The following is a 62,847-nucleotide window of genomic DNA, read 5'->3' on the forward strand; positions in this document are numbered from 1 at the left end:
TTAGGATGTTTGGGTGGAGTTTCTTAGTTAAAATAAATAAAACTCAAATCCCATTGTTTTAGGTGATATTCTAGAGTAATTTAACAAAAATTACCTAAATCTCTGCAACTTATTAAAATCATCTAAAACTCCATTAAAAATCAAATCACATCAAATGCTAAATTGAATACATCCTTAATGAATTGAAATGAAAAAAAAAATTGACTACAGCAGAATAAAAATTGAACAATTAGTAAACATAACTGGTAAACAAACAGATGAATATATATTAGCATCAATGCACACGTACAGTGAAATCATAAACTTTATAGCTAATATATTATTAAACCCTACCTATAGAGATTGACCTTTTAACTCAAGACACAGAAGATGTCAAAATAGAAAATGCTAAAGAAAGATAAGAAAATCAATTTAGTTGTACGAAAACATGTATAAGAGAAATTGTTTAATCCTAACGTAAATCAAACACAATAAGAAAACTAGTAAGTGTGTTACAAAAAAAAAACTAGCAAGTATAGGCGTGTGCGTTTGTTTGCACGTTTCATTGATGAGTGAATATTTTGTTTGTTTCTTGCACTAATTTGTTTAATTATCTGAACTTTATCACTTAAAAAAAATTAAACTATAGTTTCCACTTGTTCCTTATCGAAATCAGAGGAGGAATTATTTGTTCATGAGTTCTTTCGTAAATGAGGAAAAGTGAGGAAAATAATGGGGCCCATTTGTTAAGCATTTGACAAAATTTTCAATTTAACTGGTATCAAGTTTTGAGGAATGACAAATTCATCGTATTTTTTTCCTAAAATGTGGACACCAGTTGAAGCCTATATATCTTTTCTTTTAATGGAAACATTTTAAATAAGGGTCCATATTTTATTTTTCACTCCGCTATGTTCAAAGTCATCTTGTATTCCTAAAGCGTTTGTGAAAACATGACTTCACAAAATTGAAGTATTTTAAAAAAAACTATTGATTAAATTTTGGATATATTTCCTCCATTTCAAATTAATTATAAGTGTTTTTTTAACTAAAATTAAAACTCGAACAATTATCTTGACCTCAAAAATCCCAATAATAAATGGGTTACGAACAATAAATGTGATAAACTAAGTAATACTCCATCTATTTCAGAATAATCTACGTTTTTTTAAAAAAAATTGTTTTTAAATGATTCATATTTTATATTTTAATATATGTAATAATAGCAAATTGTGAATTTCAAAAACATTAATTGCTGAATTTTGATTGGCTAAAAATTATAAAAAACAGTTAAACACAAAAAATAATATATTTATTATCAAAAAAAATTTCTAAAAAGTGTGAAAACTTTAGCATACATTATATTCGAAAGGATTGCTGTTTTGAGATGACGCATGTTTATCATCTTCGCTGTTTATCGACACGTAAGTGTTTGAAGCCTTTTTGTTTATTATCACCAAAATTATTATTCTTTTCTCAGAAGCAAAATTATTTCGTCAAATGAAAAGAATACAAATAAAAGGAGCTACCAGTAAAAGAGCAAAAAGAAACGAAACAGAAAAAAGTAATAAGGAAATCATGCTACGGGGTGATGTCTTTAAATCCGCCACGAGTTTAGGCCGATTGATTAGCACCATTTACCGTAGACAATCAATGCGTTGATTAGTGAATCCATAAATCTCTACATGGGTTAACGCAATCAAAGTCGAGTTATGTGACAGCGTATTCCTAACGTCCTATGGATAACGTAACCTTTGGGTTTAATCATACAAAGTTTTCATATTTTCTCATTTTAGTTATAATTTACATTTATGAGCATAAATTAAAATATCTAATTTTGTACATTTTTAAAATAAAAACATTATTATTTATACATTTAACCATATTTTAACAAATAAAGAAAATTGAAAAATATTTTTAATAATTTTGCATTAAAATTCTATAACAACCCTTATTTCAGACTGAAAATTTTATTCTATAATATAAATTAAACTAAAACAGAAGAAATAAAATATCAAGTATTCGCTAAATTATTTTCTCAGAAAAGTAGGAGTATTCGCTAAATTAGTTGGGACAAATTGATTCAACAATTAATGAGATACTAGTTGCGTGACCCTAAAAACAAAAAAAAAACATAAAGATAATAACATTGCTTCATTTAGAATCTACACATTTACAATTTTGTCTAAAATATGTTATCCTCTTATATATTAAAAGAGAAGTCATGGCTTCTCATTTATGTGATTTTTAGAAAAATAGACTATCTACTAAAGTTGGTCACATTACATTTTCATTCATTAATAATTTTGATATTAAATAAAACAGATTATTAAATACATAAATCAAACTTACATATTAATTGTTACCTTGATCTTATCAAATGGTTTCCTATATTTTCGAAATTGATATCTCCTTAAATACTATTATTTCCATAATATAATAAATAATATCATCTAATTAATATATTTGATAGCAAATTTGGATTGAATATATATCAATAATTTAATATTGTAATATTATATTTCTATATGTTAATTATTTACATATTTCTGGATGTTAACTTTTAACTTTTAAAATAAATAAAAAAATCAACATTATCTCTATACTACCTTTAACCAACGGAAACAAATTTACAACTATATAGTTTATTTTAAAATTAAACAAAAACTAAATGTTTAATTATTTTCTCGATAATATAAATCTATGAAGCTAAAAGTTTAATTTTTTAAAAACTTTCTAATTTTGTGAAATGTTACAATATCTTTGAAGATGACAATAAAAAAATATTTTACCAATCTTTATATATATTTACGATTTCAATAATAAAATAATAATCCAAAATATATATAGAATAGTATACAAATACATGTGAAAGGTAGAAACAATCTATTCAATGAAAAACAAATATACTGTAAAACTATTATGTTTTAAAAATTGATAGACACACTTTATATATATAATAATATATACCAGTGTAAAATTGAAAACAAAATATTTATATAAAAATAAATCAAAACAAACACCCGCACGGTTGTGCGGATCGAGATCTAGTATAGACTTAAAATTGTATTCGCTATATTTGTTTGGAACAAATTGATTTAACAAATTTGTTTTTTTTTTCTTTAGCAAAAAAACAAATTGATTTAACAAGTTTATGGGATATTCAAGGAACATTGTTATATTACAACCAAAAACTGTATGCTATGATTTTTTTTCCAACCTTTCAAAGCATAGATGGATTATTACATAATTATAACTAAATTGAAGCTGTTTAGACCGATGGTTTGGTTGAAAAGAAATAATCAAAGACAGATAGTGATTTTAGCGCAAAATACCTGATTTAAAATTATGTTGAAGGTTTGAAAAATCGTGACACAGTAAGATATTAAAAGTATAAGTGTATAACCAGAGAAAACAAAAAGAAAAAGAACTTTTATTGAGGTAGATGTTAAAACTTACAGTTCTGTATGCAAAAACTCAGTTCCCACAGAGGGTTTTTCAAAAGAATGAATTTCTAAGATAACAGATAATTCCACTAATTAGCAAGAAAGAGCAAAACCTAAGTATTGAAGTTGGAATAAAGAGTAGAGTATTGGAGACATCATCGTCTGAAAGTTGTTGTCTTATGTAATAACGGTCGAGGATGATCGGCCAGTGAACTCTTGCATATTCGACAGCTTTAAATCTTTAATGCAACATCAACCTATGAAAATCACAAATAAAATAGTACAGTAATAGTTAAGTCTTTTGTTGTTGACAAATATGAACTGCGTAATCTTTATGAGTAAACTAAAAGGTATATGAATCTGACTAGAGGAGCAAGAGCAAGAGCATATTGAGACTTGAGAGTATCTATGGCGTACTTCTCGTACTGTTCGATGTAAAACCTGATTGTTGCTCCTTCTGTGCCCGTTTACACCGTTATTGGACAAAGTAGAAACAATCCCAAACTAATTATTTTTTTACTACTTCACAAGCTCCTAAGGTTTAAGACAGTCTAACTTACAAGTCGTGATTCATCCTCGAACAAGTATCGGATCCCTCGGTGCTTCGGAACAGAGCCATCTACTGGATCTCTGTATTCAAATTCATCTGCGCTTGCAACATTTGCCACTTCCGGATGAATTCCCTTCAAAGTCCTGAACAGTCTATCCAATAACTCTTGTCCAGCTGATGCGTAAGTCTGACAGGCAAAAGAAATGAAATAGAGAGGAGTACTTGTTCACTTCAGGAAGTGAAGACTGCAGTTTAATCAAAATCCCCCATTTAAATGGTAAACTAAGGAAGAAACTATTGAGAATGTTCTGAGTTGTATTACTTTAAACAGGGTTACATATATACTTGATACAATAGATCTTAACACACAAGATCTCTACTTATGAATCTCTAGTTGTACTTATCTTAACAGCATGTATCCTTATCTACTAGCTTAGGGCCCAAGATATCTTCGTATGCAAACCGTGGCCGGTATACTCTTAACCAAACATAACCATCGCTAGCACAAATCGTGCCACGAGCTACGATTGGGATCTTGATGACCTCCTCCAAAGTCTTTCTGTACAAATGTTGTATTGTGATAAATAACCATGTGCAAACTGTAATCATTAGTCTAACACCACTGGCTGGCTGCTGCCAACTTAATTGTTATCTGTCCAAGTAGAAGAAAAAAAAATGTATAAACAGTTGGAAAGTATGAATACATGTGGTATGAAAAGAAGTGGTTAGAAGGTGATTGAATGTTAGCCAACAGAACTTGGCAGTACGTAGTGAAACAGAACTATAGACAAGTAATGACAATGCAGAGAGCATGTTCAAAGGCAATGGAAACAAGTTCATAAACTCTATTTCGGAATAATAGAAAACATAATGTACTTTCTGCTTAGAAGAAATCTGAAGATATCTGCCAAACAAGCATCTACCTGATCAAAGAGGGGGTAAGAGCATCATTGAACGTTGCCTGCAAAATACTTTTCATTTATTTTTCTGTCCCAAATACTTCATTTATTTTATATTTATCGTCAAATGCATTAATAATCTTTATTTAATTAAATAGTCCGTTAAAACATATAAAAATAAAAGCGCTTTTTTATACAAATTCTGTATAACACAAATATTTCGAATAACTGTCATTGTCAGAGAGAGTTGAGAATCGAGATTCAACTTACAAAATATGCTGTATAGTATTGATGAGGCCACCCTATCATGGGGACCTTAAAATGTGACGAGGGATTTTATTTTTTAATATATACTAACAATGTAAATAACAAATGAATGAACTTTTCTTTCTTCTTTCTCACACGCTACTAAATCTAAAACCCTCTCCTATAACAACAATAATTTTACTTTTCAAACAAAACAAAAAAGGGCTCACTATATACAATCAAACATGTAACAAAAGATATCATCTACTCTTTTTAATAACTCGTCATAGGTCGTTTACCATGAGGGTCCGAGCTAGAGCTGACACCTGCACTTCTAGTTGCGTTGTGAGGAGCCCTTGTCGGTGTCCTAGAAGACGCTGGAGTGGTAGCTCCACCTGTTCCCGTTCCACTGTTTGTGTTCAAGTTCGAACCAAACGAATCTGAACTCGATCCCGTCGTCGACAATGTCCCAACCGAGGATGCTCCTCCTGATGGACGATGATGCGTTCTACGTCGGTATCTAGACCCCGGGACACCAGGACGCTCTGGCTCTTCCAGATTCCCTGGTTTTCTCGAGAGAAGCAAAGACACTCTCCTCATTGCTGGTCTCTGGTGGGGATCGCCTTGTACACATAACAGTCCGATCTGAACGCAGAGTCTCACTTGTTCTGGATCAGCTGAAGCTGCTATACCCGGGTCTACCATCTCCATCGTCCTCCCTTTCTTGTACAACTTATATGCCTGTGCCATAGATCAGTAAAGATTTGAGTATAGACGTAAACAGGAGTAGAGAGACTAAGTAAGAAGCTTACTTACCCATTCAAGAAGAGTCTGATCAGCGTGTTTCAAACTAAAACTCGAGTTCTTCTGACCACTGATGAGCTCTAGAACCACAACACCAAAGCTGAATACGTCTGCTTTTACCGATAGAACACCGTTCATTACATACTCCGGCGCCATGTAGCCACTGCTCATTAGAGAAGAAAAGGTTAAAAAAAGTGAGCACTCACTCACTCACTCATACATATGCAACTGAGTTTTTGTGAGTGATAAGGAGGGAAGCATACTTGGTTCCAGCGACGCGAGTGTTGACGTGTGTCGCGTCCTCCTGAAAGAGCCTAGCCATCCCAAAATCCGCAATCTTAGGAACCCACTTCTCGTCGAGCAAAATGTTACCAGCCTTGATGTCCCTGTGGATAATGCAGTTAGGCGCGTCCTCGTGGAGATAGAGCAGTCCTCGAGCAACGCCTGTTATGATCTCAAATCTCAGTTTCCAATCTATCTCCGATCTTCTGTTAGATCCTGTGAGCCAAAACCACTACGTGTTAAAAAAAAACATCTCTTTAACAAGAAGTAAAGGAGGGAGGACTTACTGAAGAGGACTTTGTCAAGGCTCTCGTTAGGGACGTACTCGTAAACAAGGAGCTTATCATCACCGTGAGTGCAGTAGCCCCAGAGGTTAACGACATTGCGATGCTGGACTTTAGCTAACAACTTGGCCTCGTTGACAAACTCTCTCTTTCCTTGCCTTGAGGACTGAGATAGCTTCTTCACTGCTATGTCTCTCCCGTCGGGTAACCTTCCCTATTACACAGAGGGTTTAATTAACCTCATCATCAGGTAAAAGTCTCAAACAAACAGAGGAAACCCTAAAAAGAAGGAAGCTTTGTAGTACCTTGAAGACGGGTCCGAATCCACCTTCGCCGAGTTTGTGGGTCGGGTTGAAATCCTTGGTGGCGGAGACTAGGACTTGAAAGGGGAAGACTTTCTGTTCCAGAGCAGCGATTTTCTCGATATCGTCTTCTAGACCTTTTTGAAGAAGAAGACGAGAGTGAGTCAATTTAGAAAACCCTAATTCCCAAAAATAGAAGAAAAGGAAGAGAATTTACCGCGATTGGAGCTGCGTTTGAAGGGTTTGATGATGTTCTGAAAGAAATTCATGCCCAGATCACTCTTTTGAGACTTCCTTGTGACCATCCCATAGGATAGCTATTTGATGAACTGAGTAAGAAAAATCGAAGAAGAAGAAGACAAGAGGATGTAGAAGCTGATCTTCAGGAGGATTCGATTGGGACTTTCGTCGGGTACAATCTCGGAAGATGAGATTTTGATTGAAGAGGAAGGAGAAGAAAGCGTGTTTAGATTAGTCTCTGTAAATTATGGTTTTATGTGAGGGAGAGACTATGGGCGGAAGGGGACGATCGAATAGAGACAAAAGTCAAACATGTTTTCGTGTTTTTTTTATTTCCACCTTTTTCAACTGTATTTTCATTTCTTTATTTTTATACGCGGTCATATTATTTATTCTAAGTCACTGAAAATTCTAGATTTCTGGTCTCTCAAATTTTAAAATTATGAGAACAAAGCATGTAACTCAGTCTTATTCATGTAGGATGATATAAGTTTCAGGAGTTGACATACATTTTTTTCAAAATATTTTAATATTTCAACAGGTTAAATTATCCATGAAATGATTATGGCATTTTCAATATATAGACTTTTGTACTAATATTATTACTACTGATTTGTAATAGTTGTTAAGGGTCCAAAGACGTACAACCTATGGAAAAGCGGAGTGAGAAGTTTTCTTTCAAACGATTGGTAGACATTAGTAGAATAATCAGCGAGTCAAGACTTAAGATAGGATAGGAGAAAGATAAATGATAGTTTTCTGTAGTATATCCTGTCCGGTAAGTAACTAACGACGTTATTAATTAGTATAATCACAAGATAAAGAGTAAATCGTATGGTCCAGGAAGGTGCCACCTCTGCCTTTATAAAGCCACTTACCTTGACCAAACCTTCATAAACCAAAGCTCGCAGAATATTCAACTCGCAAACTCATTTCTTTTCCTTTAAACAAAACTTCAAACCTAACTCTCATCTTATGACAAATCAGACTAAGCCCATCATTTACTCTAATTATTTGATTGAGTTTATTAACGCTTCTAAACTAGGAAGTAAGTGAGTGTTTTAGATGAATTACGCAGATCATTTTTTACACGAGATCAGACCCGACCAACACAAGCAAGGGAATCATGGACCTAGAGTCTTGCAAAGGTTTTTATTTTAGTGACCAAAATATAACTGAAAACTTTGGTAACTATGCTGAAACTGTTTGTTAAAAAAATAATATTTTTACTAAAATATGTATTTTTGTATATTTCTATATTTTTACTAAAATAACAATTTATAAAAGCTCAAAAAGATTTTGGCTTTTGAACCTTTCAGTGGCAAGGCAGCGTGTGGAAACTTTTTTTTAAACTCTTTTTAACTCTTTTGAACTCTTTTTTTGTAACACGAAACTTTCTAATATAATACAGATAAAATTATCGACTATAAAATTATTTGTACAGAATTTTCATATATTACAATATCTATAATTAACTACCGGTGAAAAGTCTCATCACAAACCAGATTGGATGAATCATATAGACTTTAAACTTCTTTTCAAAAAATATATATAGACTTTTAACTATACGTATCACCCAAGTACAGTACAATCCAGTGTATTTTTTTATTTATGTCAAATCTAGTGTAGGGTTTCTAACTTTAGTGCAACTGAATTACTAATTTGGAATAAAATTTAATAGAACGATTTATCCTATAGGTCCTAAAAATTAGCATTTAAATAAAATAAATATAGTTATCATTATTATTATTTTTGTAGAATGTATGGAAGAAAATGAAATGTAGTTATAAGACATGCATGATTAAAACACACATAAGTGAAAAAATGAGTTAAACTAAATTTTTAATTTTATTTCATAGTTTCTTTAATTCCATTTTTTAGTTCAATTTATTCATAATATTTTTAAAACAGATTACCAATTACAGCCTTTGTGTTTTACAGTGACCAGAAACAAAATATTTACTATATGACATCGTTGATGATGACGCAAAAAAGAAAGTAAAAATAGATCATCACTTGCACCAAATAACATGACCCAAGGCGCGTTTCTCTTGGACTTTATTCATTCGGTCAAGTCTAACGTGTACCCTTTATTTTATATTGTTTGCTCCTTCTTGTAACTTTTTTTTGTCAAGCTCCTTCTTGTAACTTAGGGTTCTTAAGGGGTGGATCCCGCGGTTCTTATAAAAACCTTGTTTTATGAGTCTTCTGTAAAGGGCGACTTTAATTTGGTTCTTTCACTGTTCGTAGATTCCACTGGTACGTGATGACCGGTGATTGGTTTACTTTTTATTTTTTTTATCAGACCAAAAAATTTTTTACTTAAAAATTTGTGCAGAGGTAAGGGCATCATTATCGGTGATACGTTTGTTAGGTTTTTAATTTTCTTTTTCTTTTTTCTTTTTTACGTTTTTCTGATTAAAAAAAAAAATTAATTGAACCAGTCGCGGGCCACCACGTGTCAGTGGGGCCCGCAAACAGGTTAACAAACGCAGCACAAACGTCTCTTAATTAACCAACGTCTGTCATGGGTTTTGCAAAAGTAAGTGGTCCCCCCCCCCCTAAGATACGTGATTTTGCTGCCGATAACGTTGCTCTAATGATGTTCTTATTAACCGGGTTTTTTAGGATGAGTTTCTTAGCAGAAGTTAAAAATCCAACTCTAAGAGCATCTCTAACCCATAACACTATTTTTGTGTCAAAACCACACTATTTTAGTGTAATTTTAGCACTAAAATAAGTTTTTCTCCAACCACAACACCAAACTTCACACTAAAAGTTATTTTATAATATTATATGTATTTATTTATTTTATTTTTATTTATTTATTTGCAAGTTTTATTAATAAAATAAATGAATAGTGTTTTAGTGGAGTGAATAGTGTTTTAGTGTGGTGAATAGTATCACACCAAATTTGATGTGAAATTATAGTGTTGCACTAAAATAGTGTAATTTTTGCAGTCCCATTAAAAATTGTTTTGGTGTAAAAACTACGTTAAAATAGTATTTTGCAGTCTTATTGGAGATGGCCTAAGAACCCCAGATTAATCATGGTCTTAGTACCACCTTTTTGTTAATTTAGATATGAGTAATATGACTCCCTTTTAGGTAACGAATAATAGCCATTCACTGATTCACATGTTATATATTGCTTATAAAACTATATTTTATATAGACAAATTCTCTAGATGAATTTTTTTTTAAACAGCTCTTTTCTCTATCCAGTCAAAGTGATAGAGCTATGACACAATCAAATTCAAAGTTAATCATTAATTATAGTGGGAAGTAGACAAGTGATAGGCCCTAGCAAGTAAAATGCTCAGCTATCGTACAATCTCATAAAAATCTAGGTTCCAAAGGTGTGTGTAAAGAAATATATGATCTTTTAAAAAAAAAGAAATATATGATGCAAACGAACAATTGAAAACTTTTAGGTCGTGAAAAAGTTATGATGCACGCATCCACCAAAAGAAGATGCAGCAATTGTCAATGAAATCATTAACTATAACTTAAACATTACGCGGCATTTATATTAGATGTCATTGTCACGTGTGTACGCTAAAACATAAAATAAAACCAATGTAATGTATCCATAACTAATAATAAGAGTATATTTTTTTTTTTTTGAAAACTATAATAAGAGTATATTCAAATTCAAATGTAACGTACCTCATACGAATCTACCATAATATTCGCAAGTCCTGACTGATAATTGAACTATACACATAATCTTTAGCTTTTCAACCATATAAATTTGGAGTTACAAGATTTTAGCTTTGTCACTATTTTGTCACCAAAATGTTCCGTTAATAAGTTGGATTAATGTTAAACCCTTTTTCAAAAAAAAAAAGTTGGATTAATGCCATTAATTAGAAGCATCTTTTGACCAACCCTGGAAAACCTTTGAAAAATTGGGTCCGAAGGAAGTCGAGATCTAAGTGAACATCAATAGAAACTTTTGAAAACTCTTTCAGACTAGTCTAGATCAGAGATTTTTTTTTTGAATCCAGTCTTATTGTATATCATTGATGTCCGATGCATTTTGTTATTCCATTCGAGATTTATGTTAATTTACCAATCAAAAACGTACATATAGAATTGTGATTTTCATTTGTTGACATACAGCTTGAAAGTGCTAATTTATTGTTTACCTATTTGGTTGACTAGATTGATAAATTTGGGGTAAAGACGATTCTTCGTTAGGGTAGACCTCTCTGAAGCAAAAATCAAAACTAATAAAAGCTCAATGGCTTCAAGGACTTTGCCACTAACCTATAACTCACTTGATCGCCATTCTATTGTTATTTCACATATTGTGTCTCATTTCACATAACTACATTATTTTTGCTAAAACATTCGATTTAAAAGGAAATCGTAGGGGGCACTCTATTTTTTTTTGTTAAAATAATTGCAGGGGAGTCTTGGAAAGAGTCGAAGGGCACAATATATCAAACCAAGTCACGCAAACGCTCATTTGATTCTTCTGGTGTACGTACGTATGTGTTTTCAGCTAATTTAAATTGTTTTGGTTCTTTCCAATTTCCATTATTTCTAAATGTAAACCATAACGCGGTTCAAAAAAAACTTGTAGGATAGTCTTTGAAAGAGTCGTAAGGTACAATACTACAATATCACACCACATCAAACACACGCTTTTTGTTATTTTGTGTGTTTTCAACCCGCATGACATGCTTATCTGTCAAATTATATGATGGTAGAAGAAAAGAGTAGCCTTCAAGTAATACTGACCGAACGTAACATTCTCAAATATTTGTCACGTGAATAGAAATATACCTGATTTCTCTGAAATTTCGACTCGAGTTTATCCGCTAAAGCCCATCTAAACAGGCCGATATACTAGTACATCTATTGCGTGACTTGGGTCAATTACTTGATAGATGGGAACATGGGTCATAATCAGGTTCTCTTTCAAATGTGTATAGCACCAAACAAGTTTTTTTTTGGTAACAATGTTAAGATAACACCAAACAAGTTATGGAAGGCACCTTATTCAAGTTAACTTTCCGAGTGTTTCTACTTTTTTCTTTAAATAATAGTAACAAGGAAAGGAAGCAGCGAAATGTTTACAGTATTCATAAAGCCAATCAAAGTCTGATTATTTTCGTTAAGACTAGCTACATTAACTAAACAAATACAGATCAATCAACATTTTAACCTATGCACACAAAGTTAAAAAAAAACGAATTATGTAGGCTTGCGTTATTATTTCAGTTTTGATAGACGGTCTTCTTATATAATTTAGACCTTCTGTAGAGTGGATCTGGATCCTTTTATATATATCAAAAGGGATAGACTTTTTACATCTTTTTGAATCATTGTGGCTCGTTGGTTCATTACAACATGCATTTTAATCATGCCACCAATATATTATGTAACCAATAATGTGATGGAACATATAAATATATGTGGAAATAAAATCTAGGCATGTAAGTATAATAAATGGACAATGTGTAGAGGAAGGTTGTGCGCATAATTAAGTGCACATGAGCGTTTGAGCTTTAAGAGGATCAATCGCCGAAAGTCACACATTTCGATCTCTCACTTATTTTAGAAATTAAAGTACAAACCATACTTTCTTCTTCATCCACTAAGGCTCTAGCTTTAGAAACACATATATACATTTATATTACGGTCAGAAATTGGTGCGACAAATTCAAAGCAACCAATCTTTTGGTGATTTCAGCAGGCGTTTGGAGAATCTCTTAACTGTCACATTATTTGGGTTAGCTGGATAGCTAGTTGTCATATAAAATCATCTATTTAAAGATTTTATGTTATATATATTGTTGAAGAACGTTTAGAATATTATATATGATGACTTAATAATACTCCGTTTGTTTTCGAATGAAAGTGTCAAAATAAATAATCATATACAGCGCTAACAATAAGAAACACCTATAACTAGTGATAATCAATAGCGACCCGATACATGTCTTCTTGTTTGTCTTTGAAGTTGCTAGTGGCCAACAACACTTGCGAAATCTTAGTATAACGTTACTTCTGCAATTTCTAATCATTTATTTATTTTTACTTTTTAAGTGGTCTGAAATTTTGAAGTGGCAAGTAGCCAAACCTTGTCACTGTTACCAGCGACTACAAAACAAACAAAGTTTAGTCGCTTACACTTCCAACCTGAGAGAGTTAACTTTTGACAGAGACCCAAGGTGAACTCCCCTGTAAACTTTTAAGAGGTTGTCTAAGCTTTTTATATACGTATAAATTTAAAACTGATCACTAAATACAGTATGTGTATACATAAATTTTGTGTGTGTGTGTGAAATTGATAAAAGAAAGAAGCAGTACTTGTTGCTTGTTTAAAGGCAATGTCTTTTATTTATATGTAGTTTGTTGGTTTTCTTCCAACCAAATTAACATATTACCTTTTACCAAAAATAAATAAATTAACATATTGCTTAGAACCCAATCCATGCCAAACCGATCCTAGAATAACTTGCATTGCAATTTAAAGCCACTTGTCTAAACATAAACAGTTTTTAAAATACACAAATAAAAACAATACAAAAGGTAATACGAACAAATTCGAAGAGTATGTTGATACAAAGGACTCGTTTGCAAAGCGAGTTACATGAGTAATTGCTACCAAGTTACAATCCAAAAGAAAACAAATGAAGAGGTTACTTACCCCACCTATAAACAGTGATCCAAAATTCACCCGGAAAGTTCCTAAATGTTCTGAAAAGTCCAATAAAACAAAACCATTATGTACATTGGAGCTGGCATCTTTGTTGAAATCATTCCAAGCTATATGCCACAAACATCCAAGAGACTGACAGCTTGCCCTTTGGCTTTTTTTAATAGCAATATCTCACCTTACTACTCACTACACTACACACACATACACTCATCATTCTACCTTTTTTTCTATTACCACTCATACAGACAAATAAAAAAGTTAAAAATTATGCTCACACTCCTCTCTTTTTATATAGTAAATCTTCACTTTTTTAATAATAAAAACCAAAAAAAAAAAGAATTAAAACAAATGAAAAGACTGACATTCTCATCTGACACAGCATAAGAGAATCAGATGGATATTTTATCTTCTTCTGGCATTTTCTTCTTCTCCAGACATTATCTTGTTGTTCCTTGCCTGCCAAGCAACAAAGTCATTCCCTAACCTTGTTACAAACAAGAAAAATAACATTTTTACATTCAATTAGTTTAAAGAAGGCTTAATGTGAAAAAGCAAGCCAGAGATTATGTACCTGTATGATAACGTTCAGTTCATGCCCACCAAATGCACATAGTGAACTTCAAACTCAAAACCCCAAAACCCAAATTCAAAAACTCAGGTCTTCAATTTCTCTTACACGAATAAGATCAATATTCTTGAGATCACGTAGTTGCTGTAGAATCTCACGGAGGAGATGAACACCTTTGTCCCCTTTCTTCAACGAGCCAACACAATGTCTCAAGAACTCTCTATCCGCTTCTAGCGCTTCTAGTCTCTCGTATAGCTCATCCACTTCTTCTTCCACGTTAACAATCTCACCTTTCTCCGATTCATCAACCCCGTTTTCATAGTGGTCTCCGTTTCCAATCTCTCCATCTACTGCATCGAACAGTGGAAGTAGTCTCTTTGACTTGAGTACTCTATGCTTCCCATTGGTCTCCTTTTCATGAACATGTCCGTTTCCATTGATGCTACCATTACTCTCAAACGTCTTAGCTTCCTCTTCTTCATCATTCAGAGCTGTGAGTTTCTCTTCAAGAAACTTCAACCTCCCAAGAATCGAAAGCCTCTCTCCTTCGTAATCATCTAAACACTCATCAAGACGAAGCACGACATCAACGGGAGTGTTCTTCTCACTCTCACTCTCACTCTCTTCAACATTCTTGTGTTGCAAGTCACCGTTGTTTCTATACGAATCAACGGAGGAGTCTCTCATTCTCCTCATCATCATCATAGCTTCGTACTCATCCAACCTCTTTCTACACGCCTCCAGCTCCTTCTCCAGCTCCGCGTTCTCCTTCTCACGTTTCACGATGACCTCGTTCAGCAGCTGCAAGGCTTCCTGATCGAACTCGGATTGCTCCTCCATCATCCTCTGGTACTGCAGCGCCTCCATCTGCATCGCGGCCTTCTCCTCGTGCAACCGGTTGATCATCGCCATCGTCTCGTTGGCTGCAGTCGCGGACGCGCTCCTCTCTTCCTCCAGCTCCTCGTATAAAGCGTTGAGAGCCTTTCGCTCTTCTTCCAGCTCCGACTTGAGCTTGTCCACCACGGTGAGTGATGATGCGCATTCGAGGGTGGGTTCTGTTCGATCTAGTTGGAACATAATCGAGCGGGAAGTTTCGAGAAGCAGCTCTTTGTTGGCGTTTAAGACGGGTCTCCTTGTCTCGATATCGACTGTTCTGAACTCCAACGTATCGTTACCATTATGATGATCATCTTCGTATTCGTCTTGAGGAATGAGTTCGTGGGATTGGTCGTCTCCGATTTGCTCGTGATCAGGAATCTCTGTTCCTATTGAAACGTCTGCGTCTGTTTCTTCGTCGGTTTGCGTTTGTAATAATTCATCTTCATCTGTCGGAGAATCTGCGATATAATTAGTATAAAAAACATTAAACTCAAAAACTCATTAGTCTATGTAATAATATTTTTCGTTGTAATAACATAATTAAACATGGTTTAAAAAAACTCATTAAGACAAGAATTAAGACAAGAACAGTTACAAGTGTTTGTAAGAATTTTGAACAAAGTACCTTGTTTGGTCTCAGCCACGTCCTGTTTCGATTCTCCCGGCGAGGGAACCTCGGATATCTCGTCTGAAGATAATCCCACGTCTTCCTCCGCCGTCTCCATCACCTTCGTCGCCCCGAAGTCAGGTTCAGATTGTTGTTGATCAGGACAAACAAACATTGACAAAGCACCCTGAGTAGTCTCAGCCTTCTCCGGTTCCAATTCTCCCGGAGAAGTAAACGTGGAGACTAACTCCACGTCTTCCACCTCCTCTGCGGCCGCCTCCGCGGCCGCCAGGAAGTCGGGTTCAGGTTGTTGTTGTTGATCAGGACGAACAAACATTAACAACGCACCTTCATTTGTTTCAGCTACCTCCACATGTTTCGATTCTTTCGGCGCGGAGATCTCGTCGGAAGTTAACCCCACGTCCTCCTCCGCCGGTGCCGATAAATCAGGTTCAGCGCCGAAATCGAGTATGAAGTCTCCGTTAACGTCGGAGATCTCTCGGACTTCCTCGCTAGGTTTGTAGAATTCTTCGACTGGAATCAAATGGCAGTCCTTGTCGTCAATGTAGAACTCTAGGTTTGTCGCCGGCGCAAGTTCATCGACTAGATCCACTCTGTTTTCTTCTTCTTCTTCCTTCTCCGTTACAACAACTTCTCTGTTACAGTCGAAACTCGATACAAAGCAAGAGAACTCATCATCATCATCATCACCGTCAACAACCTTCTCCTCTGTTTCTTCCTCATCAACAACCTTCTCCTCTGTTTCCTCTGTTTCATCATCAACAACCTTCTCCTCTGTTTCCTCTGTTTCTTCATCATCAACATCTTCCTTCTCCTCTGTTTCTTGTTCAACCCTTGCGAAGCTACGTTCCAGAGAATCAATCAAAGGCACGGATCCCACGTGTTCTTCCAAGGCAAAGATAGATCGGGACCGTTCGGTGAAAAGCCGACCATTGTGAACTTGAACATCATCTCCGATCAGATTCGCCGTGTTGATAAAGCTATTATTATCATCCCTCAGATCAGGCTCGATCGGAGCACAACAGACCAAGTCCTTAGGGAACACCACATCGAAAGACTCATCGGAACCTTTTGATGATTCAAGAAGAGGTTTCGAGGGAGGAGGAGGCGTAGAAACAATCTGGTGATCGTCGCAGAGGAGATCTCTGTGGGAAGGAGATTTCCCGGAGGGGTCGAAGAACCGATCGAGACGTGAGCAGAGGAGGCAAGGTCGCTTGAGGCCGAAGTAATCAGCGAATCTGAGGATGAAATAGGAGAAGAGAGAGTTGAGGAGGATGAAGAAGATGAGAGTCCACTCGAGGAGAGCGTAGACGAGGACTAGTGTGATCCGGTTCGTTTTGCGGTGGATCAAGGTCGCGAATCTGTTGGCCGCCATGGACGAAAAGACAGACGATGAAAGAAAGAAAGAGAATGAGATTTTTTGAGCAAATATTTACACACAGAGAGAGAGAGAGAGAGAGAGAGAGAGAGAGAGAGAATGCGTGTGGGACGGTGTTGTGGGAAGAACAGAGAAAGACTTGTCAGCTTAAGTAAGTTTTAGTCCGAGACTCGGACCCGACCGTAGACGTTTTTTGTTGAAAAATAAATAAAAAAACATTTTTCTCGAGTTTTTTTTTGTTGAATTTTAATTTGACAAGCAAAGAAAATTCGTATATTCCCAACACAAAAATGGAAAATATATACAAAGAAGTCAAGGATAATTAAAGTTTGGGTTAGGCAAAGAGATTAACATCATCTTTATTAAACAATAAAAACAAAGTTTATTTAAGTGTGAAAATGGTATTTAGTTTTATAATATGCTAAAAACCAAATTATTCGTTAAAATGTTCGTAATTTATGGTTGACTATAGACATGAAAATTTTATTTCCATGTTTTGGCTTTTAGTTCTTATGGATTTTTATTTTCCGAAATGCGGTCAATCTTTTTTCAGTCTATATTTTTGATACTGTAGGTCATTATCAGTATTTATTTCTTTTAAATAGTGTATTAAACTATAAAATACTAGTTTTCAAAATCTTGTATCAGGAACTATTTTCACATATATTTTTGTAAATGAATACAAATAAATATATTTGTCATATAAATTCAATAGTATTTTGAAATACTACTATGAAAAGAGAGCGGCTTGTTTAGGGGTCGGACCGAGTGGATTAGTGTTAGCGGAAAGCTATTGATTTTCGATTTTTTTTGTCGTCAAGCTACTGATTTTACAATTAAACATTGATCGTGACGCAATCATACTGTTGAAATTTTATTTTAGTTTTGTTTAACTTTGTAAGCAAAAGAAATAAGAATTAAGTAAAAATATTTAAAAGAAATAAACAGGTTTGCCACGTGGTTTGTATGACCCCGCCACTATTTCTTTCGCTTTGGCGGAAAAGCAGACCCATACCCGTGACCCACATGCGCGGAGAGGACCCATGCTTTTAAAACTTCGGACTTCACATTTTCAATGGGATGGGAACTTCGGTTTAAAAACTTCGGACTTCACATTTCAATGGGATGGGAACTTCGGTTTAATTTCAAACATTGGTTTATCTGATTACTAAACCATCCAAGCCATTGGGATTAGTTACTAGAGTCTGTAATTCTTTTTGTTGGTTCTGCCAAAATATTTTGCCAACTTAATTCAAATAATCAAATTCTTGAAGCCGCGAATTATGAGATAATTCATATTTTTCTGTTGAGACATACTATATAATATTCACAGTAGAACTGTAGAATACATAAGATGCATTGTTGTAGATATTTTTACTCAACTCGTTCATTCTGTCTCTCTATATACAGTATTTAGGACTGGGAAAAAAAACCCGTAACCCGAAATCCGAACCGAACCCGAACCAAAAAAATCTGACCCGAATAGATTCCGAAATCTAAAAAATATCCGGATGGATTTTGTAGGGTGTTACAAAACATATCCGAACCCGAAGTGTTATTAACCGAACCCGAATGGATAATCCGAAAAACCTGAAAACCCGAAAACCCAAAAATTATCCGAACAAACCGATCCGAATGTCCGAATTAATATATAATATAAATATTTAAAACATAAATATGTACTTCAAATATTCAATTTTATATTTATTTCAACATGATATCTAACAATAAGTATCTATTTTTTTTTAAAAAAATATCTTAAATACTCCATTATATATAAACAAGTATATATTTTTATGTTTTTCTATTGAATTTTAGATTTTACTTAGGATATATCCGAACCGATCTGATATAACCCGAATCTGAATGATATATGGTTATTTCGGATACTATCCGAATTGAACCGAAACCGATGTGTTATATCCGAACCCGAACCGAACTTGAAGATTTACTAGAATGGGACCTAGAAAGTGTTATAAAATAGAACCGAAATCCGAAAAACTCGAACCGAATCCGAATGGGTACCCGAACGCCCAAGTGATGGTTCGAAAGTAAAAAATAACATTTTTGTTAGTCGTACAATGGATTGAATATGGTAATTTGAAAGTGGGTAGTAGATTTGCTTTAGTTTCCTTTTATTTTCTAATACCACTTTAGTTCTTTCATTTTTTGACCAGTATTAATAGGCCCCTGAGGAAAGATCAAAAGGAGGACAAGACATGAATCCACTGTTACAACTATGACCAAAAGGCGATTACGGTATTTACTGAAGCGGATGTATTAGTTTGTTGATCGAATAGTATGATGTCGATTTAGTCCCCCGCTTAGATCTATACTACTGAGGTATTGATACAATTTCCGACTGTTTATAACAATCATTGCATCTCTAAAACATAATTGAACTGCAGAGCTATACCTTAAGTCATTTGTGTAATTAATACAGTTCATAAAAATATGATATTATTTTATAAAGAAAATAAGAATATAAAAATGAAAAAAATCTGAAAACATTTTTATCCAAACAACTTTTAGAAAATTCAAGATATTTTGATGCCATTTTTTTTTCCGTCTAAAATAATATTATTAAAGGGACAAGGTCCACGAAAGGACCCAACCCGAAACCATTACAAGAAGGCCAAACCGGCCCGATTACAAGCATCACAGGCCCGACATGAAGAGCAAACGAAACGGGGCCTAAAGTCCAAACCCAAGATCATGCGGCGCCGACCAAGCCACGCGTCCATAACTCTTCCCCAAACCGTCCACGTGCGAAGACCACCGATCACACGAGCCACGCGTCATCCATCCACTACGCCACCATCCAAGGGTCGAGATTTTCGCCGGAGAAAAACGAAACGCCTGATGTTTCGCTGGGACACGCCGTCGACAAATCACCGCACCCACCTCAACTCTATCACTTTCAGCGGAGAGCTTGCTTCATCAAACGACGAGATCTCACCGGGAATCAAGAAGTCACGCACCACGCTTTTGTCAAACGCTATCCAAAAACCGTCAGAGAGCTTCCAATCGACGTCGTCGAGATCTCATCCCAACCATCGGAGATTGAACTAATCCGTAGGTCTCGTGACTACCCTTCTTGAGAGAAACAAAGCCTTCCGGAGACGCAAAGCTAAGAAAGCCTTCACTCCCGGAAACAAAAGTCGGCGACCACCGCTAGAGGAGACGGCACGGTCTCGGAGACAAAAGCCGGTCATCCACCGACGACGGTGCGATACCGGACAAGTAAAATCCTAAAAAAAAATATGCAAGTATCTACAGAAAAGCCGAAGGAAGAGAAAAAGAAAAACAGGAAGACTTAAAACCGGACCGGCGGTGGCTGTAGAATCCCATCCGCCGGCCGGAATCGAGATTCACGGCGGTGGTTAGAGTAGAGAGAGGTCAGAGGATATTTAGAGAGAGAAACTACTAAACTCCCTTTTTTGATGCCATTTATCTTTACTGATTCAATTTTTTTTTAAAAAAATAATATTGATATTAAATTAATATTATATTGTTATTTTTTATCAGAGAGATTCAATAATGATGAGTTAAGTATGCGACAAAAAAGGAAATAAATAAACAAGAAAACAATATTAAAACGCTACTTCCCCTATAGCATGGTCGATAAAGAAATTGGCGTTATAAAGTTCAAAGAAATTGGTGTTACAAATTTTTTAAGTAGACATCATTTATAGCCAATAGCCAGATCTGCATAAACATTACATTTGTAATGTGTTCAAGTGTCGACAATGTAATTAATATTAGAAATGGAAAGAGCAAAAAATAATAGTACCTGGACCGGTCTAACATTATGTGCCACAAACTTTTAATAAAAATCCACATCAATAAAACTTAATTAATCTGAGTTAGAGCGTGTCCATTTTATATACAATATTGAAGGACATTTCAACATTGTAATGTATGATATTTTATTATTATTCTGTTAGTTATCGGAATGGTTCACATTGACATACAAATTCTGACTTTTTCGAAACACATTCTAAATATATAAATCTTTTATTCGAGCTTGTGACCTTGCCAAATATATTCGCGTGTTAACGAAGAGATAATCATCACCAGATGTATGATAAGTATCCAGAAATCATTAAGATGTATAATATTTACAAAAAAATGTATGATAAGTATCCAAATCATTAATATTTAACGGTCCAGTATACTACTTAAGTTTTTTTTGGTCAAATATATCTACTTAAGTTGTTATGTCGGAATTAAATTAAATCTAAAAGAGGTGTTCTTAACCAGAAATCAGTGATGAATATATTCTACTAATACTGGAAATATATACGTTAGGATAATTTTGTGATTTTAATTTCATAATGCAACAAATAATTTCGTGAACGGAAGGTGCCATGTGGTGTGGGTGTGGCTCATACAAAGTCTAATGACAGGTCACTACTCCCACCTCACTGTTTTTCCTAGTATTTTTCAACGTAAGAGTAATTAAATTTTCATTTTTTTCTTATTTTCAGAATACCCATATCTATATAATTTCCAGATTCTAAGCTAACTAAATTTATAAAGGTATATGCGTTCATACTTTCACATCATCTGTTGGTCTTTTAGTTGATTGATGTTCAGTTATAGATTAATTTCAGGGGGAGAATGAACATGTTATAATGAAGATGTGAAGATCTGAACCGCTCCTGAGAAAATATGTATTTAATGGTACTCAGCATATGAACTCGACCAATTAAAGACAATATTGAACTATTACTAACCAGTGTTTTTATGCTGTATATTTATTTTAGTTTCTCATTAAAAACAAGAAAGAAGAAACGACCACAATGATTAACATTCGTCGGCTGAATCAATATCGTGATTATAAATAAATTTAAAATGGTGGTGGGGTTTTGCAGCCTAAGCTTTTAGGTTAAGGCTTTTGACATGTGATTAACTTTCTGCAACAGTAATGGCGCTCACTGATCCCAGAAAGAAAGGAGAAAAACTATTTCGACACTCACTTAGGATTCTGAAAAAATGTGAAAACTTAGAAAACTCACTTGTCGCTTCCATGAAAAAGTGTGTTGTCGTAACACTTTATTTGAGAAAGGGATCAAATGTAGTAGTAGTATAATTGTAAGGATCAAAGTTTATTGGCTGCCAAAAATGAAAGGTGGTTTTTCTTTCTGATTATCCTAATACTATTAAACTGAAACTAATTAATATTATACTAATATATAGATATTAGATAAATGGTATAGGAGGTACAATACCAAAACAAAGTAAAAAATATAAAAGGAGAGAATTAAAAACATAAACATTAATACCATATGATATTTGTAAAGAATAGTGGAAAGAGTAGTGGAAAGAGTAAAAATGGTGAGAGCATTCAGCAATGATGTTGAATTATAAGAGCTGTTGGAAGGAGGTGGGGGATCCAGTGGCCCCTCTTTCAATACAATCAAAAAGCATTCTCTAATGATTCTTATTAATGTTGCAATAATAAATAAGGACGGGCTCCTTTCTGCATCCAGGTTGTGAGTTCGAACCCTACTGGAGGGAACTAAGTCATGATTTCTGGACACCAACACGGATATGGGCCTATGCTTTAGGGCCCATTTGCATACCCGGAGAGAGGGTCTATCCGTGGGCTGCACCTCCCCTTGGGGATTAGTCTGGGCCCTTATAGGCCCGGGATACCCCCAGGTTATCAAAAAAAAAAAGTTGTCCAGAACATCATGGCCCAATGGTAAGGACGGGCTCCTTCCTACACCCAGGTTGTGAGTTCGAACCCTGCTGGAGGGAACTAAGTCATGATTTCTGGACACCAACACGGATATGGGCCTATGCTTTAGGGCCCATTTGCATACCCGGAGAGAGGGTCTATCCGTGGGCTGCACCTCCCCTTGGGGATTAGTCTGGGCCCTTCCATAGGCCCGGGATACCCCCAGGTTAATCAAAAAAAAAAAAAAAAAAAAAAAAAATAAATAGAAAAAGTCTTTAGAAAACATCTCACTGAATAAAAACACTGACTATTAAATTTGGGGATTTCCAAATTTCAAAAACTTGAAATTTCAGTTTCAAAGATGTTATTTCCCCCTACTAACTAGCTTTTAGGGTCCAAACAGAACAAGTAAAACTCTTTTATCTTGTACAGATGAATATAATCATTCAAATCCAAAACTAAACAAAAATAATGCAATAGTAGAAACAAAGCATGTTGTTCGTAATGGGAGATTCATGTCTTGTTAGCCGACTTCAACATCCCGGTAACATGAAGACATTCAAATGTCTCACTCTGTGATTATGTGTCTATCTTGTGAAGAACATCAAGGGTCCATGAGTTTTGTCTGGTCAAAGGGTTCTGCTTCCATGACTTTGTCACTAGCCTTTGATGCTATCGAAGATAACACTACTAAACCAGCTTCTTCTAGTTCAATCAAGAGTTACATGTTTCTATAAGTCGCCAGCTGCAGTCTCACTTTCTGCACTTGTAACATACCCCACACACACACTCATCAAGGACCACATTAGGCATGTTCGTTTGGTTGCCGCAGATTTTGGCATCAGCGTCAGCGTCGGCGTCGGCGTCAGCGATAGCGTCAAACTCGCAAATTGTTGTTCGTTTCGTAGATGCTGACGCCGACGCCGACGCTGATGCAGCTTCAGATTCTTGTTCGTTTGATAGACGCTGCGGTTATTTTCAGTTATTCATTATTTTATTTTAAAAATTTGTAAAATTATATTTTAAATAAATAAAATGTTAAATATATTTATATTCATAAAAAATATTATGTTTACTTGGTAATAAATTTTTGGTCAAATATACAAATATAACAACATTTTTTGTCATAAAACTAAATCATACATTTGCATGAGTTAATATATTAAAATAATAAAATAAAATTTAACTAAATAATTAATCACAGTTAATATATTAATATTTTGAGTATTTAAACTAAATCATTTTCAATGCTAAAACTATGAAATTTAATTTGGGTAAAATCCATATACTATATATTTAATGTGAAATTTTTAACTGATTTTATTTAATTTAGTTTATGGATTTTTACATAAACCAAACTTAGTTCAAATAAAAAAGAAAATAAAAAAATATCACATATAGTTATAAATTTTTATAATTGTATTTTAAATAAATAAAATATAGTTTAAATATATTTATATCTATAAAAATGTTACAAATTTATAATTTTGTATCTGTTTGTATGCTAATCTGTTCTCTCCAATAATGGCGTCTGATTTTCTTTTTCGTTAGAAAATTTTGTATTTTAAATTTGTTTTTATGGGATACACATACACTAAAAGGAAATAGATGAGATTTGAAACAAAATTGTGTTCTTTGATACAGATTTTCCAATACAATGACAAGTTTCTTTGTACAACAAGAGAATAATGAGAAAAGATCACATAGTCTGAGCAAGCTGGAGAGGAACAATGGTTGTCCGAGCAAGCTTGAACCATTCAAACATCTAGACTATCACAACAGACCTCGAGAACAGCAGCAGTCTGAGCTTGAGAGGGTCTGAGCTTGAGAGAGTCTGAGCTTGAGAGACCTGTAAAAAGATAGAAAAATATGCAATGAGACTAAATGAAACAAAGCTGCAGATCAATGGATCTTTCTGTATTAGTGTTCAACTAAGTAAAACATCCTCACAAGAGACAAACCCATCTAACGCATTCCATATCCTAAATAATCAAAGGAACAGAGACCACAAATGCACACGCACATACAAACTGATCTGTAATAAAAAGTCGACAAGCTAACACTAACTCATATCTGCTGCTGTTAAAAAAATCAACTCAAATTGTTTCTTCCTTGCTATTAGTTACAGAAGCTTTGACACTAACAAAGAAAATCAATCAAGTCTCAGCATTGAATCAAAGGCCAAGTTAACAAACCCATATCAAGTTTCCTAAAACGAGCAAAAAGTTTACACCTTTACTCTATCACTAGCCAACCCTAACAGTAAAGCTTCCTAGAAGTAATATGTAAACAAACACATTCAAACCAAAATAGCAGCAACACAAAATCACCATCACATCACGAAATCAAAAACACTTGGCACTCAGATCAACTCATCTCACACTTGGAGAATCTGCAACATACCATCAATTAGAACAGTGACCATCACTATCAGTGTCAAACAGAGAATGTGACTATGACCTCAAAGAGAATGGGGTTTGTCGGAGAACAGAGAGATGCTTTGGAGATCGAGAGAGAGAGAGAGCTTAAGATGGGTTTGTGTCGAAGGCCTCGTGATGGAGAGGGAGAGATTCGAGAGCGATGGAGAGGGAGATATTCGAGAGAGATGGAGAGAGAGCTTGAGATGGAGAGAAGGCTTGAGATGGAGAGAGCGTCTCGGTCTATTAGGGTTAGGTATTTTACGTAAATAATGAATTTTTTTAAGGGCAAAAACGTAATTAGGTAAATAAACGCAGAAAATTTGACACGACCGCGAGTTTTATCCGCGTCCAATTTTTTTTGATGCCAGACGCAGCATCTAAACGCAGCGTCAAGACGCAGCTACCAGCGTCAATCAAACGAACAAGAGTCACGGAAAAAATTGCCGCCAACGCCGACGCAGATAGCTGCAGCAACCAAACGAACAGATCTATTATGTAATAAAAATGAGCATTAGTCATAGCTTATAAGCAAAACTAAGAGCATGATTAACCCTAGTTTCTTAGTCGGGGTTCTTAACTCATGATTTGACATTTTTTTACACTTTTCGGCCAAGAGACGGTTCTTATATCTTTATTCAAGTAACAATTTTTAGTTTTTCTTAGTTAAAATATAAGAAAAGCTAAGAACCGTCTATTAGCCGAAACTGAGAATCCCAATTAAGAGACCGGGACTAATCATGGTCTAATTATTCTCCAGAAAATCATTAAACATGTGACATCTCAGGATCTTCAATATTAATTCTTGTTAGCAAGACTTGAAATACATTATACATGTGAGATGTGGAATGAGATGTGTTGTTTTCATTTCATTTTGTGGATATACTATACAACTACATATGCCAAAACAAAACGTGGGACCCTCTAATTACACTTGGAAATTATGGGATTCAAATGAAAATAATCCAAAAGATGCTAATAACTACTCTCTGCCATTAGAACCATCTCAAGAGATAAGGAAAATTCACAACACAGAACACATAGAGATGAGCCATTGCTGCTCTCTTGGGCTCTATGCCCCTAATCCTTTGTACTCTCTATCTTCCAGGCCTCACACTCGCAGCGTCAGAGCTCCTCTCTGCATCGCATCTCACACCAAACCCAACTCTAACACCGACTCTCTTTTTCATGTAAGACTCCCTTCCAACTTATGTTGATTACTAGAGGACTCTGCTCCATGGGAATTGCTTTTATTGTTTAATACTACACAGTATGTTGCCAAGATGAGAGCAATGGACGGAGACTTCTTTGGAGCAAAGAAGACAATCTTTGCAGCTCAACTCGGTGCAGTTCTTGCCATAGTAAGGAACATATATGAGACCATATATTTGCTATTGAGACTAAAGAGAAAGAAATGATGGTAATAGAAAAATTCTTAGTTCTTTGCAGATTGATCATCCCACCTTGGCAATAAGTCAACCACGAGCAAGAACTAAGCAGCCTCGTGCTTGATTTCATGTTCTTTCCCGGGTAAGTTTCACTATTGCCTTGCTTTACAAGTCTCTTTTACTAATAAAACAGAAATAACTTTATTGTCATTATATGGGAAAAAAATTATCTTTTATTACTCAAATTTAAAGAGTCTAAATTCTCTACACTGACTCTATAATCAAAGTTATAAGTTACCATCTCTGCTTATCATCCTCAGGTTTGTTTTGTTTCTCTCCTCTTTTTAATTCTTCAAAGCTGTGATGATTGCGTTATAGTACTGGTGCAGCTCCAATGAGTCTACCAGGCTCTTCAGCTCGGATGTAGCCCCCTCACGGTTGGAAGACAGAACAGCTGCTCCAGCGGCAGCTAGAACCACAAGAGTAATCGCTGTTCCTTTGAGGCAGCCACTTCCACTGGAGAGTCTCCCTGATATCACTTTGCAGAACTTATCAGCTTCTCTGTAAAGAGAACCATTGCCTCTTCCTTCACAGATGCCTTCCTCGTTCTAAATAAAACATCAAACGACCAGGTAAGAAGGTGATATCGATTAAGTTCAATAAGAGTAGGAGGCATCATTACCTTAAGCCTGAAGCTCTTAATAGTTCGGTTGAGAGTAACAGTACTACTCGGCGATGATGATAGCTTGAGTGAATGCTCCTTCCATTCCTCTACAAGTCTTTTAAGAACAGCAACACTAGCTTCAAGATTCTCCTTATAGAGATTGTCCCAGTGTTTGCAGCAATCCACGTTCTCCGTCACAGCCCATACAGCGATTCCTGCAGCTGCCTTGGCTAAAACGGGATTACCTTCTCCAGCTAATCTCAGAGCGGAAGTGAATATCTGTTGAGTGACTTGTTTCATCGCCTTGCTTCCTGGTGCACCGGCAAGAGCCACTTCCTTCAGTAACGGATATACTGCCTCAAACCTCTCTGTAGCCTGTGTATGCATTAAAAGTTCAGAGACCATGCTTTGCTATCAGGATCTCAACAAACGCTATCCAGCTACTAACTACTACTTACCTTGACTCTTGCGGATGAAGCAGGGAATGTAAGCTGAACCAAGATCTCAAATGAAGGAGGTGGAATCAATCGCTCTCCCTTCCTTACAGCTCCACTTACAAGTATAGTCCTAGCCTTTGGATTCGACAAAATTCTAATGCAACATAAAAAAAAAGATTAGATGATTTTGTCAAACATAGGAGACCATTAAGAAAACTTGTGACTCACGTCTCAACCAACTGTAAGATGAGATCTCTCGACTGAGGGTTGCAGTTTTTGTTACTGACTACAGGTAACAAGTTGTGTGCCCATGAAAGCAACCCTACGGATAAATCACCTTGAGAGGCCTGCACAATTTGAGGATAAAGATCACACATTCCGACATTTTTTTTGGTCTAAACAAAGGGAAAAAAAAAACCTGAGCCATCATCCAAACTACAACCGGAAGCTTGTCCTGACCTTGATACTTCGGATTCTCTCTAAGACTAGGCAACACATTAATCAATGCATCAGGCTTCCTACGCAATACCATCGCTAATGCAACAAATATCGCCACCTAATCATCATCAAAACAAAACAGAACAAAAAAGATCAAAGAGATTCATCAATCAAGAATCAGGACATTTTTTACATTACCTGAGACTTGGAAGAAGCATGTTGCTGCTGTGCACCTTTCTTCCCACCGTTATTAACACCTCCTTGATTCGCTGCCAAATCCGTGAGAATGTGATAGGAGATCTTGTGACATTGGTGCGGTGTCTTCCAAAGCCTTGATAACGGAAAAATGAATTTTATCCGCAGAAAAGAAAAAAACGGAAAAGTGAGAGATATATGGGCCAGAGGACGGCCCTATCATATCTATCTGACAATTGTTGGGCTAATTCGCAAAACAAAACGAGGACTAGCCATTAAGCTCATGAACTGTAGTTAATTTTTCATCTATTGATTACAAATGTTTTGTTCAAACTGAGGCCATTCAGCCCATTAAACTTCCAATCGATTGAAGTTAGAAGCCCTTTAGTTTATTGAATCTCTTGTTTATATCTATCTTTCTCACTTAATTTTGTTTTACATACTCTTTCTAGTTTCCACAATGAATCTATGCCAATTTTCTCCAATTTTACAGATCTACCTTAAAAATAGTAAAATACTAGTAATTCACAACTTCATAAACCAACCAACTTAGTCACCGAGAGCTTAGTCATAACAGTTTACTACTATGTCTCAAAACCTCACCATGATGTACACGTGTATCTATAAAATATATCATCGCCATCGCATGTGTAATACTTGGCTGGCCATATAGAGCAAGACAACAAATATCGTGTCGTTAAAGCTCTGGTAGAAGTATCGCCGTGTTGGATAAGGAGAGTTGGGAAAGACGTGGAAAAGACGAAATAAAACAGTGTGCCGTTTTGCTGGTATGGAGAAAGAAGGCAAGTGAAGCATGGCAAGACTGAAATAGAATGCAAGAGTACTTAGTAGCTTAGTAGAAGAGTACAAGTTGGTACGGCATCTTGGTGCGGTGTATTGATGATGATAGATTAATTCGTTTGTACTTTTCTTGTTTCTTCTGTTGCAAAAGTTTCTTTTCCTTTTTTTTAATCAAAACAGATTTTATCACCTTTTTCTTGATTCGACCATGACGTTTCCCCTGCTGCTACACCACTTGACACTTTAAGACAATAATAAACACCGAAAGAAATAGTATATGGTAAAAATAATACAGTATTCCTCATGGCACAAGTAGTAACACACATAATCAGCTCTGATCCTCTAGAAGAATTATTGCGTGATAATAAACTGAAAACGTGTTTTTCGAGACAAGTCCACAATTTATGCCTGCAAATTGCGGAAACTTTCTCAGCTGCAACACCAACTTGCAAAAGGAAGAAATCAAATTTGACACTTCAAACAAATATAAAACAACTAAACCAATCGAACTTGAAACTAAGAGACAAAACAAATGTAAAAACAACTAAACTAATCGCAGTTGAAACTAACAAAACGATGTTTGCTTGCACCTACCAACAAATTATATGTTCTAATCCGTAGGGATCAATACAAAAAATCAAGAACGAGAAAAAATTCGAAACTTTTATTTCCGTTGAATGATAGATACAAAAGAAACAAGGCTTCATCAATGCCAATGGAAGCTTTTTTGACAAATTGGAATCAAATCATAAATGCACAGAAAACATAAAAACTGATCTTGTCTTGTCTGAAAAAAAAAATAAACAAAAAAGCGTTTTTAATGGGTGGAGACTTTGAGGCTGAAGGACTTGTTGATCCAAGCTTTAAAGCTCCCTCCTTTCCTTGCTCCTTCCTTGGCCACAACCTTCTTCTCCTCTGGTTTCTTACACAGAGTAAAGTTCCTCGCACCAAGCGATCCAATCGCATTCCACGCGCTTAAAGCTAATCACAATTAAAATAAAAAAACGGTTTAGTAAACCAATTCGATTAAGAAAAATAAATAAAAAAGACAATTTCAGATTGATTCGGTTTTATTACCTTCAGGTCCGACCATGGGACAGTAGAGAAGAAAGTCATTGAAATCAGATCCGAGGAGAGGGAGGCGACCTTCGCGAGCGTAGCACTTGAGAGCAGTGTCGATAACAGAAGCGACGAGATCTTCCTCGTAAGCAACGAACCGGATCGGACCGGCGCTGCCGAGAACGGTTACGCTGATGAGGATCCGGTTTCCCTTAGCGTTCTTCTTCTGCTTGTTGTAGAGCAACATCTTTGATAGAGAGAGATTTTAAAAAAGAAAACAAAAAAAAAAATTGTAGATGGAAATCGAGATTAGGGTTTCACGGGTCGAGGCCGATGCAGCGGAAGTACCAGCCTTCTTTGCAGGAGCCGAAAGCGAAAGCAGAGGACGCAGAGAGAGGGAGGAGGAGGAAGCTCGCCCTTTGGATTTGAAGGGAAAGCGTAAACTCACCACTGATCGGATTCGTTTCCACCATTCACAAACGTTTCCACACGAAAAGTTGAGATCGAAATCGAGCTAGGAAGAGGGACTTTTTTTTTTCGAGAGAGAGAGAGTTGTGAAGAAGAAGAAGGAATGTGATTGTTGGGAGCTGAGGGGTAATGTGTATATAAATAGGTTGGTTTAGGGCTTAGGGTTCTTTTGGGAATTTTCTAGAATTTGGGGGATTTTCCTTTTCTGTTGCCGTTTTGATGCTTTTTCCTTTTTTTTTTGTTCTCTTTATTACAAAACGTGCGTTTTTTTTTTCCTTTTCATTGACGTGTTTAGTTTTGTTCCGTGTATGTACCGAGTATCAATCAGAAGTGCAGTACGAGACCATATAACACAGTCGGTTAGTTAATTACATTTGATTTTCTAAAAAAATCTATATCTGTTATAAATCATTGGATGGACGGACATAACCGAACCGTACCGGACAGTACCGGGCGGACGTACCGGACATACAATACCGAACCGGACCAGACGCATGAGGAAGAAAGGAAGACTTAGACTTTACCATATTTATGTTTTGTATTAGGATAATACTATTTCCATGTATTTCCTATTTTCTATTGGAAATAGGATCTTTCCATTTATCTATTCCTTGTAACATGTATATATATAGATGCCTATTGGCACATCAATAATAAGAAGAAATACAAGTTTTACAACACGTTATCAGCACGAGAGCTCTGAGAAAAACCCTGAGTGAATTTCGAAACCTTTTTTCCCAGCAACCACCATAAAGCCTAGAAATCAGACGAAACTTCAAAACACCGTATCTCCTCAACCCGACGGATCCAGACGACGAACCACCTATCAAATTCAAGATCTCGACGAGACGAATCCAACGCCGTCGATCTCATCGCAATCCGATACCGGACGCGTTCTCACGAGCTATTACAAGAAGCGCCGTCAACTTGATTCAAAACCCTAATTCGGACGCAACTTCAAATCGACGTATCTCTCAAACCATAAGGAGTTAGCCGACGTTCCATACATAAAATTGAATCTCTCGACGAGAAGAATCCAGCGCCGCAAACCTCGTCTCAATCCGACTTCAGACGCATTCTCCACCTCCATTTCAATCCGCGTTGACAATTTCCTTTTTACTAAAGGAAACCCTAGCTGTCTTTCCATTCTCATCCGACCAGCACACATACTCTGACCATCCGACGAATTGATCAGCACCCGATAAGCCACCAGACGATCCGACAGTTCATCCAACAGCCGGTAGAGGTTCCAGACGATCCGATCAGCCCGTTCCTTGCTCGCGATAGACGTTCAAGCCGTTCGCGGTTTTCTCTCCTCTCTCTAGGTGGTCCAGTTTCAGATTCTCTCCAATCTAAAGGTAAATAAAATCTGAAACACCCTTTGGAACCATATCAAAACAAATTTGGTTGTTTGTTAAAGGATTGAACATTAAAATTTGATGAACCTAAAAACCTAGGACAATTGAATCCCTAAATAAATTTGAGGAATTAGGATTTGGTTTAGTTCTCCCGTTAAGTTGCTAGATCAAACGGTCATTAGGTTGTTAGAAAGCACAAATATTCCTTATTCAATAAGAGATTGATTAAATCAATTAAAACCAAAACACTAAGTGTTCTTGGATCTCGAAAACCTTATGATCTGAATGATCAATCGGAGCCAATAGAAATCGATCACCCTTTAAACCCATCTTGGTCGATTTCATAAACTATAAATTCTATAAACTGAAATCTGAATTATTTTCTTGATTGCTTGATTGATTGATTTGTTGAAATTTCCTTTCTGCTAAAATGGAAAATTTCATTTTCTGAAAAAATAAAAAGTTTTTTTTTCTGAAAAAAATAGAAAGTTTCCTTTTCTGAAAAAAATAGAAAGTTTTCTTTTATAAAAAATTTCTTTTTCTGAAAAGTTTTCAGCTTATGTTAAATTGCATATTCCATACTGAATCTGAAATAGGAATATTGCTAGAATGCTCACCATTGATCATTGATTGCTTAAAGGGATATTTCATGTTGATTGATTAATACTTGTTAGAAATTTTTGTTTTGGTTGGTGTGAACCATTGATATATTGAGTTATAAAATTTCTAAAAATATTTTCATGTTTGATTGATTATTCGAATGCATGAATTCTAAGAATTGATTGATTGATTGATTGATATGATTCAGATATCAACCTTGGATTATGATACCTTAGAAATTTCTGGAGAAAATTATCTAGGATGGACAATGAATATCTCATATATACTATGGACATAGGGTCTTGGGAAATGTATCATCAAGGATGATCATGGAACCAAGAACGAAATGGCATTAACAGTAATGAGCCATCATCTCATTGAGGAACTGAGAAATCAGTACCGAGATATAGAGAGCCCCCGATGCCTCTGGACAGAATTAATGTCCAGATACACTAAGGTGTTATTACCAAAGATAAGGCATGAGTGGATGAGCCTCAGATTCCGGGACTATGGGTCCGTGGAAGAATATAATTATACCCTGTCCGAAATAGCTCATAACCTGATATTATGTGGTGAAAAGATAACAGATGAGGAATTACTTGAAAAGACATTCTCTACAGCAGATCCAAGAGATCTATTTTTACATCATAGAGAGAAATGTTTCACCACATACAATGATCTGTTCTCATACTTATTACAAAGAGAGTGAATGAATCAAATAAAGAATGAGATGAGTGGTTATGAAACAGATTGTGATGAAAGAGATAATAAATCCGAGGAAGCCACATCCAAAGTGACAGTTGGAGTGGTCGGCTTGACCATAGGCTAAAAGGCCATTTGACATCCTGAAATTTTGCTTTGTTTGTTTGATTTACTTTAAATCTTATTATGTTATATGATTTGGTGTTTTTATGAAAACCTTTATTGGAATTTTATTTATTGAATGATTTTTATTTATCTTAGAATTACAAAGCATAAAAATATCCACGAAAAATAAAAATAAAATTCTCCCAATAAATCTTGTTCTAGAAGGATAGTTAGACCACAGCCAAGGCATTGCCTGAAGGGCATTATATACACCCAATTTTGTGGCCTATTGAGTACTAACAATAAATGGTTTCCATATAGAAACAATGGGAACAAAAGGTTCCTACAAATTATGAAAGAAAAATCGCCTAAGGCCTTATAAGAAAGTGGTCAAGACTATACCTATATACTCTACTGATTAATACTATGCTAAGATCAGTATGATGAGAGGCAAAAGAGCCATGGTAACCAGTTGGTTAACCATACGAAATTACACTTAATGGCATGACCGGACTAGCCATCCGGATCGATCCAAACTTGATGCAAATAATTGAAAGGCACAAAAGAGTTATCACATAGAATCTCACGTTGTGAAACATGTACACAAGGGAAGCTCATGAGGCTTAACTGTCCCAAGTATCATGAAATGGCATAATGGTTTATAGCATGTTCATGAGGGGGAGAATACACACCCGTGTGGTACATGACCATAGTATAAAAACATGAACATGATCCGTGGGACATGGTCTATGACCATGGTAAATTAATACAAAGACAAGCCACGTCCATCATGATAAACCATCCGGTCGAGACCGGGATGGATGGACAGGACGTGGACGCGGTCAACAAAGTTCATACGACCGTACCACGGACGATGAAACCGACGGGTCGAGAACAGAACCATGGACAATCATTTGGCCGATTTCCTATAATACAAAGGCCACGACCTAATGCTTGGGAACACACTGATATACATGTGTAAAGACAATATGCATCAGGCCATATAAGTGAGCATAGATATTCCCATCTCAGATTGAATACGGGTCACGACCAGACATATGAAATCTTAAAGAGATTTAACCACCACATTCATATGTGCTTTCTAAGATAGAAACTGAGATAAGAATTGGGAATATATGTTGGATAGGAGTATGACTTTCTCCCACGAATTTATATGAAACCTTGAGCCAAATATGGGTGATAAGATTAAATGGCCAGGTTCACGGATTGCATGAGTAATCCGACTGTCCAACATCAAAAGTGAGAAAGCTATAAGCTGGATAAAGAGTAAGAGATTGGTATTAACCATCATTGTCTTGGCAAGATCCTCGGACTAGAAATATAATCTAAGACGTCCAAAGAATGTGATCAAATAATGCAAAAGCTAGCAGAACTAGATGCCAGACACATTGACCCGAAAGGAAAGAAAAGAATGACTAAATGTCATACCAGCTTATGCACCACGAAATTTGATGTCCTAAGAGACACAATCAAGTTGCTACAGAGTCTATACAAGATAGACCAAAGTGTTCCATAAGATAAAGGAACCTCGGATAGAAAGAAATGAAAAGGTGCACATAATGATATAAATCCGAGTTCAAAAGGGAACCAGTCCGGACATGGAGATAAGGCTGGCCAGCTAACCATCTAAGGTACCAGACCATGTAGTTTGGGACGCCAAACTGCAAGGAAATAAAGGTCCTAGATAATGAAATCTCAAATCGATTTGGACATGTCTGGAACACAATGGAACCATATATAAGAGTGTTAACACCACTGATGTATTTACATATAAGAGAACTCATAAAAGAAAGTAGCACTTGAGTATAAGATATAATGGAGGATCATAAACCCACGAGAGTACTCACAAAGAATAAAATGGACGTGGGGTTTAAAGTAAAGAAAGATGGACGTATTGGCCATAAAACGCCATCAAGTGATAAAACCAGTGAATGGGTCATGTGAGGAAAGTAAACCGTGAGATAAGGACATGGTCACGTGGTCTAAGACGTGCATGTGCCTATTTACAGCATTTGAACATAGCTGATTACACAAGGTTACTCACAGAGACCGAAAAACAGTTTATAAGGAGATATACTCCTATGTGGTGGATGCTACTACTCAGATTCGAAATTGACAAAGGTCTGGTCATAAGTAAGAGATAAAAACGTAGTAAGCAAGCATATGGATCACTGGATCAAATATTATAAAGGTACCACAAAGATGAGAAAAGAAATTCTCAATGAACAGCATTGTTCCTAAGCTGTTCATGGACTGAATCATTAAGCAGCTGTATAAGTAAAGGATCTGTCTAAGAACAATCCAATTCAGTCCATACATACTTATAAGAAGTACAAAATCCCTTGTGTTTGGAACCAGCCTAAAGAGAGGTTGATACAGTTTATTTCTAGATCTCAAAAGATCAGCTATCATGTAGCAGTCCATAAGCACGCCTAGCAAAGGTCCATACGAACTAAGGACATGGGACTGCATATACAGATATAGCCGTATGAGAGAAGTACCAATCACCATGTGATTGGTCGTGGTCTATGACCCAATGGTCTACGGCAAAGGCTTGATAGCAACACACCAACAACATCTTAGACATCCATCAAAGGTTGTGTGTGTGTATAAACAAGATTGATTCTTAAGACTATGTATATAAGGACTGCAATAACTCATAGCAGAGACCATAGTCGTGGGTATGTGTATGAGATCAACACGCCCTAAGTAAGATATAAGATGGTCACAGCAAAAAGCGAAGAGAACCATTATGGTTCACGCCAAAGACCATACCAAATCAAAGACTATGTCCGGCTTCTTTCCAGCCGAATCATCCATGAGAGATGACTAATTTTGTTAACCCAAAACATGGTATGACTTTTGAGGTATCAACTATCAGTATGGATAGTACATATGGCAAGAAAGATTGATTGCCAAGAATAAGGTCCGATGAGTGTACTTGGTTATAGAACCAAAGTCTAATGAGTATGTAAAACTCATTGTAGTAATGATCACTGATCAAGTCATGATCTAAGACACTCATGAGAAAATTATGGACGTGTATAGACAAGGTCTATGACACAATATGGATCGACCAGTTCAGTACATTTTCGATAGTACTTAAGAGAAATATCTCACTGTCCATAAACGACCAGGTCATACTATAGGACGATCCATAAACACTTATGGATGAGATCCGACCAAGTAAAGTGGTTAGTAGTCTAAGAGACATACGTTTTTGGTCAAGGACCATAATGGTCGAACATATTATAAGTTGGACGACATAAGGCACAGTACGTCCAAGTGTTCTTCTGCGAAATTCTAAGAGAAAGAAACACAGACACTCCAAGCTCACTGAATCAATATTTACAAGTCCTTACACGGACATCTTCAGTGATGCATTCATCAGGGGGAGTAGTGTGTGTTGTACTCTTTTTCCTTCACCAAGGTTTTGTCCCATTGGGTTTTCCTGGTAAGGTTTTAATGAGGCAACATGAAGCACACTATGAACTCTGAAACGGTTATGGCGTCCAAGGGGGAGTGTTATAAACCATTGGATGGACGGACATAACCGAACCGTACCGGACAGTACCGGGCGGACGTACCGGACATACAATACCGAACCGGACCAGACGCATGAGGAAGAAAGGAAGACTTAGACTTTACCATATTTATGTTTTGTATTAGGATAATACTATTTCCATGTATTTCCTATTTCCTATTGGAAATAGGATCTTTCCATTTATCTATTCCTTGTAACATGTATATATATAGATGCCTATTGGCACATCAATAATAAGAAGAAATACAAGTTTTACAACAATATCTATATTTTCTTTTTGATAAATATTATTGGCTGATCAGATTGTCCCGGAAAAAATATGCTTAGTGTTATAGAGTTTATCACAATGTATATAATATATTCTAATAAAATATTTACAACATGAGCACAAACTGACAAATAAATAATCGAGGATCTGGACGGGTTTAGCCGGTGTAGGGAGCATGATGAAATTGATTTCTATTGCAACTCTTGTGAATATCGAATTATCTCCTTTTTGGGGTAAAGTTTAAAGCGATATAGATGGTACACAGTCACTGTAGAAGTTGAGTAACATGAAGTGCCACTAGCAAAAGAGCATCACGTGTCATGCTTGGGCGCATTGTCCTGAATCCTGATCTTTGCTGCTTTTAGGTTCCACCGGGTATAAACCTCCCCTGAGTAATCTTGAGAAAGTTACACGTTTCCTCTACTTAGAACTTAACAATTCATAAAACTCTTAGGAGACATCATCTATATGGAATATATTTATGATTTTCCAGAGCATAAAGTAATAAGTTCAGGTAGAGTTGTAACAAAATTCATCTGTTAGTTGCTGGTGATATTTCTTAGATACACGCAACATCTAACATGGTTAAATAGCACCGTCGCCAGCTTTACCTTTGATTCGTGGCGTATACCTAAATACATTATAGAGACTGTATATTAACGGGAGGGTCGTTAGTTAATTGGCCATTATCTTTTAATTTTTTTTTGGTAAGAATCTTTAACTTTCAGAAGTGTTGAAATTCAAAATCTCTATCTTAGTCAACACAAAGCAGAAAACCTACCATTGCCCAACATGAACAAAAGACAATTTATGTGAGAATATAAAATAATAATCTTGTATTAAGAGGGTTATAACTTATAAGTCCGTCTTTAACTTAGAATCTAATCGAGCCAAATTGCCAGACAAACGCGTTATTTTGAAGCAAAAAAACAAAGACATGATTATTTAGGAACGGCGGGAGACAAACTCTAAAAAGATATCTTTTTACAACGAGATCTTATCCTATGAAAAGTGCAATCAATTTTCTCATATAATGGTATAAATTATATGTGTAGGTAAATGGAATTAATATGGAAACAGAATCAGGTGCAGATAGCACATTATATGGGCCATGATCTTCGAATGGTACAGAGCCAATAAGCCAAGCGAAAAGTTTATGACTAAAGATTGTCAGAGCACATGACTGACGGATAGGTCCAAAACCAACGAAGCATAGATAAAGATCGATGTCATAAGTTTCAGACAGCTATCAGTCTCTTATCCATGCATTATGATCGATCTATGTATATCACCTAACTTTTTATCATCTCTTCCATGTCTTATCCTGAGCCGCTCATTGTCGTCCCACTAAAATTATTGTATATTTGATTTAACGTGTAGTATCTGGCAAAATTAGATCATACCTTAGAAATTTACTACAGAGAAGATCTTGATTCAATCCTGCATTATAAAGAAACTAAATCTCATTTTTCTTACCAAAGTTATATCCATCTTGTTGGCTCAGTCTGCTGAATTTATTTATGCTAGCCATGTTCACACTGAATGATCGTGCTCACACAATTCATATCAAACTCATGTTTCTCTCTCTAGTTAATCCAATTGTTTGTGCATATGCCGCCTAGTGTTTGTTGATTTGAGATAAAAATTTTCGCCAATTTTCATGTTTGGTGTATATGTTGCCCATTGTGTAGTTTCAAGTGTCAAAGTGGTTTTATATATATATGCATCTAAATTAGAGTACATCTAAATTAGTTTGTGGATTTGGATGCAAGATGTATGCACTTATATGAAAAATTAATACATGTTGATAGATTTTTGTTGATGAATTTTTTTTTTTTTTGTAAATCAATCAGAAATAATAAGTGTAATAGGAAGGTTCAAATTTTTTTATTTTGGTTATAAAAGTATTTTTATAATAAGTATTTTACATGCATTAAATACATGGTGTGAGACTTGGGAGTAATATGATCTGGCCAAGTAGCTAAAAATCTTTCATGTTATTCCTAATTTACCTGTATATATATGAAACTTATGCATTTACGTTAGTGAGACCTTGACGTAAATGACAAAAACGAAAAAATTAGTACTTGTAGTTACACGCAAGTTAGAAAGCATTCGTACGTTAATAGAAAACATTATACACCAGTCGAGAAAACGGCCAAATATTCAATTTGCCTTCAGTCAAAGACGAGGAGTGGCGGGCATATAGAATATACCTTTTCTATACTAAACAACAGGTCATTTACAAATTGAACAACATATTCGAAATTAATATCATCCATAGAAATAAACAATGAGACAGCTTATGATTTAATTTCAAACGTACGATAAGGAAGAATACAACAGACTAAATTAAAATAAAATAGAAAACGGCTTCTCTTTAATTATTGTCCAGCCACTCTGTGTCTGTTCAGTTAGCCACTAGCCAGATTCCCCAATTTTATCATGTCCATTGATTTCAATCATATGCCAACAAACTCTTCTAGATTCAAAGGTACGTAGGTCCTTCCATTTCAGCATGTCACACGTTATTTTTGTCAACTTCAGTATACATATCGTACAATTTCCTCCATATTATACAATATCTTGCATACAATTGTCAGACGCATCTATTATCAGTTCACACAATAATATTTCTGGGGTTTTCAGTCAATTATTATATATATTTTATAAATTTTAATATACAATACAATAGCAAAAAAAAACAATAATAATCTGATAGTAGTACACATCAGACTAAATGTTTATAACATATTAGTGCTTTTTACTATAATTTAACCGCCATACCTTTATTTTAATTTTATTTTATTTTTGAAAAATCACTTTATTTTAGAAGTTTGACTAAAAATTTATTAATGATATACCAACAATTTGTGTTCTTAATCTAGGAAAATTGATCTAACATTTATACATATTAATTGATTTTTTTTTCTAAAAAACCTTCGATATAGTTGTATATTGTTATAAATAAATTTTCATAAAACGATTCATAATGATATAGCTAAAACCATCAAATACATTTTTTTTGTTTAGTAGATATAATATTCTTTTTTTACCAATTGGCAGATATAGTTTTCAGTCATAGAATTGTGTATGTACTATTTGAGATTTCCTCATAATCGTTAGTAAAATAATAATCAGTACTTAAATTGGAAAACTTTGTTCATTAGTACTACTGTAGACGATAAAAAAGCCAAATGGGTACGAGTTGCAAAACGAACTTGTTGGTAGTTATTGGATAGTAATTTAAACGTACAGAAAATATAGGGACTAAAACCGAAAAACGCGCGGAGAGAGGGTACGTGCGAAAGAAGGAAGAACGAACCCTAATTAAAGAAAGTAAAGGAGCAGCGGTTACGCAAAATCTGCGGGATGGATCTGTCGATACTGTTTTTGGAACTCCGCGTCGATGTCCCTCGTCAAGATTCTATCTCTTTCTCGCAGATTCCAGATAGTTTCCAGTTTTATAAAGTCCTTAATTTGGGTTCAATTCAGGCAAGGGGGGTTTGGAGAGGGTTTCGTGTTCTTCTTTTTCTTCTTCTTCCATATCTCCAAATTGGGTTTCGCTTTAAATCGGATAAAGTCTAAACCTTTTTCTCGCAGCGATGGAAGATAAACCGCTAGGGATTCTTAGGGTTCATGTGAAGAGAGGGATTAATCTTGCGATTCGCGATTCCTCAAGCAGTGATCCTTATGTTGTCGTCACGTTGGGCAATCAGGTTTGTTCTTTTAATCAGTTTGCGCATTTTTCTTGGTTTGTTTTTTGAATTAAAAGATTGGATTTTTTTTCTATAATTGAAATGTAGGGTTTAGTAACATGGAGGTTTAAGAGTAAATTTTGATTTTTTTTTTGGTGAGAAAGGATTGGCCTTTTTTCGAGTATTGGATGTAGGGTTATAGATTTTGTAGAGGTAGTTATAGGCACATGGAGGAGCCACAATGTGATAGACTGATTCACCACATGTGACGGTTTTGGTGACCACCATGTGAGAAAGATCTCAGTATTGATCTTTGTTTTTGTTGTCTTCTTTGCTAAATAACAAACTACGTTTACTTTTACAGTACATAATTTGGTTGAAGGGTCAATCTACTTTTAACTTATAGCACTTGTTGTTACATGTCTAGTCGATTAATACATAATCTTGTTCAAAGGTCATCTCCCAAATCTAATTAAACTTCATTTTATCACATAATCTTGTTGGAATGTCATTTCTCAAATTCACTAGTTGGGGTAACTAACGGTAATCTAATAGGAAAATGTCATTTGAGTTTTAAGAGAAAAAGGGACATAATGATTGACTTGTCCTAGATGATTGTTTCTATTGCTCTGTGAAACCCTATTTATCATCAATTTTACTATGTAATTATCTGTTTTGTTATTTTTTATCATCTTGTCTTGAACCTTTTTTTTGTGGTTGTTTCTTCAGAAACTGAAGACCCGTGTGATCAGTAGTAACTGTAATCCAGTGTGGAACGAACAGCTGACCCTTTCCATCAAAGATGTGAATGACCCTATCCGTCTGGTAAGCTGTTTTTCACTTACCGTTTACACAAGAATTTTACTTTAAAAAAAAGAATTTTACTTTACAAAGAATTTGTAAAGTAAAAAAAAAAGAATTTTACTTTACATGCAAGCAAGCTGTTTTCTTGGGGGTAGACTCCACTCCAGGGTCTGTTGGCTTATTATTAAGCTTATGTTTATGCAGACGGTGTATGATAAAGACAGATTCTCGGGAGATGACAAAATGGGCGATGCGGAAATAGACATGAAGCCTTTCCTAGAAGCGCATCAGATGGAGTTAGATTTTCAGAAGCTCCCCAATGGTTGTGCAATCAAGAGGATCCGTCCAGGGAGGACCAACTGTTTGGCTGAAGAGAGCAGCATCACCTGGAGCGATGGGAAGATCAAACAAGATATGATTCTTAGACTAAGAAACGTGGAGTGTGGGGAAGTGGAGTTGATGCTTGAGTGGACTGATGGTCCTGGCTGCAAGGGTCTTGGACCCGAAGGTAATGTTAATACCACTCCTCTGTGTTCTATGGTTTGGTTTTTTTTTTCTTTAGTGATTTAAATGTGAGCATTGGTTGTGTTAGGATCCAAGAAGACACCATGGATGCCAACTAAAAGATTGGACTAAGGCTGCAAGAGACCGTGAAGATGTTGTGTTCATGGAAAGACGAGTTTGTCTTTTGTCTCTTTTGATTATTATGACAAAAGGCTCTGCTCTGTGTCTTTAGTTGTACATGTCGAATACTCGAATACAAACCCAAACCTTAATATATATATTTGTATATCTGTTTCTACTATTGAAGAAATAAAAGCAAAGCCTGAATTTCTAGAAGCTCTTACAAGTGTCTCTTTGGCTGTTCTGTGCTAAACATGAGATTAGATTCTTTGCACGTCAAACAAAAAGGTCAACGATGTTAACTTTCCTCCACTGCCAGAGATTCCACAAAGATATGTATTATCAAAGGTGTTCGTGAGAGTAACGCGTTGATGAGAATAATAAACCTTTTTAATTTACTAGAATATTATTCGATATTATTTTTGGGGGTTACTTTCTCGCTCTTTCGTCCATTGATAAGCCAAATGTACAGTGCGTTGAATTTGAACCGGTCATATTTTGAGGAATAAAAAAAGTCGGTGAGTCAAGAGTCTTGTGACATAGATTGTTTGTCCGTTTTAACAAGAGAAACCGAGAAAATTTGTTTGGAGAAAACAGAGGAAGGGGTTGAAGATGGAGGAACTTGCAGGGCTTCTGAGGATCCGAGTGAAGAAAGGGATCAATCTCGCTAGACGTGACTCTCTAAGCAGCGATCCTTTTGTCGTCATAACCATGGGAACACAGGTCTCTTCTCTCTCATCCGATTTGGTCTTCTTGGTTTCTTGATCGGTTTTGATGTTTCTGTCTAGGGTTCTTGAGATATATTTCTGTTATTACTCTCTTCCTAGATGGAAAGATCGAAGAATTCACCTCTAAGAAACATGATAGATTTCAATTTTAATCATCTATGAAAAAAAAAACAATAAATAGCGTTAGTATTTGATTTTTGATAGATTCTAACTGTTACAAGAGAGGAGTATGTTAGGACTTTTTTTTATCTTGCATGGAACTCTAACCAAAGTTCTATAAAACGCTGAATTGCACCAGAAACTGAAGGGTCGTACTGTGGAAAACAACTGCAACCCTGAGTGGAATGAAGAGTTAACACTTGCCCTCAAACATCCCAATGAACATGTGATTCTGGTGAGTAGATTTAATTAATAGGCCATGTCCTTTAGATCCATCTCTAGTTCCAAAGTGTGACATTCGTATAATAGTGTTTATTTGAATGTGTTATGAGTGCAGATTGTGTATGATAAAGATACATTCACATCTCACGACAAGATGGGAGATGCGCAGATCGACATCAAGCCGTTTCTAGAGGTTCATAAACTTGGTTTGCAAGAACTTCCTGATGGGACGGTGATCAAGAGGGTTTTGCCCACCAAAGAAAACTGCTTGTCTGAAGAGAGTAGAATCGTCTACCATAATGGCAAGATCGTGCAGGACATGATTCTTGTCTTGAGGAATGTCGAATGCGGTGAAGTGGAGATTCAGCTTGAGTGGATTGAAATTCCAGGTGGTAGAGGACTCTGAAAACACACAGTTGAAAATGTTTTCATGTTCCTAATATGTGTGTGTATGTGTGTGTTTGTAATAAAAGCCACAGGTTCTGTAATAAAATCACACTTTGTTTTGCGTAGCATATGAATTAGCTCACGCACATCGGATTTCGAAAATATCTGAGCATGTTTGAGGCCTTGTTGGGTCGTGATAGATGACACAAATCTATATTTGCAAGGATCAAGAGAGTTTGACTCACTGGACACAACTGCTTGTCTGAAGACAGCAGAATCATTTTGCAATAATGGCAAGATTCTTCAGGATATGATTCTTGTGTTGAGGAATGTCGAATAGTAAGGTTGATATACATCTCGAATCAGAGATGAAGTAAGCATCTTAAAGGTTCTATGCGTAGTATGAGTGTAATAAAAGTTTTTTTTTATGTAAGCTAAGGCTTACAATAAAAAGCAAAGCAGAGGACTTTTGCTCTGTTTTATAACGAAAATATTTTTATTTAAAACTTTTAACCGAAACCGTTTGATTTCCCGCGAGTTTATAAAAGAGAATATGCGGTTGTTATGCTTATGCAGATGAAGAAAAATCTAATAAGCTTGGAAGTTTGCTTGAGGATATTTTTATTTGCTAAACATGTAAAATCTGGAGAGATATGCAAACGTAAGGTTATGGTTTCATCTACTTACAAATCTTATCCATCTCCAAATCTCATATTTGAAAATCACTTCTAAGGGAAAAAAGCACAGATAGATACAAACAAGATTGCAAATTAAAATATAAGCTGTGAATTATATTCGCAGATACTTGTTTTGTATTTTCTTTGGATCTCTGCCTTCAAGTCTGGAACTTGAAGAAAAACTCTGTTTCTAATTAGCTATGGCATCGACTTCAACTTCATCTTTAGTGTCCTCAAAAACTATAATCTCTCTGTTTCTATCCTCACCAAGAACAGTCAAAAGCAGTTTCTTGTCATTCGCACCAGCTTCTCCTTCCTCTAAACCCCTCAGGACAAGATCCTCAAACGCCACTAAGATTGATGAAGTAACCAATAACAGTCTTGATGAGGACATGAACCAGATACGAAGGTTACAGAACGGTTCCGACGTGAGAGGAGTCGCATTGGAAGGCGAGAAAGGCCGGACGGTTACTTTAACCCCTGCAGCGGTTGAAGCAATCGCAGAGAGCTTCGGAGAATGGGTTGCAGCAACGGAGAGTAATGTAAACGGGGTTATTAGGGTTTCTCTCGGACGGGATCCACGTGTTTCCGGTGGGAAGTTAAGCACGGCTGTGTTCGCTGGACTAGCTCGTGCAGGATGCTTAGCTTTTGACATGGGTTTAGCTACTACTCCTGCTTGCTTCATGAGCACGTTACTCTCTCCTTTCGAATATGACGCTTCAATAATGGTAACGGCTTTCAAGAGCTCTTGTATAGTCATTTTCCCACTCAAAACCTACTGACTAGATTAGATATTTGCTAGGAACACAAACTTGAATCAAATTCAGAAAAGCAAAAAAAAAAAAAATAGAGAAATTTGACTGACAAAATTTCTTATATTGATTGTGTGCAATTTTTTAAACTCGTATTTATAAACAAGACTCAATATTATATTTAAAATCTTACTAATTTACTCCAGATAGTCCAGTCAAATAAATATGGTATAATGTGACTTTTTATTGGTGCAATGAAATTTAAGTTACTTCTAGAATCAACAGTATTGTTTGAGAAGTGTTGTTCTGATACGTTTAGTCGTTGTTGTGGTTTTGAAGATGACGGCGTCTCATTTACCGTATACAAGAAACGGTCTCAAGTTCTTTACCAAGAGAGGAGGATTAACATCTCCTGAAGTGGAGAAGATATGTGATTTAGCAGCAAGAAAGTACGCAAATAGACAGACTAAAGTCTCTACATTGATCAGAACTCGACCAGAACAAGTAGATTTCATGAGCGCTTACTCTAAGCACCTTAGAGAAATCATTAAAGAGAGAATCAATCACCCTGAACACTACGACACTCCTCTCAAAGGATTTCAGGCAAGTGTCTAGCTTCATAATCTCTCTTTCTCTGTCTTTGGTGTTTCTAACGTTTTTTGGTTGGTGTATGTTAGATAGTAGTGAATGCTGGTAATGGGTCAGGAGGGTTCTTTACGTGGGATGTTCTAGATAAGTTGGGAGCTGATACATTCGGTTCGCTCTATCTTAACCCGGACGGTATGTTCCCCAATCACATTCCAAATCCGGAAGACAAAACCGCAATGTCACGCACCCGAGCCGCGGTTCTTGAGAACTCAGCGGATCTTGGGGTTGTGTTTGACACGGATGTTGATAGGAGCGGAGTTGTGGATAACAGAGGGAATCCTATCAACGGTGATAAGCTCATTGCGCTTATGTCAGCTATTGTGCTTAAAGAACATCCAGGTGGGTTTACACTTTTGTTAATCCTTATTTGATTCGTTTATGTGAGTTATAGTTCTGTTTTTAAAATGTGGCTATAGGAAGTACAATAGTGACCGACGCAAGAACGAGTATGGGGCTAACTAGGTTTATAACGGAGAGAGGAGGGAGACATTGTTTGTACAGAGTAGGGTATAGAAACGTGATTGACAAGGGAGTTGAGCTGAACAAAGATGGCATCGAGACTCATCTCATGATGGAAACTTCAGGACATGGTGCTGTTAAAGAGAATCACTTCTTAGATGATGGTTAGTTATTCTACTACTCTTCAATTTATTTAGGCCATAGATGGTTATTTACATATGCGTTTCCACGTGAATAAAAACAAACATTCATGGCCTAAATTCCTCTTTTATTCCTATTGGTTTATTAGTTATATATGATCATCATGATCTTCTTATTTTCTTCTTTTTTATACTCTGTGATACATTGTAGGTGCATACATGGTTGTGAAAATTATTATTGAAATGGTGAGAATGAGACTGGCGGGATCAAAGGAAGGTATCGGTAGCCTGATAGAAGATCTCGAAGAGCCATTAGAATCGGCTGAGCTGCGGATGAATATTTTGTCGGAGCCAAGAGATGCTAAAGCAAAAGGCATTGAAGCCATTGAGACATTCAGGCAATACATTGAGGTATGATATAGCTATATTTGATATCCAATTGGTTATGTCCGTAGCTTTAGACTTGTGGAACAAAAAAAAAACGGTTACTAGGAAGGAAAACTAGAAGGATGGGAATTGGATTCTTGTGGAGAATGTTGGGTTAGTGAAGGTTGCTTGGTAGACTCAAATGATCATCCATCTGCCATTGATGCTCACATGTACAGGTAATTTACTTTCACAGATTATGTAATGAATAAATCCAGAATTCTATTTATTTATTAAATAAAAAATGCAGGGCAAAAGTGATGGACAAAAAGAGTGGGGAAGAGTATGGATGGGTACACATGAGGCAGAGCATTCACAATCCTAACATTGCTCTTAATATGCAATCAGTGCTTCCTGGTGGATGTCTCTCCATGACAAGTCTTTTTAGAGACCGGTAACTTTTGAAATTTTGGACTTCATGCTGAAATTTTTTTTGTGACAACGTGAAGTCTGTTTTCATGTGTGTTGATTTAGGTTTCTGGAAGCTAGTGGGATAGCTAGATTCCTCGACATAAGTGATATCGACGATTATATCGGAAGTCAATCCTGAAGGCTCTTTAATCAAATTGCAAATGCTGTCACTAAACGACAGTGTGAAAGGCTACGTTTTTTCCGATAAAAAGAAAAAAAATTCATGTGCTATGTTTTGTATTCTTTTTGGGGACACTTAGCTAGCCATTAACCAAAAACGTCCGCCATTTCATTACATGATCATCAGTAACGTATAGTGATGGGTAGATGTGATTATAAATGAATGTGTAATATACGTGGATATAATTGATGAACGATAATAATATCTATGGAAAGTATTAATTGGGATGAAAGTTCTGGTTCCTTTTAGTTTAGTTAGGATTTAAGTACTTGGTTCAAATTTATGGTTCCCCTAAATAAAATATTGTAGTATGTGTTTCTATTGGTTATAAAGAAAACCTGATCTTTGATTTTGTAATATTTCTCTGCCCATGCTTTCAGTTGAAAACTCATTATGCAAAAAAAAAAAACAGTTGCGGCATCACCAAGTTGCTGTATTGAAAGTCCTTTTCCATAACATGTATATTGAACCTACTTCATTCTCTCTCTTTTTCTGTTTTATCTTTTCTTTTGTGAAATATTTTGATGAAACCCTTTCAATGGTGGTGTCAATAGTTCTTTTAACCTATTGGCCTGCTTCTTGTCTTCATGAAAGCAAGGTAGAAAATAATTCGTTAACCCAAACGTATACATTATTAGCAAACATAAGTACATAACACACTTATAGTCTTATTATATATTTCTAGCTGCATCATCGTAGCTAGTACACGTCGCTTCTCAAAGTTACCACGTCCGACGTAAAACGATTTCAGTATACACTTATTCACGCACATAATATCACGGCACACTCTCATCACTTATAATCTCTTACAAACTGGGACACGGCTCCTTAGTCCTTATTGAATTTTAAATAGAATACAGAACTTAAGGCACACACACATTTTATTCCTCGGACAAGAGATATTCGTCGATCTCTTTGGACATTTCGACACCAAACTGGAGGAGAGTCTCGGGATGAGCAACCTCGTCGCTGATTTTCTCGTACTCAAGGTGCCAGTGCACAATGCTCCCTGTCCCACCATGCTTAGGGGTCACCTGGATCGTGGCCAAGAAGCTTTTGTACTCTTTCATTAGATCACCTTCTATAACCCTTAACGTTAACAGGTTCTTCTCGGGATCCACAGCTTCGATCCTCTCCTTTGCCACCTTTGCCTCTCCATCTGCAACAGTTGTTAGTATAGTTACTGTTTAAGTTTGAGAGTCGACACATATAGTAAGTGAAACCTAAGATCGAATTACACTAGTGTTGATGAATAAAGTCCCACATCGGTAGTTGGAGAAATAATTATATAATATATAAAGGGTTAGGGCCAATCCACTAATTGCCAGTTGGTTTTAAGTTGGAAGCCCATAATTAACCCGAATCTAATATGGTATCAGAGCGGTCGATCCTTGTGGATCAAAGTTAAATTAAAAAGAGCCACCCGATCTTGGGCCACTCCGTGGATAGTATTCCCACAGTTGTCCACGTATGTGCGTGAGGGGGAGTGTTGATGAATAAAGTCCCACATCGGTAGTTGGAGAAATAATTATATAATATATAAAGGGTTAGGGCCAATCCACTAATTGCCAATTGGTTTTAAGTTGGAATCCTATAATTAACCCGAATCTAATAACTAGAGTAGTCTCTAGTTAATCATTTAAGTAAAAGTGTATATAATAACGTTAGCTTGCCATGAAAGTAGTTCCAGAAGATGATAGAACCGGGTTTGCCCCAATCTCCTTCGTGCAATTCGCAGCCCTGAATGTTTGCTGGAGATGCTTTGGAAACGTGGTGTGGTTTCGCGGTGAACATGTGATGGAACTTCTCCGCGGAAGCTTTGATCTCCACGTATGCCTCAAGCTTACCCAACAATCTAGACGTCTCTGTTGTCTTCACCTCCTCTTCCGCCGGTTTACTTGTAGCATCAACCTTTTCAGGAGGTGCCACCGTCACCTTGATCTCCGCTGCTTCGGCACTTGTAGCCTCCACCGTCTTAGTTGGTGCCACGGTCACTGGCGTCTCCTGCTTTTCCTCCATTTTCTTGGCAATTTCAGGAGCAGCCTCCGCCATTCTATCGCTTGCTGATTTGGTTAGAAAATTAGAGGTTTTATGAGAGTGTGATATTCTTATTACGAGTGAGTTCTCTTTGGAATTCTTGTATCCCTTTATATAGAGGAACTAGGTGTTTTCCTGCACCATGTGCAGTAAAATTGTTTTCAAAATTTAATTTATATTTAAAATAAGGTTTATTAAATATTATAGATTTTATTATTTTTACCGATATTTAAATATGGATTTTATTTATTTAAATATTAAATTAAGATAAAATGATTTTTATTTAAAAATATATTGTATAATTATCAAAAATTTGAACTAACAATATTTATAGAATCTGTAGATATATAAGAATCTAATGATTTTACGATTAGAAATCAAATTTTTTTTAAAATTGTAGCAATTTTTTAAAGATTTAGTAATACAAATTTTATAATTATAGAAAATCAAATATAATATAGTTTCGAAATTTTAATGTTATATATGAATATTTTTATTTTATAGATGATGTTTGTGATATTACCATATTTAAAGAAGTTTACCAGAAATAAATATCAATATGAAATGTAATATGAGTTATTACCATATTCCAAAAAGTTTACCAAAAATATAAATCAACATTAAATGAAATAATCCATGTCATCAATTTTAGTAGCCATGTCATATTTTTTTTGTGAAACTGATTGTAGAAGGTTTATTAAATATTATAGATTTTATTATTTTTACTGATATTTAAATATAGATTTTATTTATTTAAATATTAAATTAAGATAAATGATTTTTTATTTAAAAATATATTGTATAATTATTAAAAATTTGAACTAACAATATTTATAGAATCTATAGATATATAAGAATCTAATGATTTTACGATTAGAAATCAAATTTTTTTAAAATTGTAGCATTTTTAAAGATTTAGTAATACAAATTGTATAATTATAGAAAATAAAATAAAATATAATTTCGAAATTTTAATGTTATATATGAATATATTTATTTTATAGATGATGTATGTGATATTATCATATTTAAAGAAGTTTACCAAAAATAAATATCAATATTAAATGTAAGGTATGAGTTATTACCATATTCTAAAAAGTTTACCAAAAATATAAATCAACATTAAATGAAATAATCCATGTCATATTTTTCGGAAGCCAAATCATCAATTTTAGTAGCCATATCATATTTTTTTTTTGTGAAACTGATTGTAAAGAGGCTATGTGGCAAAATCACTTCTCAAATATATTTTAGGGGATTAATCTCCTATATATTAAAGAAGAAGCATTTTTAAGAATTTCCTAATTTGGATTTGGCTTAGTGCTGACGTGTATTCATGACAAGCTTCTATTACCCGTGTCATGTCGAGAAGCGTTGTCCAAAAACATTCACACCTAATGAAATCGTCACTTTCCTTAAACTTCTCTTGGGTGAAAATGCATAGCATGCGCACCACTTGTGATCTTTTGTGAGTTAGGGAGTGATTGGAGAAAGCTGTGAGTGCTGCAGACAGCTTTAATTCACTCCACAGCACTAAACTAAAAGCAATCAAGCTTTGGTTAATTTTGCAAAGCTTACAGCCGCGTCTACTTTTTATTATACTCCCTCCGTTTCATATTATTTGTCGTTCTAAGTCTTTGCGCAAAGATTAAGAAAACATTTAATTTTACATATTTCCAAAATAAAAATACTATTACCAATACACATCGACCAATATAAAAATAGAATAGAGAATATTTTCAATAAATTTTGCATTGAAAACCGAAAACGACACTTATTTTGAAACAAAAATTTTGCTCTAAAACGACATATAATTTGAAACGGAGGGAGTATATTGGAGCTGTGGAGAGCTGATTTTCTAGAGCACTCTTTCAACTGCTTTGGAAAATAATTTTTCTATTTTCTATGAGACATGCACGTCTCTTTTCTTCTATTGTAATATATTTCACTAACATAAATATAATAATATATCTTTTACAAATACAATCCACAAAAATGTTACAAATATTATAAAATATATATATGTTACAAATACTATTAAGAATACGTATACATATACAGTATATGGTACATAACTAAAAAAGTTTCATATACATATATAAATAAAAATTACATATATTAATTTACATCATAATCATTTTGTAATTTCTACAACAATTAATTAACTGCTAAATTTAATTTTAATTTTAAAATATTATTATTTTAATGTTAATGTTAATATTAATATAATAAATTGTAATTTAGTATAAATGTATTTTTTGTCAAGAGTATAAATATATAATGTTAACCAATCATACTTTCTTTAAAAAATCTATAGCTAAAATCTTACAGCTACAGCACAAAATCCTACAGCATAAATGCTACAGAAAAAATATAAATCTACAGCTGCAACCACTCAGACTCTTAGTTTATCTATAGGACATCGAACTTCGTGTCTCAACATCCAATTCATTCCATCTTCATCGCCGTTCCTCTGTTCCATCTCCACCGTCGTTCTTCTGATCTCTCCACCGCTGTTGAGATACTGGTGGAATCACTGTCGAAATCATTCCATCTCCACCGCTGCTCCTTTGTCCCTCTCCAGATCCGCTCAACTACCATCTCCGCCGCTGTTGCTCTGCCTTCTCCAGTACCTTTTACCTTGTCTTCTCTAACCTTGCTCTTTCCAAGCTTAAGATGTCTTCTCCAAGATTCTCACCTTCGTACAAACTAAAAACAAAATTAAACAAGAAAATAACATTTAAAGAACAAATGATAAATGGTAAAGATTAAGATAGGCAATGGTGAGATGGAGAGAGAAGCGATGAAGATTGTTAGATTCAAAAGAGATTGTTAGATTGAAAAGAAGATGAAGTCAAAGAGAAAAAAACAAAAAAAAACAAAAATATCTGTCGGCAGAGGAGAGAGAGAGAGAGAGAGAGAGAGAGAGAGAGAGAGAGAGAGAGAGAGAGAGAGAGAGAGAGAGAGAGAGAGAGAGAGAGAGAGAGAGAGAGAGAGAGAGAGAGAGAGAGAGAGAGAGAGAGAGAGAGATTTAAAAAATAAAATAAATCTGTACCCTTAGATTAAGTTTATCCAATGGCTCAAAGGGTTATCCTCACTTATACTTCTGATTGGTCAGCAAATTTTTTTTTTTTTAATTATTTTTCATGTAGTTTATATATTTAGTATATTTAATAGTTGTAATTTATTTTGTGGAGTATAAATTTAGTTTAGCATTTTAAATGTAGTTTATATGTTTAGTATATTTAGTAGTTGTGTTTTATTTTGTGGTTTATATGGATATAGCTGACTAAAATAATTTTATCTTGCTTTTTTTTTGTTTTTCTTTTTTACTTGTCTTTTATAATTTGATTAATTTTTTGTTTGTGATTTTGTAAGATGTTTTATTCGAACATTATATTTTGTAGTTTTATTTAAATTTAAGTTTTAAATTTTAAAAATTGGTTACAAATTTTAGAAAATATTAGATTAATATTTTGATTATGATTTGAATGTAGAGTTTTATGGTTTGAAGTGTAATGTTAAGGGTTAGTTTTAAGATTTTGAGATTAAATTTGAAACTAAATAATTTTGAGTTTTAATTTAAGACTTGGAACTAAAGTATGATCAATAGGGGTGTTGAATAAAGTATGTTAGTGTTTATATTTAAAATTTATAGTATAGAGTTTATGTATGGAGTTTAGTGTCTAGATGTATGTTTAGGGTATAGAATTTGATTAAATATTTAAGGTTTATGTTTTGGAAGTTATAGATTAAGATTAAAAGGAATATATTTGAGTTTCTGTTTAAGAATTCGTGTTATAGTATGAAAAGATTAGAACTTTAAGATTTATGTTAAGAGTTTAGAGTTTTAAAACATGTTTAGAGTTTAAAGTTTCAAAGATTATAAATTAATTTTTCATAGCATTTTTCAAAAAAAAAAGCTATCATAATGTGCTATCTAAAAAAAGAAAAAGTTATGTATTGGCGTTTGTGTAATTCTTACCTAAGTATGGCGGTATTAGTGAGTTTTCCTTCCCGCTCATTAATTTTTCCACAATAGCACTAATAAACTGCCATTAATGTTAACCAATTTTTGTTCTGTTTTTTCATAACACTTACGAAAACCGTGCTATCATATTCTGCTATTAATACCACTTTTTGTAGTGAATACAAATAATGGTGGTTTATTAGTGATTGCAGGCTCAAGTAGCAACGGATCTCAACTGTACGACGACAGACAAGAAGCTAGCGATAACGGAGACGGAGAAATCTTCGAGGAGGCATAGTAAAATCTAAACTGTGGTGGAGATCCTGGGATGGGTTCTACGATGCGATTGAATTGATATTAAAAAACCGGCTGACAAGAGAAATGTATTAAATGTATGTATCCATGGTTGGGGGAATATAGCAAAACGAACCTTGAAGTGTTGGATTATGATAGTCATGTTGACGTATGCATGCATGGTTTGGAAGTACTTTGCTTTTTCTTTATAAGTTATATATATATAAAACTTAATGGGACTATATATTTACATGGAAATTTTTAATGGGACTATATATTTACATGGAAATTTTTAAAATATTATTAGATATATTATTTTAATGGGACTATATACTTACATGGAAATTTTTAAAATATTACTATCTTATTATTTTATCGATTTCTATCATATTTTACACATGTCCAAATTGGGACCGATAAAATTTATTAATTTATAAAAATTTATAAAAATTATTAATTTATCGAGTATTAATTTATAGAGGTTCTGCTGTAATTGTCTTTTTGAAATGTATGTTAATAAATATTAAAAAAAATATTTAGTTATTAATTAGATTATTTTTAGCTTGTGTAGGAAGTTTATATAAGTAAATAAATCGTATTCAAACAGAAAAGGATTAGAGAAAAAAATAAATGTAGTCGGTTGAATAAGGTAATACAAAGCCCGCCTAGGAATTTTTACTTTAGACTAACAAATTTTAAACCTTGCGAATAAAGTTTAGTAATTATTTTGGTTACCTTATATGTGTTGTCAATATTTTTATTATTAATATATTTTCTATTAATTTGTGATATTGGAAAGTTATATTAATGCAATATATCGAAGAGTTATTACTAGGGGTGTTCAATCCGGATATCGGTTTCGGTCCGGGGTTTTTTGGTTTTTCGGTATTTCGGTTAGTAAAATACAACTATCATTCTAAATCCATATTTTTTTCGGTTTGGTTCGCTACATACCATCGATTTTTGGTTTATTTAGTTTTATACAAAATAATAATTATTTATTTTGAAATCATATTATATAAATTTTAGAGTCATTTTGTCAATGCAATCATTTATTAAAATAATATTATCTATTCAAATAAAGGAACAAAAAAATAAAAATGCTTCTACCATCAAACAAAACAACTAAATCTAGAATTAAAATCAAAGTGAGAAATTTTGAAAATAAAATTTAAAATAAAACAGAAGCATGGAAGAAAAGCTTTTTCTACTCATCCGTATTTAGTGTTCATCAAAATCAAGTTTTTTCGAGTGAACATGAAACTCTTTTCTTTTATAGATAAGAAATAAAGTTGTAAATAATTTTCACTAATTGTTATTGATCAAATTTATAATCTTCAGGTCAATTTAGTCAATCTCCTATATATATATTAAAAGAGAAACATTCAATATTTTAGCTATGAAATATGTCATCACTTGAAAGCTTTTTAAAGTCTCTAGAGAAATATGTTGGTCCACTAAGCTTATATTATATACTTCTCATTAAACTAACAATGAAATTAATTAGCAATTTACAATTAATATTATCCATTCTTGCATTAAATAAAGATACAGAACTACCAAAAATGAATCCAATATATATTTTACAATTAATGATTTTAATGATAAGGATTTGATAGAAATATATATATATATATATATATATATATATATATATATATATATATATATATATATATATATATCCTCTATTGTTTTAATGATATACTGTCAAAATAAATTAAATAATCATATTAGTCATGTTATAAAAACTTATATTTTTTGTATATGTTATATTTGTTTTTTTCAAATGACTATTAATTATGAAAACTGTTAAAAGTCTCACATCGAAAATTTTGTGATTTATGGTTTAAATTTTTTGTTATAATAAAATACAAATGATCATAAAACTATATAAATAAAAATTACATTTAATAGTTATTCAAATTAATATATATATACGGCTTATGACATGATATCATTATGGTGGAATGATCAAAGTTAGTATTCAACGATTATTAGAATATACATTTCATTCCGCGCCAGGGTCGTCTCAAGCTTTAGACAGATCCGGTTCAAAATAAGAAAATAAGATCTTTTTAACAATCTGAAATAATATATTTTTCTTTTTACATATCAGTATAATATAAAATAAATACATCAATTAATTATTTTATATCTAAATAACACTTTTTTTTTTTTGATCAAACCTTGCCTTCATTCATTCAAACTTAAACATCAGGAACAGAGTTTCCAACCTCAAATAGGTTGTTTGACAGCTGAAACAGAGCGTTTTTTCGCCAACATATCAGCTGGAACATTACAAGAGCGGGAAATGAACATAAAAGAGATAGAAGAAAAGGATCTACTCAACACGCCTAAGTCATGGAGTAATCCTCTAAGCGCAATCACAGTCTTGGAACCTGTAATCGCATCAATAAGAGACTTTGAATCTGAGCAACAGATTATGTCTTTGATCCCCGCAGAGATGGCCTTTGCAAGACCAGCTTTCATCGCTGAGGCTTCTGCTACAAGAGCTGAGGCAAGATAGCGGCGGGCTTCGGTTCCTTGGAAGGTTTGATTCCCTAGAGAGTCGTTGCAGATCCAGCTAAGACCACCTGCACATGACGACCCATTCCAAGCAGCATCAGAGCATATTATGTGCGTTTGTGCTGGAACCAGAGGGAGAGAGTTTGGTTTTGGACAGTCTTTAGGCGAACCAGAGCTTTTGGTTCGGGGTGGTAGCGAGGCTTGCCACTCCTTTGCAGCTTTGATAGCTTTTGCAAGCATCTCCGTTTCCGAGAAAGACTTATCCTCAAACTTCAATTGGTTTCTACTTGTCCACAAAACCCAAAAGATCCAAGGGTATAATGGAGTGACCAGTCCAGTGGGCGGCAGGTTTACCATTCGGGCACAGCCTTTGAGCAAGTCTTCCATAGAGTGACAAGAGCTATTGGACGGTATCATCATGGCTGGGACCAGTTCCCAAACCTTTATGGCTGTAGTGCAAGAGAACATCACGTGGAAAATAGTTTCTGGTTCCCCACATCTCTTGCAACTTCCATCTATTTGCATTCCTCTTTTGATCAACGCCTCCCCCACTGCTAACGCATTACTTTTTAGCTTCCATAAAAACTGGCGCAGCTTTGGTGAGCATTGGACATTCCATACAAACTGTTTCCAGTTGAAGGAGTCCTGCTGATCCCCGTTGTGTAGCTTTGCTAACGCGTAGCCTGATCTCGTTGAATAGTTCCCAGACTTCTCGGGATACCAGACCAATTCATCTTCCAGAAGTTCTATTGGCGTTAGCTTCCTGATGTGCGCCTCATAAACTGGTACTCTGCGTCTAATTTTCTCTACATCCCAGTCAGAGGAGTCTGGCAGCATGAGGTCGCTAGCTAGGAGGTGCTGGTCCTGTTCTGTTGACGGTCCTATCGGACAGACTTGCGCCTCTGTCGATAGCCAATTATCACTCCACACCTTTATGTTCCTGCCATTTCCAATGCACCAACCCAAGCCTTTTTTTAAAATTTCCCTACCTGCTAGTATCCCTCGCCATCCGTGAGAGGCAGAGTTCGGCGGTGAGCACTCGAGGAACTCCGAGCTGTGGCAGTACTTGTTCAGTAGGATCTTCCCGAGTAGAGAAGTGGGATTTTTCATAAGCCTCCAAGCATGTTTTGCTAGTAGAGCATCATTAAAAACCTCTATCTCGCGAAAGCCGAGACCCCCTGCACTTTTGGGGTAAGTTAACTTGTCCCAGGAGATCCAGCACATCTTTCGAATCTCCGGCTTTACATCCCACCAGAAGCGGGTAAGCACAGATTGGATCTGTTTGCAGAGAGATGCCGGGAGCTTAAAGCAAGACATTGTGTACGTAGGCATCGCCGCCAGCACTGCTTTTAACAAGACCATCTTGCCCGCTCCTGATAAATATCTACTGGTCCAAGAGTGAGCTCTTTGTTTGATACGGTCCACTATGGATGAGAAAATATCTCGCTTCTTGCGTCCAAAATGCTCCGGTAGCCCGAGATACTTCCCAATTCCGCCCTCGTTACAGATATTAAGCTCCCTCTTGACCCGAGTTTTGCACTCCTGGTTTGTCTTCGACGAAAAGGTAATGGCTGATTTTGCTCTGTTTATACACTGCCCTGAAGCCTTTTCGTACTTGAGGAGTATAGAGGTGAGAGTGGCACAGCTTGCTGCACTAGATTTCCCGAAAAAACATCGTGTCGTCCGCAAATAACAAGTGATTTATCGGGGGGCAGTGTCGGCCAACCTTTACTCCTGGTAGTGTTCCATCAGCTAAGGCTTTGTTGCAGAGACCCGACAAGACTTCCGTACAAAGAATGAAGAGGTACGGAGATAACGGGTCACCTTGCCTTAAACCACGGGATGGGATAACTGTCCCTTGCGGCCCGCCATTGATAAGGAAGGCGTATGAAACCGACGAGACACATTCCATGATCCAGCCAGTCCAAATCTCGTGGAATCCCAATCTTTGTAGTACTTCCCGCAAGAAGTTCCACTCAATCCTGTCGTAGGCTTTGCTCATGTCTGTTTTTACCGCCATTGACACATGCTTCTTTGCTTCCGACTTTCTCAAGTAGTGCAGGACCTCGTGGGTAATCAACACATTGTCGGAGATAGCTCTCCCCGGCACAAAGGCCGACTGAGATGGTGAGATCAGGGAGTGGAGCAGCGGCTGTAGCCTTTTAGAGAGGATCTTGGCTATTATCTTGTAGTGCGTGTTGCACAACGCAATCGGTCTATAGTCCGAGACCTTTTTGGCTCCTGTACCCTTGGGGATCAGCCTGATATGGGTCTCGTTTTGTCTCGGATGAATGTAGCTCGTTTCAAAGAAAGCTCTAATGTCCCGGTACACGTCATCTCCGATTACGTCCCAAAAAGTTTGATAGAAGTCCGCCGAGAACCCGTCGGGACCAGGGGCTTTGTCTGCGTGAATAGAGAAAACAGCTTGCTGGACTTCCATCTTCTCCGGGATCATGATCAACATCTGGTTCATTTCAGTCGTCACCTTGGCTGAGAGTGCTTCTGAAACCACATCAGATGGGTTTGTATCTCCCGCAGTGAAGAGGTGCTGATAAAACAGGGCAAAGGCTTTAACTATCTGCTCTTCTTCAAGTGTGCTGTCCCTGTTTCATCCTCAATTATCGAGAACTTATTGCAAGCTCGACGACCTCTAGTCACTGCATGAAAGAAAGCTGAGTTCCGGTCTCCCTCATTGAGCCACTGAATTCTGCTTCTTTGGCGCCAAAAGGCCTCTTCTTCTGCATAAGCATTTTCCAGTATTGTTTTCAGCTCCGTGATACGTTCATTCTCTGGGTTTTGTTCGGACAGAGCTTGTTCGAGCAGGGCTTGATGGGAGCTGATATGTTCTTTTGTCGCAGCTGCTTGGTCCTTCGCCCAATCTATCAAATTCCTCCGTACCTGGTTAATCTTTGTTAACACCGAATCTGTATTAGAGGCTTTCCAGGTGGTTTCAATCAGCTTCCTGATCTCGGGCTTCTTACTCAAGCGTCTATCATATCGGAACATTCCTTTTTTCTTTTTCAGGAATTGATCAAAGTGTGTTAACAGTGGCCGATGATCCGATCCTTCAAACCGGAGATACTCACTTCTTGCTGCCGGAAACATCTCCATCCATTCAATGTTAGCCATTGCTCTGTCAAGCTGAGATTGAATGAAATGGGAATATCTTGTGCCTCTCCATGACAGTGAGTTTCCTGAGAATTGAAGGTCCCAAAGGCCTTGTGTAGAGACAAAATTACGGAAAGACAGAAACGATCCTTCCCACCGCAATGGCCCACCGACCTTTTCAGAGTTGTCAAGTAGATCATTGAAATCTCCGGTGATTAGCCATGGTGCCGTTCTGCCTTGTCCAATCTCCGTCATCACTTCCCAAAATCTTGGTCTATCTTCTCTATTTGGGGCGCCATATATAAAGGATACATAAAACATCTTCTTATTGAATTCAACACAGGTATCAATTACATTAGGCGAAGAGAAGAGTACTTCCAGCTGTACATTGTCCTTCCAAGAGAGAGCAAGACCTCCGCTCAAGCCAATTGGAGGGACTGTGAAGTGGTTGTTGAAAGTTGATCCTCGATACATTTGGAAGACATCCTCATCTTGTCTTTTTGTTTCACACAGGAACATTATATCCGGGGAGTTCTTGGATCGAAACTCCTTCAGACGACGAACTGTCAGGTCGCTCCCGATACCTTGACAGTTCCAGCTCATAGAGACTAAGGAAGAGGTTTTGGAGCGGACCGAAAATCCGTTCCCTTTTTCTTTGTTGCTGGCACAATTGTGGATCGTGGTTGGGCACCTACTACGGGGTTTGAAGTTCCCGCCCCTTTACTCCCAGCATCCTTTGCTTGTCTCCTCTTCGGAGAGGGATGAGCTTTTGTAACTCTTCTTCTTTTAACAGAAGTTCCCTGACCCGGGCTGTTCTGCAATCTCTTCTTAGCTGAGGGAGCTTTAGTAGATGTATTCCTTTCAGCTCTTTTCCCTGCTCTCCTTGAAGCCCTATGTTCCCCATCTCTAGGTTGCAGAGTTAAGCTGTCATTATCATCTTCTGAGGTGAATAGCGGTCCAAGGCGCAGAGAGACATGAACCCTGTCCTCACTAAGCGTTCTAATGGGAGATCGCTCTTGTGTCCCATCATAAACATAAGCTGAAGGCGGGCGAGGGTTTCTAGAGGAAGATGGGTTACTTCTCTCTATCTGGATCGGTACTGTCTCTTCTATAACCTGGGAGGGTTCAGCTTGAAGTCTTCCTGAATCAGGGTTTGCCATTCCATTCTGGAGGAGCGGAACTCGTTCGTCAGGTAGAGACAGCCTGTTAAGAGCAGACAATCTTTCTTGAGAGGGAGCAGTTCCACCACCAGACTGTCTGGAAGCTGAGATTTCACCCCTGCTGCTCACTCCACCTTCTCTCTGAGGGTGTGGAGAGGGAGTATGGGAGACCAAAGACATCGCTTCCTTTGAGTTAGCTCCCTTGTTTGAAGCACTAACGACTGGCCTCCACTCAGCTCTTGGAGTCTGGAATTGTTGACGAGACTGAGAACCTTTTGCACTTATAGTCTCATTTCTTGTAAGGGATAGCCTTTCTTTAGCTGGCAAGCGACTATTAGGTGCTGAGCCCTCACGTCTTGAGGAGTCTTCTTTATAGTGCGGGTCCCTCCTTGCTCCATAGTTATACCGGAAGTTTTTATCCTGTCTCCAGTCAAACTCGCGGGTTGCAGGGCGCTGCCATTGTAAGGAATCAGAACGGGCGCTTTTTCTTTCCTCTGCTTTGCGTCTCTCTGCCTCAATTCTTTCCAGAGTCCTATTCTGAGATATGCCCATTCTGGGGGCAGGTTCTCTGTAATTTGCTTGAGCTCGCTGCGAAGGGCAGTCGTCCTTATCATGAGCTAGAGAGAAGCAAATAAAGCAGTGCTTTTGCAGGTCTTCATACTCTAATTCCACCTGTTTTATTTCTCCTGATACACTGATATCGAGTTTCATTTCCAGTGGTTTCAGACCATTTATTAGAACTCTGATACGTCCCCTCTTGACATCGTACTTCTCCACTGGACCCAGTTCCTCGCCTATAGTTTTGAGTGCTGCATCAGTCCAGTAGTGTAATGGGATGCCGTGGATCGTGATCCAAAAGGGGATGAGTGCTGGGAAGTAGTCAGAGACCACAGGTTCCCATCGTTGTAGAATCATCATCCAGCGTTTGAAATGAAAGGGAGCTTTGTCGAGGATACTCTGGAGGTCCTGTTCTGATTCAAATCTGAACTGAAAGAGGTTTGGGCCTAGATCCCTGCCAGTGATAGTTCCCGACACTCGCCATTGCTGGAGAAAGAAGTCCACGAGAGCCCGAGTTTTCTGTATCTTCGGGTTTGTAACTCGGCCTATAAGCGTGAGCTTGTTTTCTTCGATAAGGGCCTCAGTGTTGACTTGAGGGATTCTTATTGGTGGGCGTCGAGTTTCTCTAGAAGGTTCGGGGATCCACTTCCCTTTTTCTAGTCTTGATTTACGAAAAGCCATTTACCACAAAAACAGTAGGGGACTGTAAAATTGCAGAAGCCGACAAACTACAGTAAGTAGTAAATCTACCGTGGGGGTAGAACCTTAGAGACAAGGTAAGAAACAACTGTATGAGACAGTATAAAGGTAGCCAACTGGGAGGAAGTTAGAATACTCTCCACCAGCCAGAAAAGGAGCATTTACTCAAAGTTAACAGCAGGAGCCTTTCCAAACCAGATCTGTAATAAATGCCGCGGTTCTACATTCGTCTATTCCCATGGTTTCAAGATCTGAGCTTCAGGGAGGAGAAAACGTTGTAGATCTACTTCACCGGAAAATAGTTGCGGCGGCGCACAGATTTTAGCGGCGTAGGAAGGAGTTTCCGTCGGTGGTTTTTGAAAAGGCACCAAAAGTTACTGAGTCATTGGGTTTCGTGCCTGGGAGCATTCTTTAAGGCTATTTCAAAACTAAACGTGTTAAAATTGAGAGTGTTTTATATCTAAATAACACTATTTCTAGTTTTTAATGCAAAATCACTGATCAAATCATTGAACAAAATTATTTAGCATTTTTCAATGTAAACTCGTTGATCAAATCATCAAATTTGATCATTCTTCTATTTTTAAGTTGTTTTTTATGTTTATTATTTGCATAATCAAAAATCATAATCTATAAATATAGCAAAGTAAAAAAATATGGATAGCAAGCTATATACTTTTAATTGGACAAATTACTCATTCTTGTCAACATAATTTGTAGGCTAGTTTTCTTTTCTTTGTGTTTTTTATTTCTAACTAAAAAATGGTGAAAAAAATATATTTTGTTATCCGTATTTATAATCACTAATTAATATTTTTTTCCTAAACATAATCAATTAGAATATTAACTTTATATACTACCATT

The 62,847-nt window shown here is 35.9% G+C and overlaps 9 protein-coding genes and 1 long non-coding RNA gene across 14 annotated transcripts; 4 read left to right on the forward strand and 6 right to left on the reverse strand.

The window, feature by feature from the left end:
* Positions 1-5,198: 5,198 nt before the first annotated feature.
* Positions 5,199-7,291, reverse strand: LOC108827234 (cysteine-rich receptor-like protein kinase 43). Its single transcript, XM_018600594.2, has 6 exons — positions 7,010-7,291; positions 6,796-6,929; positions 6,494-6,704; positions 6,188-6,422; positions 5,937-6,087; positions 5,199-5,861 (listed from the first exon to the last, which is right to left on the reverse strand). The coding sequence occupies exons 1-6, from the start codon at positions 7,095-7,097 to the stop codon at positions 5,394-5,396; spliced, it is 1,287 nt and encodes a 428-aa protein (XP_018456096.1). The 5' UTR covers positions 7,098-7,291; the 3' UTR covers positions 5,199-5,393.
* Positions 7,292-13,526: 6,235 nt separating this feature from the next.
* LOC108827235 (myosin-binding protein 2) lies at positions 13,527-17,297 on the reverse strand. Of its 3 annotated transcripts, none has more exons than XM_056993963.1 (3): positions 15,781-17,297; positions 14,280-15,613; positions 13,527-14,164 (listed from the first exon to the last, which is right to left on the reverse strand). In XM_056993963.1, exons 1-2 carry the CDS (start codon positions 17,156-17,158, stop codon positions 14,355-14,357), a joined length of 2,637 nt encoding a protein of 878 aa, XP_056849943.1. In that variant the 5' UTR covers positions 17,159-17,297; the 3' UTR covers positions 13,527-14,164; positions 14,280-14,354. The 3 variants fall into 3 exon arrangements, with proteins under 3 accessions (XP_056849943.1, XP_056849944.1, XP_018456097.2); XM_056993964.1 differs by having other exon boundaries at positions 13,527-14,187; XM_018600595.2 differs by having other exon boundaries at positions 13,527-14,192.
* A 7,145-nt stretch (positions 17,298-24,442) lies between these two features.
* LOC108825703 (uncharacterized) lies at positions 24,443-25,868 on the reverse strand. The gene is made up of 2 exons (XR_001945275.2): positions 25,251-25,868; positions 24,443-24,696 (listed from the first exon to the last, which is right to left on the reverse strand). It is a non-coding gene; the product is annotated as an uncharacterized LOC108825703 (long non-coding RNA).
* A 323-nt stretch (positions 25,869-26,191) lies between these two features.
* Positions 26,192-26,919, forward strand: LOC108828499 (NAD(P)H-quinone oxidoreductase subunit L, chloroplastic). Its single transcript, XM_018602218.2, is given in 4 exon segments — positions 26,192-26,454; positions 26,536-26,625; positions 26,714-26,736; positions 26,738-26,919. Coding segments are annotated over 4 exon segments (318 nt in total). The 5' UTR covers positions 26,192-26,310; the 3' UTR covers positions 26,799-26,919.
* Positions 26,868-29,682, reverse strand: LOC108824529 (uncharacterized). Of its 3 annotated transcripts, none has more exons than XM_056995160.1 (6): positions 28,390-29,682; positions 28,213-28,309; positions 27,982-28,100; positions 27,775-27,907; positions 27,335-27,691; positions 26,868-27,260 (listed from the first exon to the last, which is right to left on the reverse strand). In XM_056995160.1, exons 2-6 carry the CDS (start codon positions 28,249-28,251, stop codon positions 26,997-26,999), a joined length of 912 nt encoding a protein of 303 aa, XP_056851140.1. In that variant the 5' UTR covers positions 28,252-28,309; positions 28,390-29,682; the 3' UTR covers positions 26,868-26,996. The 3 variants fall into 3 exon arrangements, with proteins under 3 accessions (XP_056851140.1, XP_056851139.1, XP_056851138.1); XM_056995159.1 differs by having other exon boundaries at positions 27,335-27,652; positions 28,172-28,309; XM_056995158.1 differs by having other exon boundaries at positions 28,172-28,309.
* Positions 29,683-29,829: 147 nt separating this feature from the next.
* Positions 29,830-30,829, reverse strand: LOC108828500 (uncharacterized protein At4g22758). Its single transcript, XM_018602219.2, has 2 exons — positions 30,265-30,829; positions 29,830-30,168 (listed from the first exon to the last, which is right to left on the reverse strand). Exons 1-2 carry the CDS (start codon positions 30,491-30,493, stop codon positions 30,005-30,007), a joined length of 393 nt encoding a protein of 130 aa, XP_018457721.1. The 5' UTR covers positions 30,494-30,829; the 3' UTR covers positions 29,830-30,004.
* A 9,720-nt stretch (positions 30,830-40,549) lies between these two features.
* Positions 40,550-42,657, forward strand: LOC108825958 (protein C2-DOMAIN ABA-RELATED 9). Its single transcript, XM_018599324.2, has 4 exons — positions 40,550-41,031; positions 41,740-41,835; positions 42,019-42,322; positions 42,407-42,657. The coding sequence occupies exons 1-4, from the start codon at positions 40,918-40,920 to the stop codon at positions 42,448-42,450; spliced, it is 558 nt and encodes a 185-aa protein (XP_018454826.1). The 5' UTR covers positions 40,550-40,917; the 3' UTR covers positions 42,451-42,657.
* Positions 42,658-42,890: 233 nt separating this feature from the next.
* Positions 42,891-44,062, forward strand: LOC108824105 (protein C2-DOMAIN ABA-RELATED 7). Its single transcript, XM_018597464.2, has 3 exons — positions 42,891-43,161; positions 43,465-43,560; positions 43,663-44,062. The coding sequence occupies exons 1-3, from the start codon at positions 43,051-43,053 to the stop codon at positions 43,951-43,953; spliced, it is 498 nt and encodes a 165-aa protein (XP_018452966.1). The 5' UTR covers positions 42,891-43,050; the 3' UTR covers positions 43,954-44,062.
* A 598-nt stretch (positions 44,063-44,660) lies between these two features.
* Positions 44,661-47,861, forward strand: LOC108823803 (uncharacterized). The gene is made up of 8 exons (XM_056993450.1): positions 44,661-45,339; positions 45,703-45,970; positions 46,045-46,350; positions 46,428-46,634; positions 46,822-47,021; positions 47,103-47,215; positions 47,287-47,430; positions 47,511-47,861. Exons 1-8 carry the CDS (start codon positions 44,812-44,814, stop codon positions 47,584-47,586), a joined length of 1,842 nt encoding a protein of 613 aa, XP_056849430.1. The 5' UTR covers positions 44,661-44,811; the 3' UTR covers positions 47,587-47,861.
* A 370-nt stretch (positions 47,862-48,231) lies between these two features.
* LOC108826288 (MLP-like protein 43) lies at positions 48,232-49,750 on the reverse strand. The gene is made up of 2 exons (XM_018599673.2): positions 49,302-49,750; positions 48,232-48,787 (listed from the first exon to the last, which is right to left on the reverse strand). Exons 1-2 carry the CDS (start codon positions 49,678-49,680, stop codon positions 48,510-48,512), a joined length of 657 nt encoding a protein of 218 aa, XP_018455175.1. The 5' UTR covers positions 49,681-49,750; the 3' UTR covers positions 48,232-48,509.
* Between the last annotated feature and the right edge of the window lie 13,097 nt (positions 49,751-62,847).

The sequence above is a fragment of the Raphanus sativus genome, chromosome 9 (genome assembly GCF_000801105.2).
Source record: "Raphanus sativus cultivar WK10039 chromosome 9, ASM80110v3, whole genome shotgun sequence".
NCBI classification, from domain to species: Eukaryota; Viridiplantae; Streptophyta; class Magnoliopsida; order Brassicales; family Brassicaceae; genus Raphanus; species Raphanus sativus.

Bases quoted from the DNA above. Each gene is read 5' to 3' on its own strand.
- LOC108826288 (XM_018599673.2), bottom strand. From the start codon at position 49,680: ATGGCGGAGGCTGCTCCTGAAATTGCCAAGAAAATGGAGGAAAAGCAG. The intron at 48,788-49,301 runs GCAAGCTAACGT...CAACTGTTGCAG, and splicing joins CTTCTGGAACTACTTTCATG to ATGGAGAGGCAAAGGTGGCA.
- LOC108824105 (XM_018597464.2), top strand. From the start codon at position 43,051: ATGGAGGAACTTGCAGGGCTTCTGAGGATCCGAGTGAAGAAAGGGATC. The intron at 43,162-43,464 runs GTCTCTTCTCTC...GAATTGCACCAG, and splicing joins TCATAACCATGGGAACACAG to AAACTGAAGGGTCGTACTGT. The intron at 43,561-43,662 runs GTGAGTAGATTT...TTATGAGTGCAG, and splicing joins CCAATGAACATGTGATTCTG to ATTGTGTATGATAAAGATAC.
- LOC108828500 (XM_018602219.2), bottom strand. From the start codon at position 30,493: ATGTTGCTCTACAACAAGCAGAAGAAGAACGCTAAGGGAAACCGGATC. The intron at 30,169-30,264 runs GTAATAAAACCG...AATTGTGATTAG, and splicing joins TCCCATGGTCGGACCTGAAG to CTTTAAGCGCGTGGAATGCG.
- LOC108824529 (XM_056995158.1), bottom strand. From the start codon at position 28,285: ATGGTATTGCGTAGGAAGCCTGATGCATTGATTAATGTGTTGCCTAGT. The intron at 28,101-28,171 runs GTTTTTTTTTTC...CAAATTGTGCAG, and splicing joins TAGTTTGGATGATGGCTCAG to GCCTCTCAAGGTGATTTATC. The intron at 27,692-27,774 runs GTAAGTAGTAGT...ATGCATACACAG, and splicing joins CTTCATCCGCAAGAGTCAAG to GCTACAGAGAGGTTTGAGGC.
- LOC108825958 (XM_018599324.2), top strand. From the start codon at position 40,918: ATGGAAGATAAACCGCTAGGGATTCTTAGGGTTCATGTGAAGAGAGGG. The intron at 41,032-41,739 runs GTTTGTTCTTTT...TTGTTTCTTCAG, and splicing joins TCGTCACGTTGGGCAATCAG to AAACTGAAGACCCGTGTGAT. The intron at 42,323-42,406 runs GTAATGTTAATA...TGGTTGTGTTAG, and splicing joins CAAGGGTCTTGGACCCGAAG to GATCCAAGAAGACACCATGG.
- LOC108823803 (XM_056993450.1), top strand. From the start codon at position 44,812: ATGGCATCGACTTCAACTTCATCTTTAGTGTCCTCAAAAACTATAATC. The intron at 47,022-47,102 runs GTATGATATAGC...AACGGTTACTAG, and splicing joins CATTCAGGCAATACATTGAG to GAAGGAAAACTAGAAGGATG. The intron at 47,216-47,286 runs GTAATTTACTTT...TAAAAAATGCAG, and splicing joins ATTGATGCTCACATGTACAG to GGCAAAAGTGATGGACAAAA.
- LOC108827234 (XM_018600594.2), bottom strand. From the start codon at position 7,097: ATGGTCACAAGGAAGTCTCAAAAGAGTGATCTGGGCATGAATTTCTTT. The intron at 6,930-7,009 runs GTAAATTCTCTT...TTCTTCAAAAAG, and splicing joins CAAACGCAGCTCCAATCGCG to GTCTAGAAGACGATATCGAG. The intron at 5,862-5,936 runs GTAAGTAAGCTT...TCTATGGCACAG, and splicing joins ATCAGACTCTTCTTGAATGG to GCATATAAGTTGTACAAGAA.
- LOC108827235 (XM_056993963.1), bottom strand. From the start codon at position 17,158: ATGGCGGCCAACAGATTCGCGACCTTGATCCACCGCAAAACGAACCGG. The intron at 15,614-15,780 runs GTACTTTGTTCA...ATTATATCGCAG, and splicing joins CGTGGCTGAGACCAAACAAG to ATTCTCCGACAGATGAAGAT.